A 70,331-nucleotide genomic window follows, 5' to 3' on the forward strand; every position below is an offset into this window, starting at 1 on the left:
TAATTATAGTGCAACTGGGGAAAAACTACGCAAGGACTCCAAACAATAAGAAAAAAAGGGTTACCTTGTGCCTAAAACTTTTGAGAGTTTCCCTCATAGGATCAAAAGGAGCGAGTTTTGCAGAATGCTCTTTCCATTGATCAGAAAGCTTCTTCAGAACAGCAACACTCGCTTCTAAGTTTTCCTGGTAAACCTTGTCCTGTGAACATTTAATGCACGACACAAAAATCAGATTGTTAAATTTACTAAATAAAGGCATAGAAGTGTGTTAGTTTTTCTCTATAATAGTCTTTGGGAAGAATGCAATTATGTCGATGAGAGGTAGAAAAGCTCACCCACTGCTTGAAGCAATCAGCATGTTGGGTCAAACACCAAATAAAAATTCCAGTTGCTTCGTTGGACAATGCAGGTATACCTGTAAGAAACAGCTACATGTTAATCCCATTTTAAGAACCCATGATTTTTCCTACTACTTAGAAAATAAACTACAATACAAAGGAAGTCAAATTTTCTTACTTTCTCCTGCTGCTTTAACAGCAAAACTCAATATTTGCAGTGAAACTTGTTTCATCGCTTTGCTTCTAGGAGAGCCAGCTAGAGCCACTGCTTTTAGGGTCGGATATATAGCCTCAAACCTTTCGGTGGCCTATACAAAACATCATAGTTAAGAAGAATGAAACAACTAAATATTTCTATGAATAACTCACAATACAGTGAATTTCTGGTTACCATTACCTTAACTCTAGCTGAAGGTGCAGGAAAGGTAACTCCAATAAGTATCTCAAATGCAGAAGGTGGTACCAAACGCTCTCCCTTCCTGACAGCACCATTTACTAAAATAGTACGAGCTTTTGGTGTAGACAAAATTCTGCAACCAAATTAGCAGATTTTAAAGTTAAATAATGTAAAAGGAAAGTACGAATGCTTCAAAAAATAAGCATCTTTTAATACCTTTCCGCTAGCTGCAAAATAAGATCCCGGGACTGTGGATTACTACCCTTTCCACTTACTAGAGGCAAAACAATGTGTGCCCATGCATGCAACCCAACAGCCAGGTCTCCTTGACTAGCCTGCATACAACATTTTTGACATCCAATAACATTTTTGTAAGAAGCATAATACGAGGGACAAACCTATAATTTTCTTTTATGAACAAAGATCAATACAAAAACTGTGTTGTATTCTTATCCACTTACCTGAGATATTGCCCATACGATTACTGGAAGCTTATCTTGTCCTTGATACTTTGAATTTTCTCTCAATGTTGGCAATATACTAATCAATACATCAGGTTTTTTTCGCAATACCATTGCAACAACCACAAATATCGCAACCTGGGATTTGAATAAAGGTCAATTTTGCATAAGAAGTTCCATTTCACAAAACAAAGGCCAAAGTGGAGCTCAAGCAAGACATTGAACTATGTGATGGATGGACTTATTGAGTGCAAAAGAACACTTTCCAAATCACATGATAAGGAAATACATAAACTAATCACTACATCATTCCATATGCAAATCAGAGAAAGGGATGACATTTATGAAGCTGTTATACAAGAAAACCCATCATCTTATGGAACAAACTCAACCTCTGGACATCAGCTTTCAACTTAAGAACATAAAATATCAAAGAATTCATGGACAAGTAAAAGACAAAAGAGCGAGAGGGGAATTACCTGAGATTTTGATGATACATTCTGCACACTCTTCTTGGAGCCCTTGGCACCAGCTACCTGACTCGCGAGGTCTGCAAGAATGCTGTCTAAAGACCATAATATAAAGGATCCAAGGGCCTCAAGGGAACGTTGGCTGATCCAGTCGACTGATGTCTTGTAAACGGCTTCAGAAATATGGGAAAGGGGAATCTGTTAAAGAATATACTAAGTGGTTAGGTTTTCCAGGCATATATATATATATATATATCTATATGCACAAAATTACTTCTACCAATAAGTTACTAAGCCCTAGAAAAGAGGGGGTCATAAGCAAGAGAATGTTAGAAACATCATTTTTGCAAACCAGATAAAATGAAACTAGTAGGAAGATATATATGTAATTATGAAAAAGCAATTGATTTAGACCTCTTTATTATGTCAGTCACTGTCCCAAATGTCCTCAATAATATTAAGTTACTTTAGCTACCAATTTTCAATCGCAAGTATCATCTTTATCATCACTTATGTCTTTTAGATTGATAGGTTCTGCATTCAACACGTGACAATAAAAAGTCATCGATGAGTACACAGAGAAGTGATGGAAAAATGTTGCACAACATTAAAATGTACATAGAGGACTAGACGTACTGCAACAATAATAAAGGTATTGCTACCATATCCACCAACTTATTTGCCTTCAAGGCACAAATACCACCTCATTATCAGAAACGATATGTACAAAATTGTTCTCTGGAAGAAGAGGAATAATATTTATAAGGAAGCATGCTGCTCAACACAGGGACTACAACGGAGAAGCCCCAGTTAAAAATAAATAAATAAACAAACAAACAGCCAATTGAACTAATCCCAACTAAAAAAATCCAGCAAGATCAAACAAAAGATCAAATTTGTGCGGATAAATATCCAAAGAGAAAAGATAAAAGAACCTAAAGGAAGCTACACCTTGCAAAAATTATCCATGAAAAAGGAAACAGGACACGGATAATTCGTCAACCTTAATCAAGATCCAAAAGAAATTTACTTTTTACACTTGAATGACCAAATTCCATTAGGATTGAATAATTAAATGTTGCTTTCCATGAAAATTGATGCCCTTGGTTCGTTTTTGTTTTGTTTTTTTACATTTGAAAAATAGAATGGAAAATAGCATAAAGCAAATACCTTTTAATCAATCAGGTATAGATATAAACTACTATGCCTGTTAATAATAAAATATGATTCTAAAAAATAGAGAAAAACTTACATCGGCAAGCTTGGCCACCGTTGATTCCCTGAACATCTTCACCCATGGAAACTGCGCAGCAGTCACTGCAGAGAATGCACGGCCAAAATAATCCGCAAACCGCATTAGCTGTATGTCCTCCTTCGACTCGTACGAAGCCTATTGCAAGCCGAAATTCAAATTAATTAAAAAGTTTTAGAAACTTAGATAAAATTATTTACAAACGAATAGATCAAGCTAGATCAGAATCAAAACTCACCGAAATGTCAATGAGGAAGGCCGAGAGATCGTTTGCATCGTCGATCTTAGCTGCCGCCTCAGCGACCGTGACCTTAGGCTTCTTCGGCTTCTTAGGCTTCGACTTTTTCGCCTCCTCGGCCTTCACGTTCTGCGCCACAGATTCATCATCGCTGTCCTCCCCATCCTCATCGTCGGACCGGAGCTTCGATCTCACCGGAGCAAGACTGTCGGCGTCGGCATTGGCCGCCCTCTGGGCTTCGAGAATCCGGCGGCGTCGATCCTCCGATTGCTTCTCCAGGGAACGGAAAACGCCTTCTCCGCCAGCGATCGTGACGCCGGGGACGAGCTTATTGAGATTGTTGATTGAATCTGCCTTGGAGGGTTTGGCCTTCCTCTGGCGCTTTGCAGTGACCTTCTGCCAGCCATGGTCGTTGTTGGTATGGATATGGGTATTAAAATCGTTGGTGGTGGTTGCAGCCTCGTGGTCTCCGTTTGGGATTGATTCCAAAGCTGGGGCGTGATTTTCCTCCATGACTAATGCTGTTTTTGCCTCGAATTTTCTCTCACTTTCTAGGGAGAGAAATTGAAAGAAAGGAAAACAAAACCGAAACACGAGAGAGAAAGGAAGAGAAAGGAATTGAACTCCAGTTGTTGGGAACAAATTTAAGGCGTTGACTCGGTGAATTTGACCCTTGTTTTACCACAGAATTACATCAATGCCAAGAATTGGAGAAATGCATTCCCATTCCCAATTCGTAATTCTGTCCCCGTTTGTATGATATCTCATCATCCAGACATCCGCTGATATTTACATTAATGACATGTTTTCTAATACTTAGTTGAATTAGAAGTAATTAAATTAAAGATGAATTGAATTGAGGAGAAGTTTTGAAAAAATAAAAAATAAAAATTGAGGAGGAGTTGAATTTAGAGGAATTAAATTTCAAATTCTTATTGAAGTTGTTTATTAAACTATATGAATTGAGGGGAGTTAGATTCTGAATTCTTATTGAAGTTGTTTATTAAATTATATGGAACTGGGGCATAAGTGATATTAATTACTAAAATATTCTCATTATTGGGTTAAAGTAGATGACAAATTTAGAATTTTAAAATTTGTGTGGGGATATATGGGTAAAAAAGATGAATTCATAATAGATTAGTTATCGGGAATTATAATACATTCTCCATATGTGGACTTCAATTCCTAATGAGAATTCCAATTCATAATTAGTAAACATACCATAATTAATTAATTCATTGCTCACTAGTATTTTAGAATAACTCTCAACTCTGAATTCTAATCCTACTAATTTTAAGATCGTATATTCCTAATTTTGTGTTTTACCCAAAGTATAATAAAAGTTCATACAAATTCATGAATGTATTACTCTTTTTATAGAAATCCATAAAATTCATCCTTTAATAGAAGTTTTTCAAATTTCTCAAAAATACCAATTAACTACACCCCTTAGATTTTATAATCCCATTTATATGTTATGACACTTCTTTTCCTTTTTTCAATATATTATGACAGTTTTCATAAGTACATAACCTTTCTTTTTAGGCAAAAAGTCACTTTTAGTTTCTGTGGTTTACCACTTTTACCACTTAAGTCCATATAGTTTCAATTTGATCATTTTTGCCCCTGTGATTTTTAATTTAAGCAATTCAAGGACAATTTCTAATTTATGTCAAATTAGAGTAAATGTCGCTACTTGTATAGGGGCATTTTGGTCCAAAAACAAAAGTTGGAAAAACAAGAAGAAAAAAAAAAGAGAAAAAAAAGGAAGAGAAAAAGAAGTCCTCAGCCACACCATCGTGTAAAAGCCTTTCATGTTGGATTTTTAGATGATGCGGACTCTTCGGAGGTTGGAGATGAACTTAAGGGTGGTTAAAGTTGTAAAACAACGTGGACGAAGAAATTAAGGCAGGGGTTGCCAGAGGAGAGTTAGGTGGGCAACTGGTTCTCTATTCTTTCCATTGGGAGTGACCTTAGTGTGATCACTACGTCGTTGAAATTGGCAACCATAAGGTCCGCGAAGTGGTCGCTGGGTTTGGATTTGGTACATTGGGGTAATGCTATTGGGTTTAGTAGGTTGTTGGTTGGGTACATTGACAAGGGAAGGATCCAAAGAAGTCTAATCTTTTGCCTCCCTTGTTGCTGTATTTGTATCATATTTGTGAGAATGACACCAGACCGCCGTTAACATGCTAGTTCTTATCATATAATATTCCTTTCGGTTTAATGAAATACCATCTTTTCTATAAAATAATAATAATAATAATCACACATCCACCATGGACCAAAAAAACGAATACAAAATTTCTTTACCTTTAAAAAAATAAAAAAAATCAACTACACACCATAATTACACAATAAAAAAAATTTAATAATCAATTACCCAACCTATCTCTATCTTCTTTTCTTTCTCCTTTACACGCTTCTTGCTGGGTGAATGTGATGGAACAAATTGGTCTTCAAGTGGAATTCTTGTTTTTTGGTGTCTTTGGATTTTGAAGGTCTTTAAGTGTAGTTTATTTGGTTTTCTTCTTGATTTGCAAAAAGGGTTCTAAAAATGCATATGTACCAGCCAACTGGTAAGAGAAGAGTTGGGGATATGAAGTTTGATGTGGGTAGTGGTGGCCAAGTTCTAGATCTGAACACTATAGTGAAAGATGGGATTTTGGGTGGTAGAGATGGGTTAATTTGGGGCGGTGGTGTTGATGTTGTGGCTGAAAAATTGGATATGAAGAAGATGATTGAAGAGCTTGAGGCCATTGAGATGGGCTAACCCTCATCGATGATGCTGCACGTGGGAAGCTCGTGGCTGGCACTCGCCGACGAGTTTCTTCATCTTGGATCGAGCTCGACTCTATCTTTCTTGAATAAATATTCCTTGTCGGCTAAAAAGGGAGAAAGAGAAAGAAGGAAAGAGATGGGCGGTTGGGGAGGGGCTGGAGTTAGGGATGGGAAAACGGCTAGGGTTGGGTTGGTGCTGTTGAGGGAGGTTGGGAAATTGATTTTGTAATTGATTTTTTATATTTTTTAATTTTTTAAAGGTATTTTTTTTTCATGTTTGATGTGCGATCCACTTTGCCTTATCAGATTGATGAGTAAATAACCCATGTATTGAAAATGACTAAAATATCCCTGCCACATAATTTTAACCGGATTTTGAATGAAGTTTACGGTAAGGAATAAAATGGAACACAAAATCATAGTCAATGGGGTTAAGTGGGTCACTTTAACTTTCAAGGGAGAAATGAGATTTGACCAGAGTTTCAAAGGGTACTACAGTAAATAAGCCTTCAATAAATGCCAAAATAATTCATCTTATTGAATTATTGAGTGACTTCTATAACTATTTTTTTGAGTTGAGTGACCAAAATGTAACTCCGAGTATGAAGGATCATTGCTACAAATAATCTTATCTAAAAAGTCACATTTGCCTCATCAATAATCTAATATATGCTTGTCACGTCATCATTTTAAACAGAAAAAGTCACAGACTTGACGGTAAGGACTATTAGTGCAACACAACACCCAATTGAGTGACCTTTGCAACTAATATTTGAGTTGAGTGATCAAAATGTAAATTCGAGTAAAATTGAGGGACCATTGTTACAAATAACCCTATATTGTTTTAAGTGAGAAAGTAGTTTGTTGTTTTGCACAAAAGGTGATGAAATATATGGAGCTCCAAAGAGAACGAGGGATTAGATGGAAGCAGCAGCATGGGAGTAGTTGGAGCTTGAAAAATGGAAGACATGAGGGAGCCCATTCCACTGTTGTTTCTGTCTGGGACCCAATGCTTGTATAGTAACTCATACTCATGTACATGATTATGACAGACTGTCACGTGATTAAATTGGGAAAATTAAAAAAAAAAATACAAATGGTATGGGTTGTTACATATCTAAAGAAATAAGTTTCCTTCTTAAGTCATGTATATCTTTTTGGACTGGGCACAATTAGTGTTACAAAATGTGAACAGTTTCTTAAAATTTATTTTCATGGATTGGTTTGGTTGTATCCTTAAATGTAGTAGGGTTGTATAGTTGGATATGATTTATAATTCTAATTAAATATTTATTAAATTAAAATAAATATGGATTGGTGGATGTCTAATTTTATTAGGGCCAAATGTAGTAGGATTATGAATCCTACTAAAATATTGGGATTAGATTGGATTATACATAATCCTACTAGCCATGTAAATAGCACCTTTTTATTAATCCAATCCCTTAATCATGTGTATTATCAACCAAACACATTATTGAATTAGTGTTATCATTTTCAATCAAATAAATGTAATAAAATAAAATCCAATAGTCACCAAATATAGCCAAAACTTGGGGCCTGTTTAGAAGTAATTATAGGAGGGCCAAAATCACGTATGAGAAGAATCACTTATGTAACAACCCGATTCTAAATTAATTTTTAATTATTAATTTATTTTGAGAAAAGACTATTTTGCCCATAAAATATTTTATTAGGTTAAAAGTTGACTTTTTGACCAGGAAGGAATTTGGGAATTCCGATTGTACCGTTGTGTAGAGCACAGCGAAACAAGTCTGTAGACACGTGATGAACTCAAATCCAAGTTGTAATGAGTAAGATACGATCAAAATACTAAAAAGGGCAAAATCCAAGTTTTTCAAAGAAGATTAAACATTAAGGGTTGTCAAAATTTGGTTTGGTGTAGGAAAGCCAAACGCTGCTCCTTTTTCTCTCTTTTTCACGTTTTTGTTGTTGTTCCGCTGTGTAACCATTACCACCGCTCAAGGTGGAGTCTGTGACGCCGGAGTTTGTCTTCTCACGGCGTGGGTGGCTCTGTTATGGAGGGCCCAGTTGCTGGTGAGAAGAGAGCTCGTACTCAAGAGATGATGAATGTTGGTGGTTTGGATTCAGACGACCCTTCTCCCCCTTTGCCTCCAATTTCGATGAGCTTCAAGGATAAGGTTTCTGGGGATTTTGGCATGGCTGAGGATCAATTGGTGATTGGTGATGATGATTTTGTAATCGAACAAGGGGAGATCCCTTCAATCCAATTTTCTGATAAAGTTAAGAGTTGTTTGTTTCGGCCATGGCGCACGGCTGTAATTCTGAAGCTTATGGGTCGGCCTCTATCTTATGCTTTCTTGAGGACTCGTCTCCTTCAAAAGTGGGATCTTAAGGGTCCGATGAGCCTAATTGATTTGGAGAACAACTATTTCATTGCTAAGTTCCTGTTAGCGGAAGATATGAGATATGTTCTCTCGGGTGGTCCTTGGCAAATTGCTGGGCAGTATGTGGTGACCCAACAATGGAAACCTGGGTTTAATGCCAAAGAAGAAAAGATCACTCATATGACTGCCTGGGTTCAAATTAATGGCTTGAATGTGGAGTATTTTCGCTCAGATGTTATGGAGAAGATTGGGAATCTTATTGGTACCACTGTTAAGGTTGATGCTCATACCATGAGTCAAGCTCGAGGTAAATTTGCTAGAGTCTGTGTTGAACTTGATTTAGCTAAACCTCTAACCCCTTTCATTAAGGTGGAAGGTCGTTCTTATGGGGTGGTATATGAGGGTATTCAATTAGTCTGTTTTGAATGTGGGTGTTACGGTCATGGTAGAGACTCTTGCCCTGTTATTTTGCAAGCCAAAAAACAGGAGTCAAATTCAGGTCATGCTGAGAATATGGAGGTTAATACTTCGGCTAAGAGTGGTGGGCTTAGTGTGATTAATCCTGTTACCAAAGATGCTGAGGTTCCAGCTAAGATGCATGGGCAGTGGATGTTAATGAAGCCAAGAAGTTTTAATAAAAAGAAGGTGGTGAGTGAGTCAGGGAAGGTTCCTGAGTTAGGAAAATTTAGTTCAAAGGAGTCTGGGTCTAAGGATGCTAATATCCTTTCTGGGTCCAGGTTCAATGTTCTTGTTGAGGAGGATAGTGGGAAGAATGATATGGAGGGGTTTACTCCTGTTAGCACTAGGAGGAATGTGAGGTCTGCCACTCCTCCTGGGGCTAATCTTCTTTCTAAGGCTAAATCGTTTGGAAAGCAACCTTCGCATCCTCGTGAGTCTTCACCTTGGGTTTTTAAAAAGCCTTTGAAGGACATCACTAATGCTTCTTCATCCAACGTGGGAGGTGTTGTGGTTAAGGGTGGCCCAAATTTGAGGAAGCCTTGGAGGAATAAAGTGGGGGCTAAACCTGTTATTGCTCATGGGTTGGAATCTGTGGGGTTGCAAATCAGTGGTTCTGAGGTGCAAGATGATGTTCGTGGGGTTTTTTCGTTTAATGTTGTTGGTTCTCCTGATTTTAGCCAAATGAAGCTGCATGAAGCTGCATCTCCTGGTGTGAGTTCTGCCTCTGATGATATGGATCAACATAGGGACTTCACGGATTCTGGTTTGTCTGCTATTGGTTTGCCTACTGGTATGGTTTGTGAGCATGATGGCTCTGCTCTTGAGGCAGAGCTATTGCATATCTAGGATTTTTCCTATGTTATTCCCTTATTCCTTATTTTTAATGATAATTGTGTCTTGGAATGTAAAGGGTGCTGGTAAGGATAAATGTGCTAGTACTATTAAGGATCTTAAAAAGATTTATGCTGTGGATATTTTTGTTGTGCTTGAGCCTAGGATTAGTGGGCCTAGGGCTCTTAACGTTGCCAAGTCTTTGGGGTTCTCTCATTTCCATATTGTGGATGCTGTTGGGTTTTCGGGGGGTGTTTGGCTTTTGTGGAATGGGAATGCTGTCACTCTTCATGTCATTGCTCACTCTAGCCAATCCATTACTGCACTTGTTTGTTTAGGGACTCATTTGTGGTTGCTCTCTGTGGTTTATGCTAATCCTTGTCCTAGGATTCGTGAGTCTCTTTGGCGTTACTTTGATGGGCTTGCCCAAGCTTCTAACCTGCCGTGGCTTGTCCTTGGAGATTTTAATGACATTGTGTGTGCTAAGGAGAAGTGTGGTGGTAATTTGGATAATGGTGGTCAGAGGTTCATTGAGTGGATTGATCGTAATCATCTTGTTGACTTGGGCTTCTCTGGAGCTAATTTCACTTGGTGTAACAAAAGGAATTCTGAGGGTGTTATTTGGAAAAGGCTTGATAGAGGTTTATGTAATATTAAGTGGCGGCTTTTGTTTCCTGAAGCCCATTTATCTCATCTTCCTAGGGTGAACTCGGATCATTGCCCTCTTTTGGTGAAGTTATTGTCTAATCATGCTCCAGCTAGAGCTTCTTTGCCTTTTAGGTTTCAAGCTATGTGGTTAAACCATCCTGATTTCTCTGAGTTCATATCTGATATTTGGAGTTCTAGTGAGGGTCATGCTGTTCATAAATCTATTAGTCTTATTCCTTCTCTCCATCATTGGAATAAGCATGTTTTTGGCTGCCTTTTTCAAAAGAAAAAGAAGCTCTTAGCTAGGCTTGCTGGTATTCAACGAAACTTGTGTTTGCAGTCCAATCCCTTTCTCTGTAATCTTGAGGTTGAGTTGACTAAAGAGTATAATCTCATTCTTGATCATGAAGAGATGTTCTGGCTTCAAAAATCTCGAAATACTTGGCTAAGGGAAGGAGATCGGAACACTAAGTTTTTTCATCTATCTACTGTCATAAGAAGAAGAAGGAATAAGTTGGAAGGGTTGAATAATGATGATGGGGTGTGGGTGACTGAGAAGAGTAGTATGAAGCAGATTGTTTGTGAGTATTTTCAAGGGTTGTTTAACGTCTCTGTCTCAGCTGGTGCGTATTCTTTGCGTCCTCATTTGTTTCCTCAGCTTGATTGTGATGAGTTAGCCAGTTTAAGTGGCACTGTCACGGAATTAGAAATTAAACATAGTTTGTTTGCTATTGGAGGCCTTAAAACCCCAGGGCCAGATGGTTTCCCTGCTATTTTTATCGAATTTTGGGACCTTTGTTCTAGTGATATCAGATCAGTTGTTAAGGATTGTTTTATATCTGCCTCTCTTCCTGTGCATCTCAATGATACCTTGATTGCTTTGGTCCCTAAGGTGGAGAGGCCTACCTCTATGCCTCAGTTAAGGCCTATCAGTCTGTGTAACACTCTTTATAAAGTGGTTTCTAAGATTCTTGTGGCAAGACTTAGACCTCTTATGACTAAGCTTGTTAGTCCCTCTCAAGTGAGTTTTGTGCCAGGCAGACATATTACTGATAATATTGTTGTGGCCCAGGAAATGTTACATAAATTTAAAGTTTCGAAAGGGAAAAAAGGGTTTGTGGCTTGGAAAATTGATCTATCCAAGGCATATGATCGTTTAAGCTGGAATTTTATTAGGGAAGTGCTTTGGGAAGTTGGCATTCGAGGCAGGATTCTTGAGCTTCTTATGAGTTGTATTTGTTCTGTTCAGTATAGAGCTGTCCTTAATGGTGAGTTAACTGAAACTTTTGTTCCTAAATGTGGGATTAGGCAAGGTGATCCTCTTTCCCCCTATATTTTTGTCTTGTGCATGGAGAAACTTTCTCATCTTATTCATCAAAAAGTTCAGGATAATATCTGGAAGCCTGTTCAGATCTGTCAAGGGGGTCCTATGGTGTCGCATTTATTCTTTGCTGATGATCTCATCCTTTTTGGCAAAGCTTCTGTTACTCAGGCTAAGGTTATGAAGCAATGCTTAGATGATTTCTGTAATCTCTCTGGTCAAAGGGTTAGTTTTGAGAAATCTGCGATTTGTGTTTCCCCAAATACCGCTCTGATTTAGCCCGTCAAGTTGCTGCTATCAGTGGTTCTCCTCTTACTGATTGTCTTGGTAAATACCTTGGGGTTCCTTTGATTCATAAGAGAGTTACTAAGGCTACTTATCTTGAGATTGTTGAGAAGGTTCAAAGAAGGTTGTCTGCGTGGAAGAGTCATACTCTTTCTATGGCTGGTAGGATTACCTTGCTACAGTCTGTTTTCGCAATCCCTATTTATGCAATGCAAACTGCTCACTTCCTATCTCTGTTTGTGATAAACTTGATCAGTTAAATAGGAATTTCCTCTGGGGCCATACTGTGGATAAGAGTAAGGTTCATCTTGTTAAGTGGGAGATTGTTGGTCAACCTAAGACTGCTGGTGGTTTGGGAATCAAGAAAACTGCTTGGATGAATCAAGCTTTGTTGGCTAAGACTGGTTGGAGATTGCTTCAGAATGATCAAGGTCTTTGGTCTCAAATTTTGAACGCTAAGTATTTAAGGCAGTATGATCTTCTTGCTGCCAAGGATCTTCATTTGAGTTGCAGTTCTAGTGCTTGGAGGGGTGTGTTATATGGTGCTAAGCTCCTCCCTCATGGCCTTCAATGGAGGGTAGGTTCTGGTGACAACATCTTATTTTGGACTGATTCTTGGTTAAGCTGTGGTCCTCTGCTGAGTCATGCCTTAATTGATTTATCTGAGGAAATGCTCCAGCTTAACGTAAGTGATTTTTTGGAAGATGGTTGTTGGGATTTGAATTGTCTGCAGGAATGTTTGCCTAATGAGATTGTTCAGATGATTCTAAGCACTCATGCCGGTTTCCTTGGAAGTGGCCTGGATAAAAGAATCTGGAAGTGCACTCCTAATGGTGACTTCTCTGTTAAGTCAGTTTATGGTATCAGTTTTCTTGAAGGGAATGTGCTTCAGTGGCAGTGGGGCTTTATTTGGAAGCTTAAAATCCCTCCTAAGATTAAAGCTTTTCTGTGGTTGTTGTGCCATAAGAAGTTGCTTACCAATTATCAAAGACAAAAGAGGGGCCTTGCTTCTTGTGCTGCTTGTCCTAGATGCAGTTACCCTGTTGAAACTATTGAGCATTTAGTTAGTGGTTGCTGTTGCTCTATGGATATTTGGAGTGGCTTTGGGCTTAATGATGAGTGGGCTCATTGCCATGACGGTGACTTTGATGTTTGGCTTTTGCACAATCTGCAGTCTAAACGTGTTGGTTGTGATAAGTTATCTTGGCCCTTAGTTTTTGCTGTTTGCCTCTGGTTCATCTGGAAGTGGCGGTGTAAAATTGTTTTTGAGGCTAGGTTTGTCATGCCTTCTGAGCCTCATAAGATGATTCAGCAGTATGCTATGGACTGGTTTATAGCTTGTAAGCCTATGCTTAGCTCTCCCAAGAAGTGTGTTGTGCAGGTGCATTGGCATGCCCCTCTTCCTGGTGTTTTTAAGTTGAACACTGATGGGAGTAGGAATTCTGGTTCAGTGCTATTGGAGCAGGTGGTGTGATTAGAAACTCTGCAGGGGTTTGGATTACGGGCTTTGCTGTCAATCAAGGTGTTGGTTCTACTCTTGAGGCTGAACTTTGGGGTGTTTTTTGGGGGCTTCATCTGGCTTGGGAGATTGGTTGCAGACATATTGAGGTGGAATGTGATGCTAATTCTGTGGTGTCTCTTCTCACTGGCTCCATTGCCTCCACACATCCTCTCTTTAGCTTGCTAAGTTGTTGCAAGTTGAAGTTGCAGCAAGATTGGGTTTGTTCTCTCACTCATGTGTTTCGTGAGCAAAACTGTGTTGCTGATGGTTTGGCTCACATGAGTCATGGTTTGTTTCCTGGCCTTCATCGGTTGGAGCTCGCGCCTCCTTGTGTCCGTGAGAGCCTTGCTGCTGATGTTTGCATCTGGCCAGCCTAGAGTTGTGGCTGTTTAGTTTCTTTTGTTTTGGCCTCTTGGCCCCATTTCACCAAAAAAAAAAAAAAAAGAAGATTAAACATTTATAAATAAATAAATATATATATATATTGTTTTACGGTTACAATACTATTTTAATAATTATTTGTAAAATATATATATATGTTCATTTGAGTGACTATAAATTATTTGTATTGTTTTTCTCTAAATGGGTACCCTTAGATTTTTTTTTTTTGGGTATTTAATTGTATATATTTAGAATAATATCCCATTGTTGTGTTATTTACTCTATGTGTTAAGAAGGTAAAGTCTAATAATAGTTTATTTCTATAAAAAAAAGTCTAATAATAGTTTTAGTTCATGGTCTTATTAGAATTGCGCACTAGGAAACTTAATCACTTCATCTCTTGCATGCCACACCTCTTGACTTTAATTATTATAGTTGGCAACTTTACATTTCCTTGCATACTAGATAAACAACGTGGAAGATATTTACACTTACTTGAAGTACACTAAGGCTCACATGTGTCATTGTGACTAAGCAATATTACAATGAGCTATTGTAATTGTAGAAATAGCTATCCATACCTGAAGCAAATCAACATGCAGCCAATGAAAGCATAGGATAGTTGCCGCCTCTTCTTAGTATAAATAGGACCTTCATTACTTGTTTTCATGCATAGTTGTGCATGAGAAGAGAAAAAGAAATCGAAAGAGAAGGAAGTGAGAGAGAAAAGAAGATTGAGTTTGTGAAGGTGGTGGAAAATTGGGAAACACATTACATTTATAGCAAAAGCTTTGGGTTTTAGGGATTGATCTAATTAAATTTTGTGAGCTCTATATTGTGTGTGATATTATAATGTATGTTCGTAATATTATAGTTTGGTTGATGTTCCTTGTATTGGGTGTTTACGTATTCTTAACTATGTGAACAATGTTGACATAATTGTGTATACATTGGTGATGTTTTAAGTGGTTACATTGTTGTGAGATACATGACAGACATAATTATATGATGTCATGGTTGGAGTTGTTGGATTGAGAAAATAATGATGGAAAAAAAGGTAAGGGAAATAGTCTTTTGTGTAGTTGAGTCTAAATCTTGGCAAGTACCAGGTATCAGGGATCCCACAGTGAACATGGTTTTTATTGAGTGATTCGGGACTGGCGAAAGGGAGTAAGACAAGATGACTAACAAAAGGGGAATTGTGGGATGATCAAAATGGGTGTTAGTTCATATAAATAGGCATTCGGGACCAAGTGGTATAAGCATGGTATGAGACGTGCAGGTCTGTTTGTCCAGTTATATGAATTAACATGATTAGATGAAGAGCATTCATGCAATATTATTAATAATGTGATATTTTGGTTGTGTGATTGCATGTCATTTAATTTAGTTATATCGATATACTGTGGTAAGGTTTCATGTCCCTATTGAGCTGTGGTTGCTCACCCTTCACCCTATTTAATTTTTCAAATGAATTAGTGGGCAAGACAAGGACTAAACCAATTGAGGTTGAATTAGATGAGAGTAATAGTGCTTTATTTATTAATTGTAAAATTATAAGATTTTGGAACTATTTTATAAGAAAGTTTATTTTAAACCCATGTTTTGGCTTCTATTTATTTTATTTTTTATTTTATTTTACTTTCGCACACATCGGGTGTGGCGCGGTTTTTCCACTGACCCGGGTCCGGGGCAGGACAAGCCGCCACCTCCAACCTTTATAACCACCACATCCGGCCACCCCAACCCATGAGACCGACGCCAACCAGACCGGCCTAGCTCCGTCGTTATACCCTAGCCCACAGGTGAACATTGACTAAACATCCGGTTTTTCGCTCAATTTTTGCCTGCTTCATTCTCTCTCCTCCGACCACCAAATCGGATGTCTAAGGTATGGTTTCTCACCTATTTTTCGTGCTCTAGCTGATGGTTAGGTAGGAATTGATCAATTTCTAGCGTAGGTAACTCGATTTGTAACCCAAAGTTTGGCAGGAATTCGGGTTGAAATTGCTGCCACTTTTGGCCATTTTTGGGGATAGGCCCAAGAACAAAAATGGCTCCAATCAATGTTCTAAACCTAGGGTAGGAAGCTTGGTCGGCGGTTTGGAGTTTTTCCGACTGCCAGAAATTTATCAAGCCACCCACGCGTTGCTAGCGCGTGCAGCGGCGCGTGGGCAGTGTGGTGGAACTACATTTTGTCCTAAAAAGATCTCTTAGTTGTCATGAGTGCATAGGTGTGTTTGAATTCCAATTGTGATATTGTTTGAGCCTCGAACGGATTTCACCTATTGTGCGATTTTCGGGTTCGATATGTTCGAACCGTTAGATCGAAGTCAAACTCACGCATGTTGTACCTTGTATTTCTAGGATCGTATAGGATTCGATGGATCATGAATCGGAGTCCCAAATACTTCGAAATCGCAAACCCTATGGTAAATAAACCATAACCTTCCGATCGTGCGATCGTGATTAATCCAACCGTCCGATTTGGACCAAACTTGCAGGACATGATTATTAACATGTGTTGAACCTATATAAACTCTTGGATTGATAATTGGAGGTCGTGGAACCCACAGGATCCCGGATTGACCAATATGGAAATCTATCGGTTATCAAATCTTGGGTTTTTTCATACCGTTCTAATAATTGGAAATGTTTAAGTGGGCATAGGAATGGTCTTAAAATAAGTGCATGCACTTTTAGAAGCCGGGGGTCAGGGTTCTAGATAAAATATTTATGTTAAGCAATTTTATTAAATATTTGTAATGGCATAAATAGGTACTCGGGCACTCGCTGACCTGCAGGAGGGACCCTCAAAAGGGTCAAGCGAGCTCGGACGCTTGCTCAGTGAGTGGACTTTTGTTTTATAAATGATTTTATGCATTTAAGTTTCATTATTTGATCTTGAATAAGTATTTCATGACTATGGCTTTCCAAACATGATTACTTGGATTTAAATATTTTTATTTATTTATTTATATATTGCCATGTTTGAAATGCAAAGGGCTTGGAAAGTAGGAGTTGAGATGATTATCGATTTGAATAGTTCGATGAGGAATAAAACTATAATTGTTAAGAAAGGCATGTATTTTATTTTAAAAACCATCATAGGTTACCAAGGTTGCCTTCAGATTAAATGTTGCCTTCGAAATGAATGTTACCTATGGAATAAATTGTTGCCTTCGGATATGACGATGTCCACGGACATCTTAGTTGCCTTCGGTTAAGTCAGCGCGCGTTTGACAATGCTCCACGAGTTTCGGGGATGCCCGGACCGTGTGGAGTAAGGAATGCATATCAAGTTGACTAAATGTCCCCTGAATCCTGCGAGGATTGCGGCTTGGATTACTTTGTGTTCTCGAGGCCTGCGAGGACGTGTCGCTTAGGTGGCACGAGGAATTGACGGAAACTAAAGGAATTGACATATATAATAAGGGTACACCTAGGTTGTAGGAAATCTTTATTTTCAAAGTTTGAACTAATGTGAGAATTACTATATAAATATAAATATGCGTGCTTGTTTTCAGTACAAGTATAGTATGTGTATGTAATTGAGTTTTCTAACTATTTTTACGGAGGGATTAGTATGTTCGTATGCTATTTTCTCAAACTTTGTTTTTGGTCCACTCACATTTTTCAATGTTTTGCGCCCCCAAGCATTAGACGTGCATCAGAGCGCCACCATAGGGTAGACATCACACTTCATCCATCCTTTCCGCTACGTATGACCTTTTTTGCAATTAAACTATTTCGTTGTAAATTCTGATTTTAGTTGCTTTGATATTGCCCTAGGTTTCGATATGTCCTGAGGTCGTCTTGTTGTGTTTGGATTGTTTGGATGTAAATTGAAAGCATGCTGACAGCTGAGAGAGAGATAGAGATATATATATATATATATATATATATATGCTTGTTCAACAGGTGAAAAATTTGAGAAATGAACAATTTACAGGGGAGACTCTGCCGAATTTTAGGCAGAAGTCGGTCTTGTGATAAACTTTGATTTTTATTAGAAGGGCAATTCAGTCATTTGTACATGGCACCCTCCGGGTGTCGAACACGCACAGGGTTTGGCTTGGATTCCAAAGTGGAATTTAGGTCGGGTCCTGTGAACTTATAAGGAGAAGCACCTCCCACGTGTTTCTCTATATAATCACTTTAATCACTTATGGGGAGAAGCACCTCCCATGTGCTTCTCCATAAAATCACTTTAAACCACTTTGGCGAAAAAAAGCAATCCCAAACAGGGCCTTAAACGAGCCCAAATCACCTATCACTTTAAGTGATTTTTACGTTGTTAGGGATGGGGAGAAGTGTTTCTCCATAAAATCACTTAAAGTCATTATAGCATCTCTTATGCACAAGTTGCAAATTGGATGTGTAAAGCCACATTTACATCTCACTTACACCTTTAGAGGATGTAAGGGTCATTTGGGAAGGATTTTAGATAGGCCAAAAAGCACTTCTATGGAGAATTACTTTAGATGATTTTAAGTGAGAGTAGGAGATGGGAGAAGGGAAGAGAAGAGGATGAGAGGAGAAGGGAAGAAGTGAGAAGGGGAGAGGGGAGGAAGAGATGAGGGGAGTAAATTTACATACCTTGTATAAATTCGTTTTTGTGTTGATTTTTGTTTTGTATGAATTTATCAAAACAAACTTTTCACCAATTAATTAAAACACAAAACTTGTAATAATTAACCAAAACAAAAACTCATGTTAACCAACCAATAAAATAAAATAAAATATAAACAATTAGGTTGTGGATTGAAACCAATGTTTTAAAAGGCAAGGCACTCATCGAGATTTTTTATGCTTTATAAGATGAGACATAAGCCTTAAAATTTTAATGCGTAAACATTTTGAACGTAAATTATTGCAATTAAAAATATATTTAAAAAAAACACAAGCCTTTTCAATTATAATATGTTTCAAGCATAATGAAAAATTCCAGTATAATAATAAGTGGTATGAACTAATTTATTTGCAGTTTTGAACCATGAAAGACAAGTATCTAGAATTTTATAACTTTTATTGAAATTTTGTGGCAATATAATCTTCTTCTTTTTTGTTTCTTCTTCTTCTTTTTGCAATGCAAAGTCTGTATGGATGAGAACAAGCAAACATGCTTTAGCAAGCAAATTTGGAAATAAATTTTTATAAATAAAAAAACTGTAGCAAAAAACATCAAATGTGCGTTTTAGTTCGAAATTTAAAGCGACTTGATTTTCTCACTCTTTTTTTCTCCACTTACACTTATTTTGTAATATTTTTTGAAAGCTAATTTTCCAACTTCTCTTTTCTCCACTTACACTCCATTTTTTGTTATCCATTTTTTGTTATAGTAAAAACTATTAAAAAACAAAAGGGAAGTGGGAAAATCACCACCCTATTTTTTAATCAACTTTGTTCTTTTTTTGTTCTTTCTCTTTCATATTTTACCTTATTATAAGTGAATCATTCAGTTCGAAAATCACCACCTACATTAATTTCTTTTTACTTCCCTTTTATATTATTTATTTTCTTTATAATATTTTCCTACTTAAACTCAATTTTTAATGGATGGATGAATTCTTTAAAATTAATATTTTGAAAACAAACAAAATATTTTCCCGAGCCGCAACAACCCCCCCCTCTCTTCGTCAACCCCCTCCTCCTCCCATCTCAACCTACTCCCACACCACACCCCACACAGCCACCCACCCACCGATAGCCATCTCTGCCCCAACGCACCCACCACCACAAACGACCTTACCGCCCCAAACGCCCAATAGTCAAGCCACACTCAAACCCTAAAACTCTTTTTTTTTTTTTTAAATCCCCGGATCTAGATTTGGTGGTTGAAGAAATATGGGGAAAGAGAGAAAGAGAGGGAGAGAGAGAGGGTACAGAGATCCTAGCTATAACTACCAGTATAGATGATTTATGTTATTGGGTTCCTTTTACTTCTTTTGGTTATGTTTTCGGAGGAGAAGCTAACAAAAAGCGAGGAAGAAAATAGAAAAGTCCTTTGAGCCTTTGCCATTGGAGCTTCTGTGTTGGATTTTACGCCAATTAATCTTTTCAACATCTAGATTCCGCCGCGCCCACCGCCGCGCCGTCGCCGAGTTTGCGTCCTCACCTCCACTCGGTTTAATTCCTTACCAGTACGGTGTAAGTCTTTCGCTCGCATTATAATCCTTGGTTCTCAGACTCCTATTTATGTTCTGTTTCATCAAAAAGTAGTTGTTCTTTGTATGTTTGTTTGCTTATGTTTTGTGAATTGAATAACCTACTTACTCAGCGAAGCAATTCTATGTTCGGGGTTGCTATTTTTCATTTCAATTATTGTTTGGTTATATTTTTTTCGATAAGTGAATCATCCAGTTTTTTGTAAGCCGTGCAGCTCCTTGTTGAGTCCGTTGAAATCATTTGGTTTATATTATTTTGGGATTCTTCGTGATATTTAGAGCTTACCTGAAATAAGCCAAATTGTTCGGTTAAGCAGCTCAGTTGAGTTGTTGTTTCTGGCCCCAACAACAGTGAGAATATGAAATTATAGCTGCATATTAGTAGGTGATAAACGTCTGTAGGTCATTATGTTTTAGTAGATTTTGTATTGAGTTAGTTTTCTTTGGAACTGGATTAAGTGAGTTTCAAATGTGAATTATGTACACGCAGCTATCTGGTTGCCTTAGCATGTGGAGTTTAATTGCATTTTTGAGTTTTTGTGCTTTCTCAAAGAAAAGATAGGATGGATTTACTAATTTTTTTCATGGACATAGAAATGTTTGGATTCCTATTTTTTATCAAAGTGACCTGAACTGTATGCCATGCCTTACTATCTCAGTTACTTATAGATATGGGTTTCCTTCAATCTCAATGACCGGAACCTTTCTCGGCCATTTATTGCAACAGATAATCAAAGATGCCCCGTAAACCAGTGAGGCATCGCCGATTGATGAAATATCAACCTCTGACTTTTTCGCCATTTGCTCGTCAAGTCGCTCGGGTTGCCTCCAGCTGCATGTCCAACCGCCAAATGCACAGCCCAGACCTCCCGAAAAAATCTCATCCTAACTCCGCAGGTATTAATATCATCATCATCTAAATAGCCCTTTTCCTTAAGATAAGGCATCACTTCATAATTAACATTGCTATCTGTGAACTGTTTCAGAATGGACATGCTAATGACTCCTTATCTTTCTTTTTAGGTAATGGATTGAGGAAGAATACTTTGAAAGTCAAGAATGAACACTCCGAGTCTTCTGATGAAGAAGAGTTTGATGTAAGGGATAGAAAATTCTGATAGTATTTGTTGTCCATATAGTTGCATTTGTGTATCAGGATAGCTGAAATACAAAAGTAAATACTCTTTCATATTGTATCTACTCGCAATTTTATGAGAATTTGGTTCATACTTTGAAGGGAACTGTGCAAGCAGATTTTGCTTTCTTTGATCCAAAACCTGATGACTTTCATGGAGTGAAGACCTTGCTACAGACCTACCTTGATGATATAGAATGGGATTTGAGTGGTTTTGTAGACTTAGTTTTGGAACAGACCACTGTAGGAACTGTTGTTAAAATAGAGGATGATGAAGACAATGGAATTTTTGCTCTTGCTACTGCCCTTAACTTGGGCAGATATAAGGCAAGTAATCTATACTTTTGTATTCCAGTTATTCACATGGCTGCATCTTTCTAACATTTATCTGTTGGTAGGCATTTTCTTAGCTTTACATAGCTTTTTCCTACTATTTAGATCCTTGATTGCGTTTCTCTAATCCTTAATAGGACCACAAATGTTTTATGGAGGTTAAGGAGTTTCTCCTTAAGGTATCTCAAGAGAAGGATGTAATAGATGACCTGCGATCACTTTTGGGAAAGGAAGCAGAGAGTGTCGGTCTCTTGGTCTCTCAACGGGTGATGAATTTACCTCCACAGCTCTTGCCACCTCTTTATGATGCGCTCTTTGATGAAGTCTCTTGGGCTACAGAAGATGAGGTTAGATTCAGATTATATGGGATTGAGGTTATGTATATTTCCATACCTGCCGGGAACAAATTCTTTTACTTAAATAACATTTGTTGTTTCACTTTTTGTAGCCAACAGAGGAGCTCCGCAATTTCTTTCGTTTTAAGTTTTATATAATAGTCAGTAAAGTTTACAAGGTATGCCATTTAAGCATTCTCCATGCCTATTGAACCCTCTTCCCCTCTCTCTGCCATATATTTATTTTGTTTTTGGATGGAAAAATACAGCACAAAAATGCACACCAGAAAAGGGGCATGAGTGCTAGTGACGAGGAAATAATATATATAAAGCCAGAAGATGAAATTTTTCATGAGGTACTGATCATTTCACATAAATAATATTTCATGTCTCTTGTGCTTCATTTACTAATTGTTTCCTTAAACGCATTTCAGCTAAGCTCCTGGTCGTTTGAATTTTCTTTGCACACTCAGCAGCTTGCAACTCATGAGGCAAGTATTAAAGATATTGGCAGCCTGTCCTGATTTCTCGTATTGATTCCTATTCAACTTCAAAATCTTTGCTTGGCCTTAATCCACTAACGTACTTATGGGTAGTTCACCTCCAAAGAAAGAAAGGGATGGAAAATTTGAAAATGTCTTCTTAAGTTACTATTTGATTTGTGAACGAGGATTGGAAAAAACAAATAAACAAAAACAGTAGTTCACCTCCAAAGAAAGAAAGGGATGGAAAACTTGAAAATCTCTTCTTAAGTTACTAGTTGATTTGTGAATGAGGATTGGAAAAAACAAATAAACAAAAACAGTTTGGGAAATTACACGGAATCTTGCTATTAAGTCCAGTTCCCACACTTTTTCTCAAATAATTCGTAGCATTTTTCTCCTGGACAATTTCGCAGCAATACCAATTAGCTCAAAAGTTCCTTATGCTGAAGACATTCAAACTCTACCACGAATGTCTAATTAAGTTGATTGCGCCTATGGCTTAATTATTGCAATTTAATTGCCTTTATGACAATAACGATTTCTCTGTTTTTCTTTTTAAATTTTGCAGCTGAGAGACTATCGGCAGATGGGGTTAGTCATGGCAGTTAAAGCAGACAAGATCCCTGCATTTCGACAGCAGTTAAAATCTTTCGTAGAGGGATCATGATGCTAATCGAAAGGTTTAGCAAATTCTTTACTCAAGTACCTTAATTTGATTTTATTTTTGGTCGAACAAGTACCTTAATTACTATCTTTAAACTTGTCTGCAACGGATGTCGTAGTTACCAACTCATTGGTAGCTGTCCGCAGGAGTTGCAGGTGCCAAATTTTGATTTATATTTGAAGGCATGAGGACATTCACATGGTGAAGGTTTTGGAAGCGCTCGTTGGTCCCAAATGGTCCCTCAAAAGATTCATCGATAAAGCAGAGCAAGGAAAGGTACAGAAATATTGTATTGAGAAACGTGTCATGGACCATCATGAGTTACTATCTCCCAGATTCTATATGAACCAGAAAGGAAAAAATAGCGAAAGTTTGAAACCATCCAAAAGAAGTGGAACTTTACGTATGAGGCCAAAGAAGAGGACCATTATCTTATAATATTTGTGATTTTAAATTTTGTGTGGCGATAAGAACAATATACATGGAATATTTGCTTCAACTTGTTTGCACACAGATAGCACATAATTACATACACAATGTAGTCGATGCCTTGTGTCCAAACCAGACCCCCCACTGCCTCTTCCTTTTCTTTTCTTTTAATGATGGAGAAAGCTCCAGTAAAAGTTAATTAACAAAAAAAAGTTAAGTAAAAGTTGACTAGGCTATAATATGAAAGCAGTCTCATCAAATTATGAGTACTTGAATGCTGGAGTTATAGTACTAGTGCATATTGTATGGTTCACATGAAAGGATATCGATCTTATCTAAATGTCGAAGTTGGCAAAGAAAAGGGCAGTGGATTTGTGTTAGTGACGATGTCAATTTTGATCATGAATGAGAGTAATCTTTCATGAGTATAATTAATAATACCATTAGCTGGTAATCATATTTATAATAATCAATGATTGCGTTTTTGTTTATTGAAAAAAAAGAAAAGAATATTTGATTTTCAATTATCGCCTGCATTATGTGAGCACATGTGTCGTCGTTTCTTCTTGTTTTAGGACTGTATTTAAGTGAAATATATCATTTCCATGTGCTTCTTACACAATAATTGCAATTGACCATTGCGATAAGTTATTACTACAAGGAAGCGATAAGTTTCTACACATCAGTCGACAAAAGATAAGTTTTTACCTCATGAGGAAGCAAAAGTAAAAAGTAATAAAATTTAGAGAATTAAGCGAGTATCTCTACACATTAGTCGACAAAAAATAAATTTTTACTACGAGAAAGCGAAGGTAAAAAATAATAAGATCTAGAGAATTAAGCGAACATCGACAAAAGAGGTGCGAGACCTGAGAATTGGCGGTTGCATTGCATAGGACTTGCTGGTTGCATTAATTTCCATACGAATGAAACTTTGCCATACATAAAAGCAAAGGAAAAAAAAGATTGGATAAGTCCACATTAATTAGACCTAAGCTCAAAGCTCGACAACTTTTAATGATCTGGCTCGAGCATTATTTTATTGTAATTTACCTAAATTGTTGCATAATGCATCTGACTACATCCGATTTTCCCCCCAATGAAATTGATGGAAATCATTAAATTAACAGCAAATCACGACCATAATAATATATGGAGACATGCATTAACTTTCCTACGCGGCAATCACTTATCTTAAACTGCATACGCCCCTGAAACCCAAATTCAATTAATTAAGTGAACATCAAGCCACCAAATAAATAATGATCAATAATAATTATAATTAATGGATGTGTCGCTATTAAAGGAACAGTGTCCTTTTCTTTTCCCTTGACTAACTTTTACTAAGTAAAAAGTAAAACCTAGTAACTCATGATCAGATTCAGAACATGGTCTTCCAAACTCAGCTCAATTTTTTTTTACTTAAACTAAACCCCAGATCAGATTCAAATCACGTGCCAAAAAAAGAAGAGAGAGAATGGGAATCAAATGAACGTGGAGGTCTATACAATAATAATATGAGGCTGCACCCTGCAGAGCCTGTGACCATTTTTTTTATTTTCCCAAAAATAAAGAACGGAAAATAGTGGTAAAATGTAAATAATTTCATGTTTATCTGTTTGTGTTTGAGCTGTAGTAGTTGTTGCTGCTTGCCTGATACTTCATTGGAGGTCGCGCCCCCATCACGAGTACATATATAATATATGTGTTATTTTTGTAGTTTTTTTTTTTAAATTTGTAAAAATAATAAATAAATGGAAATAAAAATACTAAAACTGGCAAAAACTCAAGAGAGGCATCATTAATATTCTTATTTCCTCATCTGAGGGATAGAGAGAGAGAGAGATGGAACAAGTAGTGGTGATAGTGAAAAACCAAGCAAACACCCTCCCAATCCCCAATGCTCAGATTCTTCAACCATTCATAGCCCTCTTTGGTTTCTGAGTAACACACACACCTCCCCATGCCCAAATCCAAACCAAACTATTTCACAATTCACAACTAACCACAAACCCAAAATCAACCCAACCTTGAAAAAAAGAAATGAAAAGAGAGCATCAGATTTATCATCAATATCCCTATCCAGACCCATCATCCATGGCTTCCACCTCTGCCGGCGACTGTGGCAAAGCCTCCAATAAGATGTGGGAAGAAGATGCCCAACGAATCGACGGTGGGATGGACGAGCTTCTGGCCGTGTTGGGGTACAAGGTACGGTCCTCTGACATGGCAGAGGTCGCCCAGAAGCTCGAACAGCTTGAAGAATTCATGGGTAGTGTTCAGGAAGATGGCCTTTCGCAGCTTGCTTCTGATACCGTTCACTACAACCCCTCGGATCTATCGACGTGGCTAGAGAGCATGATCTCCGAGATCAACCCACCTCCCAATTTCGACCCTTTAATGGCTGTTGCCGCTGTACCGCTTCCTAATCAGCAGCAACAAGTCCAACTCGGCGACGACTCGTTCTTAGCTCCGGCCGAGTCCTCCACCATCACCTCCATCGATTTCCGAGATCAACAGGTGAGCAAATCACTGAGCCCACCTCCTCCACAAACTCAAAATCATCATCCTCACCATCAGGTAGTGTTCGACGACTGTAATTCCTCTTCCAACTACTACGATCTCAAAGCTACCATGTTCACCCAAACCCACCACGATTCTTCGTCCCGGGAGGCCAAGCGACTCAAACCCTCATCTGGGTCTTCTGCCTCTGACCTCGTCTTCAACCGTCGCACCGCCTCTTCTCTTCCGCAACCACAACCCCTCTCCATCCCCACCACCGAGTCATCAACTCGCCCTGCCCTCCTGGTCGACTCACAAGAGAACGGGGTCCGACTCGTTCACGGCCTCATGGCCTGCGCGGAAGCCGTACAGCAAAACAACCTCAACCTGGCCAAAGCTCTGGTGACCCAGATCGGCTATTTGGCAATTTCTCAAGCAGGTGCTATGCGAAAAGTTGCAACCTACTTCGCCGAAGCTCTAGCTCAAAGAATCTTCAGAGTCTACCCTCAGTCCCCAATCGACCACTCATTCTCCGATATGTTGCAGATGCACTTCTACGAGACCTGCCCGTACTTGAAATTCGCTCACTTTACGGCCAATCAAGCCATCCTCGAAGCCCTCCAAGGCAAAACTCGAGTTCATGTCATCGATTTTTCGATGAACCAAGGGATGCAGTGGCCGGCGCTGATGCAAGCCCTGGCGCTCCGACCCGGCGGGCCACCTGCCTTTCGGCTTACGGGTATCGGGCCTCCGGCGTCCGACAACTCCGACCATCTCCAAGAAGTGGGCTGGAAGCTGGCCCAATTGGCTGAAACCATCCATGTGGAGTTTGAATACAGAGGGTTTGTGGCGAACAGCTTGGCTGATCTGGACGCGTCCATGCTCGAACTCAGACCGAGCGAGGTCGAATCGGTGGCTGTTAACTCGGTCTTCGAGTTACACAAGTTATTGGCTCGCCCTGGCGCGATTGAGAAGGTCCTGTCTGTGGTTAAGCAAATGAAGCCGGAGATTGTCACCGTGGTGGAGCAAGAGGCAAACCACAACGGCCCGGTTTTCATGGACCGGTTCAACGAGTCGCTGCACTATTACTCGACTCTTTTTGACTCGCTGGAGGGCTCGGTGAACAGTCAGGATAAGGCGATGTCAGAGCTGTATTTGGGGAAGCAAATCTGCAACGTGGTGGCTTGTGAAGGGGTGGACCGCGTTGAGAGGCACGAGACTTTGACTCAGTGGCGAACCCGGTTGGACTCGGCCGGTTTTGTGCCGGTCCACCTTGGGTCGAACGCGTTCAAGCAAGCGAGTATGCTGTTGGCTTTGTTTGCCGGCGGGGATGGGTATCGAGTGGAAGAGAACAATGGTTGTTTGATGTTGGGTTGGCACACTCGCCCACTCATAGCCACTTCGGCTTGGAAACCCGGTTGCGACTCGGTGATGGCTCACTGAGTCGAGTAGCGAGTTGGGTCAACTTTAACTAGCCTTTTTTTATTTATAAAAAATTTGAATCTTCTTTTTGCTGCCAACCAAACACACCCTAGTGGTGTGGTGGTGGGGTATGAAATGAAATGTGTCTCTCTGTGCATTTGTGAGCTGGGTGCGACAATGAGATTGAGATTGAGACACCCCCACCAAAAAGCCCCACCATTTAGGTCCATTACCAAATGTGTATGTCTGAACCCCGTCACTCACTCTCTCTCTCTCTCTATTTCTTTTACCTGTTCTTTTGCTTTCTATCATTTTCAATTTGCCCTTTTTACTTAATTTTGTTACTAGGGGTTACTTTTGTGAACCAAGAGGTGGATGTGTACTCATGTTTATATTTTTATATATATTGGTGGTGATAATAAAAGAAATGGAAACCTTTTTGACTACTATTTGATGTATGAGATGTGACATATTTATTAATGGGACTTAGTCATATGTAATTAAAAACTAATCTTACTTTCAGACGTGAGTTAGAGTAGTCTGAGACGTGAGTTAGAGTAGTTGAGTCAGGGTAATAAGCGCCACTCCTTAGATTCATATTTGAGTTTCTCTCATTTAGAATGGTGTGAAAATTAATAAAATAAAAATAAATAGACAAGTATACTTTAGTTGTTGGTTGTGTTGTGGTGGCATCGCATGAATCATGAATCATGAATCATGATGATGGAACTGAACTGGGAAAAAGTAAGAGGGCACAAGTGTCGCTAAAATTGAACCTGGATGGATGGATTCCACTAGTTTACTGTTGGGCAGCTTTGGTTGGGTTGGTTGTGGGGTAGGATGTTACCAGAAATGTCAAATGTGCTTGAATTTAGTAGCACTGGGAGGGATGGGACATATTATAAACATGGAGAATTTACCATGAACAATTTTGGTGAAAGAATTGAATACATCTCTACGAGGAGTGAGAAGGAGTGAGGAGGGAGGGAGGAACACACAAGCACAATCATAATAGTTCATGAGAAAGAGAGGGAAAAGGATCACTTATTATTATGTCAAAGTGTTCTCTTTTCTGAAACTTTGTTGAAAAAGTAGGCTTTTAATATTATGTTCTTTAGCGCCATCTATCTCACTTCTCTCCGGCTTTGTGAATTAATTAATTAATCCCCACATCCATCCACATGATCAATTCAATTCCTCCTTTCTCTTTTCTTTCCTTTTCAGTTTTCCTCAAACCCCGAGTGCTGTAATTCCTTTCCTTCCCTTCCATCGGAGGAAAAGAGAGACACAGACAGAGGACTTATAACATACGCATGGGTTAATAATGTATAGCTACTAGTTGAGGGTATAAATGTAATATTGCATGGAATGACTGCAGGGAGTGAAAACGACGACACCATGTGCTCACTCACTCCCATTATCTATGTGATATGAGATGAGAAATTGTGGAAACAAATATTGCAAATTCAACATATATATATATATGCATCATTGTTTACTAGACCTGGCATGGTTCGGATTGGACCACTTATCACGGCCAAATGAATTACAATATAACAATTTGATTTGATTTGATTTTGACAAAATTCATGAATAAATGAAGAATTTGTCATTTATACATACTTCAACGAAAACCTTTGAAGTTGAAGGAGTTTTAGATCACTGTTCAATTCTCGGATTCTAAACTTATTGTCTTGATTTTTGCCTGTGATGACCAGGCCAGGTCAACTAATAGCATATGCGGTAGGTAGAGTGCCTTGGAATCTCAGATGAAAGGACAGAAATTCATATTTAAATTGCATCTATATTCCTCATGAGTCTAATTGTATCATATCATACACATTCAGGATTCATTGATCAGCGCAGGTTGTGTGCCTGTCGATCGAACCCACCACTTCTCCTCTCTAACGAGACAAACAAACAAATAAAAATCTTGAATGAGGAATCGGTATAGCACCTAATTTTCTTTTCATTTGTGCATGCAGAGATTATTTTAGCCACCACCACCACCTAGATATATCATATAGGTCTTAAAAATTGAGTCATTATTATATGTTATGTGTCAACTTTCCTCCGTTTGGATATAAGAATTTTCAAATGGTGCTGCATGACCAAAACCAATACGTACCATCTGAAAGAAACCAAATATCCCCTGCCCTATCAATCATTCAGGGTCATCGTCAATCACAATATATATTAATCAAAATCAAAGGCAATATTAAATATTAATCTTCCGTCGTCAATCGGTATTGTTCTTTATTATTGGCCTGCACCATATTTTAGGAAATTAATTAACTAGTATATTATATAAGCATTTGTTAAGGGAAGGAACAAAAACTTTAATTAGGGTTGTAGAGAGCAGCATAGATTAGCATAAGTAAGTGAATGAAAGGGAAGAGAAGCACTGAGGGGAGGGCCGCCCGAGCCATATTAGTCTTAGAGCATTGGACCACCATTTATATATTATGTGACAAGCACAATTACACATTTAATAATCTATAATGTCGAATTTACACCTAGTAACAATATGTTTATTCAGTACGAACAAGGCCAAAATGATAATTTCCTGTTTAATATCAACTTGACCCCCACAAGCTTTAGTTTTACTTGGAGATCGCATCACATCACGCTCCATTTGAAACTTCCCATGCCCTATTCTCCAACCCATTACCCTTGACGTGAGAGAGACTCTAGCAACTTCTTCCAACTTCTTCTTTTTCTTTTCTTTTGTTCCTTATAAAGTCCGTTTAGGAGTGATTCTGATAAGGATAAAAATAAAATTCAAGCAAAAAACAGACGTGTGACTTTAGCAACTTCTTCCTTTTTCTTTTCTTTTATTCATTTTGGTAAATGAAATTGGTCGTTTTCGTTGTTAATTATTTTAAATGGAAAGCCAAGTCAGACTGAACTAGCTAACAATTTAGGGTCGAGAAGCGACTGCAAGTAGTGATGACATCTTGTTAATAACAAGAGAGTGAACGGCGGTGGGAGAAAATGAAAGGGCAAAAAAGGGGGCGTTGGGTTTGGGTGGCCGCATCTTCTTCAACAGTCGACACAAAACTGCTCATATGGATAATGAATAAATTTAGGGTTTTGCTGAGAAAAGAAAAGGCAGTGATTAATAATTATGTTGTGTCGTTGTTCATATAGAGTCAGAAACACTCGTGTGTTTTTGGAACAGTTGTTACATGTCGGGATAACTTGAATATGACGTGATGTCTTAGTTACAGCCTTTTTAAGGCTCTTAAAAACCTTTGACCACTGCTTTGCTTTGCTCTGCCCTCTGTCTCTCCTTCCTCCCCCAACTTGGCCAATTCCTTCACGTTTTCCTTCTTTTCTTTTCTCACAACATATCTCGTCGCACCACTTGGCCGCTGTGAATTGATCGAGACCGAGTAAATGTTATAAATATTAAGTAATTCTTACTCCATTCCATGTATAAATCTTTTCAGATAAGGAAGGAAGCAACTAGGAACCTATGAGAATTGAAATGCTCACACCTGACCACTTTTTAATTTATTGTGTCCACGTCAAGCTTCCTCCAGATGTCAATACATACAGCGGTAGGCTTTGGCCTAAGTAACTCTGGCTTCTCTTTTTTTATTTATTTATGGAAAATGCTTGTATTATTTTAGATTTTCTTAGTTGAGTAATACACTTACAACAGTTAAGCTGTGTTGAGGGGTTATTGTCTATCGTTAGCCTCTATGGTAGAATTAGTCGTGAGCCTGAGATGCGGTAGTTTATTTTATGGTGGATGTCAGCGGTTTGAGTCCGTTTATCTCCAACTCACGAGTTTAGTATTTAGTGAAAAAAAACCTTCAAAATCGAACTCTGAGATAATAGTTGGATTCATCAAAATAGTGCTTGGAGTGTTTTTTGGGGAAACAGATGCTAGTGAAGAAAAAAAAAAGTTATTTCAAGCGAAGCAGATGGTAGTGGCCTTGCCCATAATCTCAATATTATATTGAGATTCAGATTTTATATAGTGGGCCGGGTTTTGTATGATTATAAGTTGTGGCCCAAATTGAATTTCTCGGGCTGAGCACCATTTTAGATGTACAGAAATAAGTGGGCGTGGTTGCAACAAGAGTTCAAAGTTGAAGCAGAAAAGAGGCAGCTCAAAAATCCAAATTTAAGATTAGGACCTTCTTTCATTCATTCTTGTTAATTATTTAAGACCCAATGAACAAAAAGGAAAAGATTTTAAGGATAAATTGCAAATCAATTCAATTCTGTGTGAAAAGACTACAAAAGAAAGAAGACATAAATCGTGGCAGGGATGATGATGCAGACAGACAGTTCATGCACCCACACACCCAAAAAAGGAGAGAGATTCGTGGCTTTAAACGAGACGAGGGAATACATGAACGGTGATAAGGACAATATAGGAGACGACACACATTGTGATGGTGCCACGTACGTTTGTGGTACCGTACGTACACACAGTTGACAGTTGTACCACATGCACGTTTGAGGATAGGATCATCTGACATGACGTCGCTCACAGAATAGTAAACCTGATGCCCTTGGTTGTGGTTGTGAACTTGTGATGGTGGACGGCCACAACACAAAATCACACCGGCACATTTTCTCTTTGACTAAACCATTAGAAATGAAAAATATTCGGTTCCTTATATGCGAGGAAGCATTACTACGTGTACCTGCTAATTTTTTATTTTTGTTGTGATTTTAATAAGTTATTTTTTGTATACGTGTTCGTTTGTGATTTGCAATTAAGTAGTCTAACCGTGTTAGATTCCGAATTTAGAAATGACATAAATGATTGAGAGGCATAATGTAGCTTTATATTGGGTATTCGTACGTTTAATTGATTGAGAAGCATTTTCTTCCAATAATGTGATGCTGCTCTCTCTCCAGTCTGCGCCAGCGAGAAAGAATCAGAGGGCATCTCATCTACTCAGAAAAAGATGGGAATGGCATATTCCCATGCCTAGATGGCAATTGTACTTGTACACAATGGCTGGCAAAAATATAAAAATAAAATAATTTTGAAATATCTCACAGCATACTAGGCACATGAACTCTACTAATTTTAAAGCTTCTAAAACATTAAGTGTTGTTGGCAAACCACTGATTCAATTAATCAGAGTGGTCAAAAAGCTTATTCAACAGCAGCCCCCTTCAATTGATATAATTGATTGACTAGAAGCCTACCTACTTACTAAAATTTGAACACATAATGTCAGAAAATTCAGACTGCAACTTCCATTTAATCATGAAAGAAGTAATCCATTTAATTATGCAACTAAACCGAATCAAAGGTACAGTGCAACTTCCACCATTGCACAACAAATGCAAGCAAACTCCCGAGTTCCAACTATCACTAGAAGATCCTCAAAAGCCATTGGCAAAAATGCCATGGAAGGCAATATCAAACAAACCAATCTGTAATTTATTCGAAAACAAAAAACTTGAAAAGATTGCAGCCCCAAGGATAGAGCTGGCTCTATAACTAATGAACACAACACCAATAACTCAAACAAAACTCTCTCATTCCCCATTAATTTAATGGGAGGAGATCTTGAGATTGAGGGACTTATTGATCCATGCCTTCCAACTCCCACTACCCTTGCGAGTAATTGCAGCAGCTGGTATTTCATCGCTATCCATTTTCACTGGCTGAGGCTTCTTGCATAGCATAAAGTTACGAGCTCCTTGTGCTCCAATTGTGTCCCACGGACTCAGAGCTGCAATGAAATCCAAAAACACCGTCAATAAGCAATCCTAGAGATATATATATTCAAGAAATGCATAAAAACAGAAGCTGGGTATTTCAATATAATGAACCAATTTCGCATAACCAACACCAAAACAGTATTCAATTTCGCAAATTTATGTCAAAACTGAGATGGGATGTTTCAGTCATGAGAATATAAAAAGGGGAAAGGCTTCAATTCTTAAAATTTGATTCAGAAACAAGATTGAATTTTTATGAAATAAGATTATACGGATTTTTGAGAATTCATTACCATCAGGTCCTGAGTTAGGGCAGTAGAGCAGGAAGTCATTAAGATCAGAGCCAAGAACCGGAAGGCGGCCCTCACGCGCATAAGATTTCAAGGCGGTATCGATGACGGCAGCGACAAGCTCCTCCTCGTTGACAACGAAGCGGATCGGGCCGGCGCTGCCGAGCACAGTGATGCTGATCAAGAGCCTGTTGCCCTTGGCGCTGTTCGGATTCTTCTTCTGCTTGTACAGCAACATCTTCGTCGTTTCGTAATCGAATTCAAATCAATTAATCAACAGCAAAAAAGGCAGCCAACACAAAAAAATCTAAAAAATTTCCGAGTCCCTCTTTCCCAACAAGTTATTGATTTCAATCAAATAATCAAAAAACCGACGGACGGCGATTAATGAAAATCCGGGTGCGATAATCAAAAAATTGATGAGAAAGAGGAAATATAGAGATATATGAGACGAAGGGGGTTCAGGGGTCGACGCCGAGGCAGCGGTAGTACCAGCCTTCCTTGCAGGAGCCGAAAGCGAAAGCAGACGCAGCAGAGATCGGGAGAAAAGCGCTCGCCCTTGATTGTAAAAGGGAGCGCATGAAATTACTGATGCTTAAGATTTCCACCATTCACAACTTGCTGGCTTCGAATCAAGAAACAAATTTGAGAAGAGAAGAATTTTGAGGGGTTTCTGGGAGGGGATCAATCGAAACGGAATGAAAGCGAAAGGAAATTTGGGATTTAGGGTTAGGGTTTGGTTGGGAGCGGAGGCGGCTCTTTCTTCTCTCCAAGAATCAAATCCTGAGTGTGTGTATTTGTGAAGGGATGTAATTCTGGGGAGAAGAGCCTGTTGGGGTTGCTTGCTTTTATATTTACATTCCGGTTTCCTTCTTTCGTTTGGAATTGTGAATCGGTTGGGGGTACATTTTACTACCACCGACTTTCCAAATTTACCGCTTCCTTCCTTCTTGTTACCGTCATTCTTGCTAGCGCGTACTCCTTATCGTGTCAGTTTTGACAGCGGCTAAATCAGTAAATAATTAGTGTGACTAATTCTTTAATATTTGAATTTCAGTTATTTTTCTTCTTATTTTTTCTCACTTGTTTTGACTAGTTACACTGTTTGCTTGGAGAGGAAGTTTTAGCATCCAACTCATCTCACCAGCCATTTTGCTCTTAGTGGTTTTACACTCCATTTTATTTGTGGAGGCCCCAAATTCCTTATCTTTAGGGTTTTCTAGACAAATTCATTCTTTTAACAAATTAAATATCCTAAAATTAATGCATTCTTCTTTAATCTCCGTAGTGTGGGTTTGTTTGTTAGTTATTGTGTCTAAATGGTCATTAAAACCACAAGGGTTTTCCATCTTGTTTAAAATAAAATTATATATCTGGGGATTGTACCAGTTGGACAAGTCAGTGTGTCCACTTATTCACTTGAGTTACGATTTTATAATAAAAATTACACAATGTTAATTTAATAAGAGGGGCTAAATCCGTTAGTTTAACTACCCATAATTAGAGAATTAGTGTTTTTGAACATATGTTTGCCTTTAATATGTTAGAGTAAGAATGATGCGTATTAAGAATGACATTATAATACTCCATCCCATAGAAAGAGAGGTAAATAGAAAGTATGATTAAAGTTGTTTTAAAATAATATATTATCTGAATGTGCGGATACAAGTTGATGTTCCCAAACCCACCAACCGTGTCTTGGTGGTCAAGAGAGAGAGGCTGATTTAATTAAGTTTTAACACTAATTTGTTTTGGTAATTAGGTGGCGGATTGGGTGTGAACCTTTGACATAAAAAAGAATAATATGACTTCGAGCAATTAAATTAATAAAGACTTAAGAAGATAATCAAGTGGTATTTGTTTATTTATAAATAATATCACAATTTTGTTGGCGAACATGACACATCCAAATCCAAGCAGGGTAAGAAGCTGCTGGCTCGTGGAGTTGATAACCAAAATCCAGTCATGTCATATCAGCCAAAAAGTAGAGGCTTAAATTTTCTGATATAATATAATAATATATCAATTAATTATTTAATTAGTTGTTGGTAGGCTTGGGAAGTAAAAAATGAGGAACTTCAATTATTGGATGAAATCCGCAGAACGCTATGTGATGAAGAATCATATACCACTGCATCTGCTGCTGTACCATGATGTCAACCACATGTTCCTTCAGATCACGCACATTCATGATTCATGGACAATACACATGCATAAGCAGGGCATGTGTAACATGATATTGAGTGAGAGTGGAAGATGATGACCTTTTCCAGCAATGAGATGTATGAAAGGACATAAAGTTGAAAAGGGTCCATTGAAAATGATAACTTTGGGTCCCTTCCCTTCCCTTCTTTTCGTATAAGTGAATACAAAAAGCAAGCAAACATATTGTGTGTATAATATTGGCATTGCGTGCATTTCGATTGGAATTTGGATGCGTGGATTCAGGAAAAGCAATCCTAAATTAAACTATAATTAGTTAGCAATAGTCTGATGCAGATGGTATGGAGGATATTGCCCCCCCCATAAAAAAAGGTGAGGATAAAAATGAATGATATTGCTGAACAAAGGTAAGACAGCCAAATCACAAGTCTCTCGGAGGATATGGTAGTAAAAGCATTGTGGATGTGTATACAAAGATTATATATAATATACGCGGTCTCTCTCTCTCCTTTTCTCATACGTTGAAACAATTTCAATGAAACTCATAAAAAAAGCCAGTTTCCATGTTCTACATTTTCTACCTTACTAAGCAAAGCCCATTCCAACGCTTCTCTTAACCATATGATCAAATTAGTTAATCAAATTGGTTAACTTTATCAAACAGTTAATACATATGATCTCACCTAAGGGCCATATATAAGGCCCTCATTCTAGAATGACTCTTGTGTACACAAGCAATTCATGAACTGAACGTTTGCATTGGGCGCTAACCAAATACAAAATTTGATGGGCCAACCCAAACCAAAATGTTCCCGAACAAATTTGATAAGCCCTACCCAAAACCCATAACTCAATGATAAGCCCTACCCATAACCCAATAACCCAGTAACCCAATAAGCCTTGGAGTCTATTGAAAAGGATTGACTCATAAATTAATAATAGGGTTGGCAAAGCGATAAGGTCGGTAGACCACTTCCAAATTTTCAATTGGCAAATACAAAGTGATCGGTTTTACGAGTGAGTGGTCTGTCCATGAATGGTTGCCGTATTGACATTTGCCACGACTTTCAAGCGCTGCACAGTGACTGTGTTGGCATTTTATATACCTGAGTTCCTGAGCCCACATTTTTATGAACGCCAGGTCTCGTATCATATCTCATTCACAACCACAAACAACAAAAGAAACTCGAAAACCAGAAAGAAACTAGGTTAGTTTTTAGGATTGTGCAAGCAAGCAAATAAAGATGAACAATATCCTGGGACTTCTGAGGCTTCGGATCAAGCGAGGCATCAACCTTGCTGTTCGTGATACCAAGACCAGTGATCCTTACGTGGTGGTCACCATGGGTTCCCAGAAACTGAAGACAAAAGTGATAAAGAAGAATTGCAACCCTCAGTGGAACGAGGAGCTGACCCTTTCCATTACAAATTTCGAAGAAAACATCCATCTAGAAGTGTACGACAAGGACACGTTAACTGTGGACGACAAGATGGGAGATGCAGACATAGACATCAAACCCTACGTTGAGTGCATCAAGATGGGATTGGACGTCCTCCCGAAGGGCTGCGCCGTCAAGAAAGTTCAGCCCAACAGGACCAACTGCCTGTCCTCTGAGAGCTGCTGCGTTTGGGAAAATGGCAAAATTGTTCAGGACATGATTCTCAAACTGAAAAACGTCGAGTGCGGCGAAATTGTGCTTCAAATTGAGTGGATCCACCTTCCTGGTTCTAAGGGTTTAGCAGGTGTCTAGTCAGAACCCAAATCTCTTTTTGCTCTGTTCTGCTCTGTAACTTTTGTTTTGTCCGTTAATGTATATAATCTGTTTCAAGCAAACATCATGTCTTCTGCTTGAAATGACTACTTTAATGTATTTTCTTCATCTCGAAGTTTGAATCATGTAACTACATCTAACTTTTGTTTTGTCCCACTTCTCTGTTGGAATGAAAGTATTATTTCTTGATCACCAAAAAAAAAAAAAAACACACACATACACACTACTTTAATGTGTTGGTTGGATCTTGTTATTAAATCTACAGCGAGGGCTCTATTCCAGTGGTTGTAGGCATGATGGCAGATGGTAGATGAATGCGGAGGGAAAGAGGACTGGTGAAAGAACAAATGAAAAAGTGAGTGAGTTGCTGGATGAAGAGAAGATGAAGAGAAGGCAAGGGGAAGGGGGGCTGGGAGGGACGCTGGGTGAGATGAGGACAGTGTAAAATGAAATGATCTTTGAATTTACTTAAAATGGCATATAAATTGCATATAATTTCACGTGTTAAAGTAACGCGTTAACTCCTTCGTTATCTCCTGGGGAGTGTTTTAAACGTGAAAGCATCCTATGGTATGCAAGAATATGCCGTTCATTCTCATAGACTCGGAGATTATCAATAGCACATTAAGACAATAGAAGAAACATTGCCTGACATAAAACAAGAAAAAAAATCTGGGTACTTGGCATTTTGTTCAAAGATATTTCTTCCAGTGTTGTATAGATATTGAAATGAAGGGTTATAGTTAACTGAGATATCTTATCCTCCAAACTTGTTTGTTTGGTCTAAAAATCCCCCCTTCAAAAGCTTTTGAAAAACAACCAAAGGGCGCCAAATTGAACAGAACCAGAATTAATTAATGGCTTCCACTTCAACTTCTTCAATATCTTTGCAAACCAATGCTCAAAAGCTATGCTTCCCTTCAAAGTCAGCACCCAGAATATCCCACACAAACCTTAGTTTTCCATGTTCATTGCCACTAAGTACTAAATTTGTATGTGTGAAGTCTTCTAGCACTGCCAAGTACTACAATGAAGTTGTGGTGGATGAAGAGATGGATAGAATTCGAAGGCTCCAAAACGGGTCTGATGTTCGTGGGGTGGCCTTGGAAGGCGAGAAGGGACGGACAGTGGACCTAACACCACCGGCTGTGGAGGCCGTAGCAGAGAGTTTTGGCGAATGGGTCATCAAGGGCTTGGAGAAGGAGCGAGGACATCCTGTGGAGAATGTTGGAGTGTCCCTTGGCAGAGACCCAAGAATATCAGGAGCATCTTTGAGTGTAGCTGTATTTTCAGGCCTGGCTCGAGCAGGTTGTTGTGGCCTTTGATATGGGACTTGCAACTACACCTGCCTGCTTCATGAGTACAATTTTGCCTCCATTTGCCTATGACGCTTCAATCATGGTAGCACATACAGAGCAACATCTACATTGGCCTTAATATCACATATGTACTTGAAATCACATTTTTATTAAGCCAATATCCAGAAGATTATGAAGGGCATCTAACATTAAATGTTATAAAGTGAGTTCATCATTTGATGCTTTGAATGTTGCGATGCAGATGACCGCATCTCACTTGCCCTACACCCGAAATGGTCTCAAATTTTTCACCAAGAAAGGAGGACTAAGCTCCCCCGATGTGGAAGACATATGCGATAAAGCTGCCCGGAAGTATGCCAATAGGCTCACCAAAGTTTCAATATTGCTTAATATTCCTCTATCAAGAGTTGATTTCATGAGCACTTATGCAAAGCACCTCCGAGACATTATCAAGGAGAGAGTTAACCATCCATTGCATTATGAAACTCCACTCCAAGGATTTCAGGTTTCCAAATCTAATTGGCCTTCTTAGTCCAACAAAATGTCATATACTTGAGGTCTTTATTCAAATTCAGAACAGTACGCCTTTGACATATCACTAAGTGCTCCTTAATGCAGATAATAGTGAATGCAGGTAATGGATCAGGAGGTTTCTTCACATGGGATGTCTTAGACAAGCTTGGGGCAGACACCTTTGGCTCTCTACACCTTAAACCAGATGGGATGTTTCCCAACCACATTCCCAATCCAGAGGACAAAACTGCCATGGCAGTAACCAGAGCTGCAGTGCTAGAAAACTCTGCTGATCTTGGAATTGTGTTTGACACTGATGTGGACCGCAGTGGTGTTGTAGATAACAAAGGCAACCCCATTAATGGTGACAAGCTCATTGCTCTAATTTCTGCTATTGTATTAAGGGAACACCCCGGAACAACCATAGTGACCGATGCTCGTACAAGTATGGCACTTACAAGGTTCATCACCAATAGAGGGGGACAACATTGCTTATATCGGGTTGGTTACCGAAATGTCATTGATAAGGGAGTCCAGCTTAACAAGGAGGGCATTGAAACTCATCTCATGATGGAAACATCTGGACATGGTGCTCTTAAAGAGAACCACTTCCTAGATGATGGTTAGCATTATGGTTTCTGCATGTTATGTTTTTGCTTTGCTTTGTTCAATTAAAATTTTAATTATGTGCGTGCATATATGGTTATTTCATTTTATAGGGGCTTACATGGTGGTAAAGATCATCATTGAGATGGTGCGCATGAAGCTTGCAGGATCGGATGAAGGGGTTGGTAATATCATCAAAGACCTTGAAGAACCAGCAGAGTCCCTAGAGCTAAGGATAAACGTGGTCTCTGAGCCAAGATATGCAAAAGAAAAAGCCATTGAGGCCATTGAAACGTTCCGAGAGTACATTGAGGTACTTGCATGTACAAGCCAGCTTCTACTGGAGATAAATTAGTAGTGCTGATTTTGGTTGATTATAACAAAACATACATTGACTTGTAGGAGGGGAGACTTGAAGGGTGGGAATTAGATTCATGTGGAGATTGTTGGGTGAGTGAAGGCTGCCTTGTAGACTCAAATGACACCTCAGCTGCTGCCGTTGACGCTCACATGTACAGGTGCTATATATATAAAACAAGAGTTGAATTTGACAATTGATGGATTTAAATTTGGATCATATATATTTCTTAAGCTTAATTATAATTAAAACTTGAACATCTCAGAGCAAAAGTATCAGATGAGGAACATGGACAACATGGTTGGGTACACATCCGGCAGAGCATTCACAACCCAAATATTGCAGTAAACATGCAATCCTCTGTGCCTGGCTGCTGCCAAACGATGACAAGAGTTCTTCTAGATAAGTAAGTCCCAGGTATCCAAATTCATACAACAGTAATAAATAGTAATAATGTTCTTAAATGATTCATTGATCAAGTTGGTTGGTTCTGTGCAGATTTATCATAGCAAATGGAATGGATAAAAGCCTCGACATTAGTCAGATCGAAAAGTATGCCAAAAGTGGAATTGTAGGCTGAGCTGCTATAATCTGTGGAAGTATATCGGAATAAAACTAGAAGAAGCATCATAATGTATCCAACATATAATTTAAGTGCCAATATGGTAGAGTGGACGTGTATACATTTTATACCTAAGACCAAAAATATGTGTGCCATGTCGATTTAATGTGTGGTATACACTGTTATATATATATATATACATGCCAATCTATAAATTTTAAAAACGTTACATTACACAGCAAAATCAAGCTGTTTTTTTGGTTTTAGTTTTCCCCTCCACATTGCCTTGTATCCATTTAAAGACAGAAGTGGAGCAGAAGTAGTAGTGTCCGGAATTGCTGATGGAGATTTCACTGCAGGAAGCGTGTAATGCAGCCCTTGCTTGTTATAATCTGGTGAGATTGGTAGTTCTTGATTATCATCTTCCTCTTGTCGACAAGGAATTCGCATTGCTGCTACGTGAGGAAATCGACCCTGTAATCGTGTGATCCTGATCCATCACTTCCTTGCCCTTGCATATGATCCGAATTTCGCAGCTTGTTTTAGGTGCATTTCGTAGAATCTGACTAGCAATCCCACTTCCTTTCTTAGACCTCAATTTCCTTAATTACACAAAACCGTAACAAAATTAGTTGTGCTTTAAACTTGGAAATGTGAAACTTCTTGAAACAGAGTTCTGGTAGTGGCATTTACAAGCGAAGTGATTGTACCTCATACTGGAATTGCTGGTTCCAACAACAAGTGTTTTGATGTTTTGAGTTGGAATTAGGTCTAGGATAGCCTTGGAAACCGTATCACTCTCAATAAGCATAACATCCACATTGACCTGTTCCATTGTTGTGAAAGTTAATCAACTTGTAAATAGCAGCATGGAAGGCCTGAAACTTTGAAATCTGGTGTACCTTGGCAGCTGAACAGGCATCAACGTATTTCTCAAGGAGCTTTCTCCTTCTGTCTCTTTCTTGGACCATGTACTCGTCCACCAGCTTTGGGCTTACTTTACTTTTTGGAAGCATTCCTACTGTGTTACACAAATAATGATGTTAGCTTGTTATAACGTTTGAGATCAGTACTTAATCTAGGTATCTATAAGTTCTGGCTTATTATATATAATATATATCCATATGCATATCCCAAGCTGGGATATCAGCATACAGCTAGACTTTAATTATAAAACAAGGGTACTGTAAGACTTTGAAGGATTCAACTCAACTCGTGTCATTTACGCTTAAATAAGATATGTATACACCCTGGTATCATTTTCAGCTTTGAAATTTCTATGGAACTAATTAAAAACAAAAGGGAAAAATGGAAATTTTACAGTAAACTAATGAATATATGGGATTGAAGGTGACATGTATGACCTAGACCATACAGTGAGTGCAGGTTCATTGTATGACGCGCTTCCTCATTTGACTTGGGAAGAGAGAGAGAGAGAGAATATGAATAAATTGAAGGAACTTACATGGAGAAGGAATGAATTGAAGAGGTGGAAAGACATGGACGATGACTACATTGACTAGTGAAGTGGATGATGATTGAGGAGTAGCTGCGTGGTTAACCGTCCAGAGAAGGGCATCCATGCTAGACTCGCTCTTCCTCCCCACTGCTACATAATAATAATAATAACAAACTTCCCTATCCTCCTCCTCCTCCTCCTTATAACTATTATGCATATTATTATGATTCAAATTAAAATCAATGGAGAAAAGACTATCTGCATCATCATCATCATCAGAGACAGAGATTGTAGACTCTTCTTCTTCTTCGATGGATGACAAGGGCGGCATGCTATAACTGCTGCTGTTCTCAAACAAGTTGCTTGAGAACATCGTCATCATCTCTTCCGTCGTCATCCTCGTGCTTATAAAGGAGTCGTTAAAATGAGCCCAGGCGACGTCTTATCCACCACCAATGCTAGTTCCAATCAATCAACCCCAGTTGCTCCATCCCCGACACCATCGATTTAATAATAATGACATGGCAGCAGAAAAAACGAGAAAGAAAGTGAAACAGCAAAAGGCAAAAGGAAACTGTCCGCTAATTTATGTGCGTGCGTGTTTTCTGAGGCTGACTATAACAAGAAGCTAAGCCAAGTAAGCTGCACGTTGCTGTCTGCACCCCCCCAATATCATGAACTTCATCCTCATCATACCCTCTCTGCTACTCGAACATAATAAGAGATTGGATTAATTGGGTTCTGTATTTTGTGAAAAAAAGGTAGTTTTCATGCCTCTTGTCTTGCCTTTGCTTGTACGCCGGCCTTCAGGAATTTTCTGCGTTGTGACCACACCAAACATACACCTCGTTCCCTTATATTTTTCTTCATTTATTTGCTATGAAAGGTCATTTTTAATAAACAAATACATAAGAAAGAGACTGAAACAGAATACAAAAGGGATCCAATTGGAATCTATGAGGCAAATATACGTTAGGTGGCCCAAAAATAGAAAACACTGAAAATGTTTTCATAAAATGAAAACAAGTTCATGTGTACTTGTAGAAAACATAAAAAAGTTGTTTTTATTCTCATGGGAAACGTTTTCATGAAAATAACTCACATATTATTATTTCAAATCAGACACGTTTTCATTGTTTTTGTTTTCTAAAGATGTTTTTAATTAATCTATATACGCATTTTCATTTAAAATGCAAATTCATTTTTTTGCTTTCATTCTCTAAAAATATTCTAAGAAAACATTTTCTGAAAACGTTACCGAACGGAACTGCAAGCCAAATTTGCTGCACTGCGCACTAAGGCTTTATGCTTCATGCAATTGGGAACAGTTTTAATTGGCATGGCATCCTTTGGGACTTTCCTAGGTTTATCAAGTCTCTTCTAATAAGTCTTTTTGGTTTTTGTATAAACTAATCTCTACCCTTATCCCCTGCATCTGAAATTAATTGACATATTCTATAATTACTTTCCGGTATGGCTTAACTATTGAGGAGCAAGCTCAGAATATGTGATTTTACGATTTGTTAAACTTCTATACATATTTGAAGACTGAGACTCGAGTTGAAAAGTCTTCAATTTACATAATTAATTGCGCAACATTATTTTGTCCGGTTAGCCCAGTTCCTCCTTCAGAGACTCGATATATAATTGCAGGCCCAGGTATTACTGGTCTTCTTATTATTGGGCTAATCTTATTTTCCATCTAAAAAGTGGGCTTCAAAATTTTTTGATCGCTCAAAAATTGTTGGCTACTGCGTCACACTCAACTCATTTTATAATGGCGCTTATATATAATTGTGGTGATGCCATATTTTTAATCGTTAGATCATCCTAACTAATTTAATTCAACGGTTAAAAGATAGGCTCACCTACGCCATATATAAGGCCCTCACTATAGTATTCTTTGTGTACTTCTAAATTTGCAAAATGGAAAAGTAATTTTTTTATTTATACAAATGATATTCTACTTTAATTTAATCTAGACTACGAAGAGGGGGATTGAACTCGAGTGCAAAATGAGAATCAACACATCCGCTCTAACCAACTTAGCTAAGCTTATATTGATCAATTTATGAGGGACTATAGGATTTATACATTTATCTTTCTATGTAATAATTCTGTCTTGATAACTTACTCTCTCATATATATATATATATATCACCCTTCTATTGTGGGATCCTCAAATAATTTTATTTGAGGGACGCCCTTTAGGGTACCCTATAAATTTTTTTCTAATGATCCAAACCATCTATTTTTGAGGTCTTCATTCATAGATCATCCGTACAAAAAATTAGATAAATTGGAAACCGTTTCGACATCCAATTATGTCATACAAAATCAATGAACACAGTACTTCAAGAAAGTACTAAAATTTCAATAACTCAATTGAATGGTCAAATGATATCGGATTCAAGTGATTTTTTTGTAGAGATGATCTTTGAATGTGTATCTACAAAATAGACGGTTTGGATTAGTGAAATACAATCCGGAGTGAGCCCTACAAAGGGTGTCCCTCAAATAAGCTTATTTGAGGGATCCCTCAATGGAAGCTCTCTGTGTATATATATAAGATCGGTCTTATCTTGTCTCCATAACCTAACTCTATTTTTCATTTGGTTTGTTGGGGGTGTGGGTTCCTATTCTCTCATATTAGATAGAATATGTCTTACATAAAATCGCACAAATTATGTTTAGATCCATGATGAGTGGATGAGAGATGTTACATATATTTATTTTTAAATTAACAAGAGAAGAAAAATTTGAACTTGACGGACATTAGAGATGTAGAAACACATTTCAAGAGTACGTAGAAATATGGCTTTATATGGGTAAAGCCCCAACTTGGAATTAATAAAAGATACATAGCCCATATCATATAAGATAAGACGGCACAGAGACTTATTAAGATACAAACATTGATTGAAGGCGTTTATTTCTGCAAGCAAGAAAGCAAATGGATAGTAGATATAAAGGAAGCACACAGAATCACAGATGATCCTATAAGCCCGCCTCAATCAAGCCTTCGATTTTAATTAATTATGCCTGGGCACTTGTAAGATGAGCATCGAGATCTTTGGACACATCCACTGCAAACTGGAGCAAGGTATGTGGGTCCTCAATATCACCATGATGCTTCTCATACTCCATAGTGCAGTGGACGATGCTGCCCTGACCATGAGCTTTTGGAGTGGCCTGAATGGTGATCTTGAAGCTCTTGTAATGCTCCAGCAGATCTCCTTCGATCACTTTGAAAGTGATCAGATTCTTTTCAGCGTCTATGGCTTCAATCAACTCCTTGGCAACTTTAGCTTTCCCATCTGCATAACAATTAACAATAGTTGAAGAAAGAAATTAACATCAAACGACATGAACATAATATATAATATAATTGATGTTAATTGAAGCTATAGGGAGGCTTACTTACCATGGAAATAATTCCAGTAGACCACAGAGCCGACGGTGCCCCATTCACCTTCATGTAAATCACAACCCTGAATGTTGTTAGAGCTGACATTGGATATGTGGTGTGGTCTGTGTGTCAACACTTCATGGAACTTGGTAGCAGGAGCCTTGATTTCAACATCAGTCTCTACCTTACCATGATTGCTAGACATTTTCACAAAAAGAAGTAAACGTAAATAATAGGATAGGAGGATGGAGTCTACTTTGTGCTATACTGCAAATTGATGTTGAAAAACTACTTAGGTCCTTACACTTATATAGAAGAGAGAGTGAGCTGATGAAATCATCGCATCCAGGTAATATGATATATTTGAAGGATGAGATAATATAAGGTAGATTCACTATTATACCCAATATAGGAGACCAAATGATAAAAAAATCCCATATAAAATGGACTTTAGAAACACACCCAAAGTCGATTTACAACATAACAAAAAAACTTTTTCTTTTAAATTACAAAACTACCATTGATTTCTTAAAACAAACTCAACCCAAAAACCTCATAAAAAAGCCCAAAACAATCAATAGGGCATCAAAGTAATTTAATAATTAAAATTAAATTCAAGAGGGCTAGCTGTCATTTTTTTGGTTTTTTTTTTAAAAATTTGTTTATAGAAATTAAATAGTGTAGGTTTTATTTATAGTTTTAGTGCTAAGAATGGGTATATGACTAAATATCTCTATGATATATTTGAAGGCTGAGATAATATAATTCGAGTGGGGAGACAACAATCATGACAGACAAACAACTCTTCAAATCCCTAATGTAGAACATATGGCCGAGTTGATTAAGAAACAATTGGACAGGTAGTGGTGGACCCAGACTTTCGTTCATTTGGGGGCTTAAAAAAAATTCCAACCGATATATAGCCAAACAAAAAATATTTCAAACTTAGAATATTAGTAGCATTGTCTAATAAGTAAATTTACAATTGTCCTCGATGACTTTTCATATTATGAAAACGTTGCATAATAAACTTATTATCAATACTTTTAAATATGTCTTTTTCAAGATATACTACCAAACAATCATTCATCCATTGGTCTCCCATTCGATTACGCATTTTGTTCTTCACAATGTTCATAGCTAAGAATGCCCTTACTGCTGAAGTTGTTGCAACTGGAAGTGTTAACGCCAATTTTATGAGAAGATAAACTAGTGGATATGCCTTGTCCTTTTTTGTCTCAACTAGTTTTTTTTTATTTTTTGCAAGAGTAGCAATACCTTGTATTTCTGAAAAGTTGGTGTTGGAATGCATATCATCATTAAGTGAACTTGGTAGGATCTCCATTCTTCTTTTATAATATAGGGTTTTCCTTTTTAATATAAGTTTTGGGCTTAAAGTGTATGTATTGGATGAGCCATATGAGGGCTCCACCTAAGAAGGACCTAACAAAAAAAAAAAAAAAAGGAGTTTGGGTGGGATTTTAGGGCTGCAACTTTTTATATATATTATATAATAAGTGTGGGCACTTGCTCACAGTAGTTCTTCATTGGGTCCGCCAATGTGGACAGGCGCGCACGTTGTCGCGGCAACAAAGTCCAATATATGCAAGTATGGGCCTCGAGCTCAGAATTGGGGCCATGACCTATCGTTTCGAATAGAACGACGTGACAAATACAACACACTGCTTTGCTGTGATGTATGGGCTATTTTAGCCAAATTTTATCGTTTACTTTGACTTTTTAGTGTTTAAAGTTTTTAGAATATTTTGCGAAACTTTTATTATTTTACTTTTTGTTTTCTAATTAGCTTTCCAAGCAAGTCTAGGGTTTCTCTTGTATAAAAGGAATGCATTGGAGCATCCTGAATCATTCATCTTATTTTTCAATCAATATATTTGAGGTTTACTCAATTTCTCTGTTAGATTCCAATTTGTTGGTGGATTCCGACATTGTTACTTGTAGGGTTATCATTTGATCTCCCTATCTCTTATATCTCACTGCGTCAGTTGGTATCAAAGCAGGTTTTTGCTTGACTCGAAGTGCCTCTAATGGCTCATCCAGACGGAGAAGATAGGACCTGTGGAGACGAGGAACTAATCACTCGTGATGAATTCAATACAACAATCAAGGGTCTACGTTAGATGATCCTAACCTTAAGAAACCAAGCACGACCAAACAAAGACAAAGGAGAAGACCGACGTAACAACGACGCGTCCCCATGGTGCTTTCACAAAGTGATATAGCGATGCGGAGTCGAAGGAAGAAATTCATGACGATCATGCCCAACCCAGTAACCAACGCCAAGAAGATTATATCATGAAGGCTAAAATTCCATATTTCAATGGGCACTTACAAGTTGAAGATTTCTTGTTTTGGCTTGTTGAAGTGGAAAGGTTCTTTGAACTTACAGAAGTCCCTGAGGCGAAGATGGTGAAGCTAACAACTTTTCATCTCAGAGGAAGTGCTGCAGTATGGTGGGATCAATTACAGAAGATGCGCCAAAGGTAAGGCAAAGATCCTGTGTGGACTTGGCGACGGATGAAGCAATTAATGATGGACAAATTCCTCCATGCAGACTTTGAGCAATATTTGTATCACCTTTACCACAATTGCATCCAAGGCTATAGGACGGTGGTAGAGTATACATCAGAATTCTTGCGCCTCGAAGAACGTAATAGCATATATGAAACCGATAGTCAACACTTGGCAAGGTACATGAATGGGCTTAAAACTTTCATCCAAGATCGTATTGGGTTGCAGACTTTCTAGACCGTGTAAGAGGCCAACAACATGGCCCTCAAGGTGGAGCTTATGGAGAAACAGAGATGATCGAGTTTTGGCAATTTTCAGAAGAAATCTGCTGATTCACCTGTCCCTGCAAAAGACAAAGGTAAAAAAGTTGCATAGGTTCATGGGAATAATAATACTAACAAATGGTAGGGCACAAAGGGAGCAGCAGAATGCCGTAGCCGCATTGGGGATAAATCCAACAATTGTCCCAATCGTTGGCAAGTTAACTTGACTGAAGCAAATGAGGATCATGGTGCTGATGAAAAGTATGAAAGAGCTGATTTCACCTATGAGGAAGGTGATGAATTAATTAACCTAGTCTTGCAGTGGGGGTTACTCGCACCAAGACAAGAGGAAGGGCAGTGACATAAGATCTTTCAATCTCTTTGTACCGTCAACAACAAGGTGTGCAATATAATTATTGATGGTGGCAGCTGCGAGAATCTCATATCCAAAAAAGTAGTGGATGATTTAAAGTTGCTAACAGAGAAGCATGAATCACATTATTCCTTGAGATGGGTGAAGAGAGGCCCTTCAGTTCAGGTGACAGAAGTTTGCAAGGTACCGCTATCCATTGGTAAGCATTACAAGTCTGAGGTTTTTTATGATATTATTGATATGGATGCTAGTCACATTTTGTTAGGTAGACCTTGGCAGTTTGATACATATGCCACTCATAAGGGATGTGATAACGTGTATGTTTTCAATTGGGCTCTTATAAAATTGCTATGGCTCCCTTGAATGACTCTGGCAAACCTGAGAAACTAGCTGCGAATTCCAGTTTCCTTATCATAGCTAGCAATGAACGTGACTGTTTAGAAGCCGTTAAAGATGTAGAAATAATTTATCCCGTGATGATGAAAGGGTTGTTAGCTAACGACCTACCCAACTAGCTAGCTCCCATGAGGGATATCCAACATCAAATTGATTTGGTGCCTAGAGCAAGTCTCCCCAATCTGCCACATTACTGCATAAGTCCTAAGAAGAATGACATTCTACTGGAGAAGATAGAAGAGTTGTTCAAAAAAGGGTTTATCCGCGAGAGCATGAGTCCTTATGCAATCCTAATATTACTGGTGCAAGAAAGACAAAACATGACGTATGTGTGTTGATAGTAGGGCAATCAACAAAATTACTATTAAATATAGACTTCCAATACTGCAGTTGGAAGACATGCTGGATGTGTTGGAGGGTTCTAAGGTATTTTCAAAAATAGACTTCAAGTGGTTACCATCAACTGGCGGACTCAATACGTGCTTCATCATGGGCAGCTGCCCACACTTAGGTGGTTTCTTCACCCATCTAGCCAAACACTTTGCCAATAAAAATTAGACACTTAGCTAATATTTTGCATGTAAAATCCCCACTCAGCACCCTAAATAAGTAAAGCCTTCAAGGTTTTAGCCCAAAACCTCTTCTATATTGAAAATATCAAGGCCCGACACTTAATAAACATATGGTCCAATATATAAAGCCTTAGATTTTGGGCCAAAATCATATATTAAAAATTTATTGAAATAGATTATGTGTTATAATATATATCGTATTGCTATGAAAACCTAGACTTTGTAGGAGTCAGTTATGAAATTATTTTTTATGCCTCCATATGGAAAAGTGCAGTCTGGTCCGCCACGACCATCAATGCCTTAAGCTGGGTGATTAGAGGAAAACTGCATTCAAAAGAAAGGATGTCTTGTACGAGTGGATGGTGATGCCTTTTGGCTTATCAAATGCGCCAAACACTTTTATACGCCTTATGAACTAGGTTCTTCGTCCTTTTATTGGTTCTTTCTTTGTGGTGTATTTTAATGATATTTTGATTTACAGTCGAACCAAGGAAGAACATTTAGAGCATTTGAAATAGGTCCTTCTAGTTTTGGAGGAAAACAAACTTTTCATCAACCTGAAAAAGTTTAATTTTTGCACCAATAAATTACTCTTTTTGGGTTATGTTGTTGGCGAGGATGACATTCAAGTGGATGATGAGAATGTGTGAGCTATTAGTGATTGGCCTATGTTGGCTACCTTTAATTGAAGGTTTGTTCGTGATTTTAGCACCATTACTGCACCCATCATTGAGTGTTTGAAGTAGGGAAAGTTTTAATGGGGGTGATGAGCAACAGAAGAGTTTCGCCCTCATTAAGCACAAGTTGTGCACCACCCCAGTCCTAACCCTTTCTAACTTGATATTCGAGGTAAATGTGATGCAAGGGGGTGGGAGTAGTGCAGTCTTGTCTCAAGAGAAGAAACCAGTGGCCTTTTTCAGTGTGAAACTTAGTGAAGCTCACAAAAAATGGAGTACTTATGAGTAGGAATTTTATGCAGTGATTCGTGCTTTGAAACAGTGAGTGCATTACTTGGTGCAACGTGAATTTGTACTATACACAGATCACCAGGCCCTGAAGTTCCTTAATCAGAAATCTATGAGCAAGATGCATATAAGGTGGAGTACCTGCCTACAGAAATTCCCTTTTGTAATTAAACATAAATCAGGTACCCTTAATTGTGTGGTGGATGCTTTAAACCGAACAACAAACATGCTTGTTACCATGGCTAAAGAGATTGTGGGATTTGAGTTCTTGAAGGAGCTATATGAAGTTGATGAAGAGTTTAAAGAGATTTGGTCCAAGTGTATTCGCAACCGCCCTGTTACAGATTTTCACCTCACTGATTGTTATTTGTTTAAGGGCAACAAACTCTATATTCCTGAGACATCCTTGAGGGAGAAGCTAATTCGAGATTTACATGGAGGCGTCTTGAGTGGACACTTGGGAAGAGACAAAACAATTGTTGGCATGAATGAGCGATATTATTGGCCACAATTGAAAAAGGATGTGGGAAAGATCGTGCAAAAATGCTACACCTGTCAGGTGTATAAGGGTTAGTCTTAAAACACTGGTCTTTACATGCCTTTGCCTATGCCTAATGATATTTGGCAGGACCTTTCTATGGACTTCGTGTTGGGACTCCTCCATACACAAAGGGGAGTAGATTCTGTTTTTGTTGTTGTTGACAAGTTCTCTAAGATGGCGCACTTCATCGCTTGCAAGAAGATGAATGATGATGTTAGTATAGCCAAATTGTTTTTAAGGGAGGTTGTTCATTTGCATGGCGTGCCCAAATCCATCACCTCTAATTGTGACATCGAGTTTCTCAGTCACTTCTGGGTTGCTTTATGGAAGATGTTGGGAGCCGCCCTTAATTGCAGCAGTACCGCACATCCCTAAACTGATGGCTATACAAAAGTTATGAATAAAACTTTAGGTAACATGATCCGTAGCATATGTGAAGACAAACCCAAATAGTGGGACAATGCATTGCCTTAAGTGGAGTTCGCTTATAACAGTATTGTTCAAAGTGCCATAGGAAAATCACCTTTCGCTTTGGTTTACACTTCGGTTCCTAACCATGTGATTGATTTTGTGAAACTACCCAAGGCCCATAGTGTAAGTACTGCAGCTGAGCATATGGTAGAAAAAGTCCAGGCCGTGAAGAATGAGGTCGAGGAGAGGTTGGAGAAAACCAATGCTAAATACAAAGCCGCCGTAGACAAACATAGGCGAGTCGAGGTGTTCAATGAAGACGACTCCGTCATGGTCTATCTGAAGAAGGAGAGGTTTCCAGTGGGTACTTATCGTAAGTTACAGCCCCACAAATATGGTCCGCTACAAGATTCTAAAGAAGATAAACGACAATGCTTATGTTGTGGACTTGCCCCCATCCATGGAGATTTCAAGTACTTTCAATGTTGCTGACCTGTATGCATTCTATGAAGATGATCCGCTCTTTCCTGAAGATAACTCGGGGTCGAGTTATTCTGAAGTGGAAGGGACTAATGTAAAACATATGGCTGAGTTAATCGAGGAACAGTTGGACAGGTGCGCACATCGTCGTAGCAGCAAAGCTCAATTTGTGCAAGTATGGGCCCCGATCTCATAATTAGGCCCATCACCTATTGTTTTCCGGTGTGATAAATACAACCCACTGCTTTGCTGTGAAGTATGAGTTATTTTAGTCAAATTTTATCGTTTACTTTAACTTTTCAGCTTTTAAAGTTATTAGAATATTTTGGGAAACTTTTATAATTTTCCTTTTGTTTTCTAATTAGCTTTCCAAGCAAGTCTAGGGTTTCTCATTAGCTTTCCAAACAAGTCTAGGTTTTCTCATTAGCTTTCCAAACAAGTCTAGGGTTTCTCTTATATAAAAGGAATGCGTTGGAGCATCATGAATCATTCATCTTATTTTTTTAATCAATATATTTAAAGTTTACTCAATTTCTTTAGTAAATTCTAGTTTGTTAGTGAATTTCAATATTGTTATTTGTAGACTTCCTATCCCTTTCATCTCTCCGCGTCAGTCGCATTGAATTGAATTTGACAAATAGGGTAGATCCAACTAAAACGCAATTGTCAGTAATTGATCAGAACAACACATAAGAAGGTGTCCCTGTCCCTGGCAGTAGTCATGCATGAGGTGTCCTATCCAGTGTCCCAGTACTGATGAGAACAATACATGTGGTAGTTCGGATATTAAATTAAATTATTGGGGTGCAGAATTTAATACAAGGTCAGAGAACAGCCTGGTGGTGGCCTATCAGATTAGTTCAATTATTTCAAGGCTGAAACAATTACTTTATAATAATTAACAAGACCCGGAGTGTAAATGCTCTTTTTTCTATGGCCTAAAATTAAACATAAGTACTAAACAATTAGTCAGAATATCTGAAAGAATAAACGGCTTCCCTTTTTTTCGTCAATGCTTTAATTAATTAGCATATCATGATGGTTTTTTGCTTAAATATTTTGTACTTTATTTTATTAAATACAAACGATAATACAAGGGAAGGGTGAAATCATGTCCCATTTCTGTCGACGGGAATTAGACTTACTTTGGTTGTGTGTGTTTGTGTTTTGTTTTTTGTTTATTTACAAAAAATTGAGCCGCAATATAGAATTGCAATTATATAGATTTTCTATCACTTTCTGAGATATTATCGAATGACAGCACGATTTTTTGATTGCCAAACTGCAAGAAACACATGTATCACATGACAAGGTCTAAGATTAGCTTTCCTTGATAATGTTATAGTTTCCTGTGAGTCTATGACCGACATCTTCGAGCAGGTTCATATTTTACTTTCATCAGCCTTGGAATTTTTTTGAACATAATAAGATCATCAGTCTTTCGTTCTGATCATATATACTATCTTTGACTGTTGTTTGATGATCAGTAATTAAATCTTTTTCATTTTTATTTTTTATAGTTTACTATCATTCCACCTGGAGAGCTTCCAGCCTCCATCCCGCAAAATTGAGAGAACACTCCTCGAAGCTCCAGTTGAAAATCAACATATCTTCCCACAGATGCAAATTTTTTCCAAGTAATTGCTAAGTATGAAAATGGCTTAATAATCATCAAGATAAGATAATTTAGCGCTATTTTTATTCCTTATACATCAAATAAGAAACTTGATTTATGATTTTAGATGAAGTATATCGACTTGACTTAATGAAATATTATTTTTGCCTAAATCGTATTTTGCAACTCTTATATATTTTTATTCGTGTGGAATTTGATTTTTCCTAGTATTTTATTTGAATCTAAAGATTTCCTTATTTACATTGTAAAAGCATTTACAATCTAGTTATGGGTTTGAAGCACCTAATGTTTCAAGGCATACCTTCTTTAATAGATTCCAAGTACTAATTTAGCCATAGTATCGAGAAAATTTCCGCATGTACATGGTAATACAACATTGCCAATTTGATTAATCTATCTGCGACAATCTTCAATTAAATTAAACCAAGAAATGGATGAATAGAAGCGAATTCTCCCAAAACTCACTACAAGAAAAGATGCACGTGGGAGTGATTTTCTTCCCTGGAGAATATTCGTCTCGGGATCCCTTCTTCCTCTAAGATCTCTCTCAAGTAAAGAAAGTAGAGAAGTGTTTGGATGAAGAAGAGAAGAGAAGCCCTGCATTTATTCAGGTCGGACATCTTAGGTTAAAAAGGAATCGCAAGCCCATTCCTACTGGGAATCCAACTCCAAGAAAAGTCAAAAGCCCACTTCAATTGGGAACCCAATTTGCAAAAGGAGGTCAACTCATTGAAGAAAGCCTAGATGTAGTTGGAGAGCCCGAAATATAATTTCATCTCCTACATGTCACACAAGTGCCATGCAGAAATTGGAGGCCATTTGTGGGAGCAAATATTTTCGTCTCCAATCACAAGACGCCAAGTGGGTAAGAAGAATATCCCTTAGGTTAATTAATTGAGTCCATTTATTTGGCCAATTATTAATACTAAAAATAGGGATAATATCTTAAATATGAGATATTATCTTTATTTAATAAGATAAACCACCAATTTATATATGATCATACTTAAGAGATATTAAAATCATCAAATTAAGAGATTTGATCTCAATCAAATCTCTAATGGACTCAATCTCTACAATTTGGGGAAAGAATAAACTCATTCCAAATAAGAGTTTATTCTCTACGAAACCCTAGCCTCCGAGGCTCCTATAAGTACATGGCTTTATTCAACACTCAAGGTAACTCTAAACCTAGCTTCGTAACCCTGCAAAAACACCAAAAATCTCTCTCCCTTTCTCTCCCTAGTCGATGGCAACACTATTGTCACTGACCACTCCACTCTCCATATTTTCTCCACTGGCCTCGCCACCTAGTTCTCACCCTGATAAATCTTCGCACTTTTAGTTATTGTCACACCTAAATTCAATCAAACTAACTTAGACATCGGAAGACCTTGGCCAACACCCCGTGGTATATTTATTCCGGTCTTTTTTACAGGAATCGATGAAGAGAGAGAAAGAAGTTCAATGGGTGAAGGATCTAGAAGCGAATATTCTCCCGAGAGTTTTTTTGCAAACGTGATCGCTTGCCTTGACGAACTGTGCCATTGTGATAACTATCGACTGCAGGCAGGCCGAATTGGCAGATGATGTTCCTCCAAATAAATCGTCCAACGTCGGCTTCCTTGGTAGAGAATAGAGCCTCGACCTCGATCAACTTAGTGAAGTAGTCAATGACAACAATCATCATCTCTTTCTTGGCATAGGTCCCACCAAGTCAATGACTCACTACATGAATGGACATGGGCTATTTTGCGGATATTACACATTGATTGGCAGGTAGGGGATCAGTTTATAGTGTTGGCATCGATCATATCTTTGAACATACTTCATGGAGTCTTAGTGCATGATAGGCCATAAGTAGCCTCGCGCCAAAGCCTTTAGACAAGTGATCCGCCTCAGTGTGATTCTTGCATTCGCCTTTGTGTATTTTGCATAGCACTTCAAGTGTTTGCGGGTACTTGATGCATGTGAGGAGAGGACCAGAGGGGACTACATTGAACAAGCATGTTATCCTTTATGTAGTATCTTGCCGCCTTCTGCTTGATTTTTCTAGCCTCGAACTTGTCATTTGGCATGTTCTCGTTCAAAGGTAGTTGTCAACGCAGGTCGGGGATCAGTTTATAGCATTGGCATTGATTACATCTTTGAACATACTCCATGGAGTTTTGGTGCATGGTAGGCCATAAGTAGTTTGCGCTCAAAGCCTTTAGGTACGCGATATGCCCCTAGTGTGATTCTTGCATTCGCCGTTGTGTATTTTGCATAACACTTCAAGTGTTTGCGGGTACTTGATGCCTCTGAGGTGAGGACCAAAGTATGTTCTACGAACAAACATGTTGTCCTTCATGTAGTATCTCACCGCATTCTACTTGATTTTTCTAGCCTTGAACTTGTCATTTGGTAGGTTCTCGTTCACAAGGTAGTTGATGATGGGGTCTTGCTAGTAGAGGTGTCAAACAGGAAGGGCAGGCCTAGCACGACACTAAGCCTAGACTTAGTTTAAATGAGGCACGACACGGCACGAGCACGAATATTAGTCGGCCATGCTTGGCACGACACAAAAGCTTGGGTAGGGATCAAAAAATTAGGTCCATTGGACCGGGACGACATGTGGCCCAAGCCCCTTCAAGCACGGCCTTGAGCCTCGGCCCACTTAACCTTTTTTTTTTGGTTTGTCTCAATAGTCAAAACCCACTTAAGTGACATAATAATTAATTGATCTAACATCTACTACATGAAGTGACTAGGAACTGCCACACATGCTTGACTCAAATTGTTATTGGCTAGTAATTATTTTAGCAGAAATACGTGATCCGTAGATTTAGATCTGAACAGTAATTGTGTTCATCAGAAAATGGTATACTTATGGAAGTATAGAACTAAGGTGTCAAATGTAGTTATATTTTGCCTATTTCTAGTTGGCTTTAGGGTGGGAACTTGTCTTTTTGTACTCATTTCCTTTTCTTCTCTTGTTTATAAGTTGTGTCTTATATAAGTAAGAAATTATATAGGCTAAACTTCGAACTTGAGATTTTGCTCTTCCTCAGAATTGGATATATTTCCATACTAGAAAATCATCATAAATCAATGATTGCATGATATATTAGTTTTAGTACTTTTCTGATCTAGTGTTTTGATTGCCCTCTCCTTTCTTAACACTTCTTTTTGCAAATGCATGTTTCTTTCCTCCCTATTACCCAAAAAATGTTTCTTTAGGCTAGGTTGTGTTGTCCAAAATGTAAGGTTTTTAAGAAATAATGAAAAATCCATATCCAAGTATGTTCAGAGTCATTTCATATAAACCAGCTGATCATGTTCACAGACTTGTGCCCTGATCTGATTCTAGGACATATGTAAGCCGTATGTGGTATAATTCAAGTTCTTGTTATCCAGACTGCCATTTTTTCTCTCTTTAAATGAAAATTCAAATAGATATGCTTGTTGTATATATCAATAAAATTCTGTTTATTAATAATGCTTGATAAATTTTCTTTCTTCAGTTTTTAAGTAAGCATTTTGGTAGTGTTCATCTTTTGTTGTCACCTGGGTTCTTATTATAGGGTAAAATTGAAAGTTAACTATGTTTCTGGTGAGGGCGTTGACCCTCTGTGAGTCTGCAATATAGGGAATCCTGCTTTTCCAAATCCCAAAGCCAAATTGTCCTAATCGTGTTCCATTTTCTTTTATATGGTTCCAAGTTGGCCAAGTGTTAAACTTTGGTGACTGTTAACTTCACTGGCTTATCTAATGGAGTGTGGTCCTTTTGCCACAACTTCCTCAAGACATCCTGGACACTGCCATCTTAGACCAACCTTGCAATGGTTTCTGACTTTTTGCTTCTGAGAGATTTTTAAAAAATAATGACCATTGTCGGTGCAATCAAAGTGTTAGTTTTCTTGATCGTTTAATAGCCGCATTAAGCTTCACAATATTTTTTTTCAGCTATGCCTTCAGAGCTAATCTTATTCGTGCACTCTAACTTACATGAACAATTTTTAATTTCTTTCTCAACTCTTGTGCCCAAGTATGGCCCGAGCATGAGCACATGCATGACCCGAGTCCGGTCCGGCTTGTTGCAATATGAATTTGGGCTTTGGGCCGAGCTGGAATTAATGGTTTTACTAAATGGGCCAGCACGGACTACTCGAGCAAATTAAATGATCGGGCTCGCCTCATTTGCACCTCTACTTGCCATCAAGGATCCTCGTTAATTTGCATCAAGTCTGATTGCTCTGTCTCTTCAATGCTTAGTCGGTCAAGGTGCTCGACCGAGATGGAACGCCCATGCTAGTTCTCTCGCCTGAGGCACTGTTGATGGTGAAGGAGAAATTCCTTCAACTGCTCTGGACTTTGTCAAGGTATAGGATCATCCTCCTGGTGCTTCGCCATGTATTCTTTTGAGGCTTGATTTGTGATCAGCTGGGAGTCTGAGTAGATGGCCAGCTTCTTGATTGATAGCTCTTTTACAAATGCAAGCCGTGAGCAATGCCTTGTACTCATGCCTTGTTGTTCGAGGTTGGGAAGCCAAGTGTGATAACTTACTCCAAAAGGGTTCCATCCGAGGTGATTATGATGACGCTTGCTCCTTCTTCCTTTTGGTTCGACATCCGCCTAGCGCTTAACTCGCCACATGTTTCTAGGTAGGCCGGGTTCAAGCGGAGGAGGTCTATCCGCTCTCGAACTTTCCTTGTGTACTTTGACAAACTTTCTTCCTTTTGATGAAGTGATTACTGAGGAAGTCTGCTAAAGCTCTGAGCTTTTATTGCAGTCTTCGTCTGTAGTGGAGGTCGATTGGCTTAGTTATATAACCTACTTCATGAGCGTTGAGAAGCATTTGCGTTGTGGAGAATTGATCTCAAAGGAAAATTAGTCATGATGATGATCCAGTGAGCTAGTAGTAGGGTCATAGTTTTCTTTCGGAAACTACAATGGCCAAAATCAGCTTCTCCAACTTCGAGTAGCAAGTCTCGCATCAATGAGCTTTTGATGTGTAAAATACTGGATGTTGGGCCTAGTTCTTCTTGGATCTGAGCTGAGTTGATGGCCGAGTTGGACATTCCAGGTACACGACCAAGTCTTCACCAGGAGCTGGTTTGAGAGCAAGGGAGGCGAGAGGTAAGTCTGATTTTGGAAAGCTACTTCGCACTCCTCGTCCTATTTGTCTTTTTGCCCATTCTTTAAAGCTTTGAAGAATATTGGTATGCACTTGTCAGTAGATCTCGAGAGGAATCGGTGAGGGCCGCCACTGCGGCCTGTCAAACTTTGTATTTCCTTCACTGTTGAAGGTGACTTCATCTTGAGAATGACTTTGATTTGGTGTGGGTGTGCCTCGATACCTCTTTGAGTGACCAGGTATCCCAAGAATGGGTCGGATGATACACTAAACTTGCATTTACTTGTTCGAGCTCTCATGCCGTACTCGCTCGAGCATGTTGAAGGCTTCGACAAGGTTCTTGATGTGATTGATATAACCGTTATTTCGTACATTTGTATTATCTTTCTATTAGATTCTTGCTATGTTCTTGAGTGAGTTTAGTCCATACATTTTTACTTAGTTTTGTGTTTTACTAGGTTTGAGTAGTAAAATGAAAAGCAAGCAAAGCAATACTTGGGATTGAAATATGATGTGCAATCCTGGGAACAGAATGTGCTGTGCAGATTGGACAACTTTACAGAATATACTGTTCTTTCTCAGAGTGAACCAGATGTTGACCTTTTATCATTGGAAAGATATGGATGTTAGCTTTCTATAGAATTTTGCGGTTTGTGATTTGGACGTGTGTGGACAGAGTTATGGCCGTTTTAGTACAAACAGTTTGGGAGAATGTGTTCTGCGGGTTTTGCAAAATAATCATTTTGAAGTCCAATCATTGGAGTCCAATTTATGTCAATTGCATTAGGAAAGTGTCGACAAGGATTTGGAGTTATTTTCTAAAGTTTGATCCTATATACAGTAGGATTTTGGATGCCAACTCATCAAAAGACAATTGAAGCTGAACTAGGAAAGCATAGTTAACAAGTCGAAGAGGATTTGTTCCTTATTTAAAGACCAGACAATAGGTTTTTTATGCTGGAGTTGAAGGAGAGTCCAAGAGCTGCTGCCATCACGTAAGTTCTCGATCACGCCTACAATCCATAAGTTTTATTTTATGTTTTCTAGAACGTGAGTAACTAAATTATTCTTTAGAAGCGAGGATAACGCGCCTTGCATAGAAAGTTATGATTTTAATGTTATTTAATGGATTCTTAGTTTCTTTTAGATGAATGTTTAATCACTATTTTAATTGTTGCTATTTGTTTTACTTCTTTGACTGATCACCTTAGGGCTTTGCATATAGTAAAGAAGATGAATTTGAGGCGTAACTCAATATAATTCAATTAGCTTGGTTGCATATAGTAAGTGTGGTGAGTTACATTATTGCTTGACGAAGAGTAATGGTTTGCTTGGTTATCTCATTTTCTAGAACGTAATGAATCCAACTTGTTAAATTTATCCCTTAACCAGGATAGATAACAAGATTGGGTATATGATCTTCATCCGAACTAGAAAAGAATCTTACACTTAAGGAAAACTATGGTCTAAGTGCCTGAAAAGGACTTAGATACGGGAATTATCATTTAAAGAATCGAAAGAATCAGTTGAATGCATTGAAATCTAACTTGGATTGTTTGTGGTTGATTTCGAAACCCTAGACTTTCATCATTGTTATTCAATGTTAAAATTCAACCTTTTTATTCTCATTGCTTTGATTAATTTCTTGTTTGTTTCATAAACAGTCACAACAATAATCTCTACAAATTCACTTGCGTATTAGTTAGATTTAATTTAGGTATTGGAATATTAGACTAATTTGAAATCCTCGTGGGAACGATACTTGGACTTGTCAAACGCTATACTACATCATTCTTATGCACTTGTGAGGACAGACCAGAACTTTGACTAGCATATCGTCCACGTAGACCTCCATAGGTTTGCTAATTTGCTCATTGAAAATTTTATTCACAAGCCATTGGCATGTTGCTCCGTCGTTCTACAGCTCAAAGAGCATGACCTTGTAGCAGTAAGTCCTTTTCTCGATGATGAAAGAGGTCTTCACCTTGTCATCCTTGTACATCAGTGGTTTGATTATAGCCGGAGTAGGCATCCATGAAGTCGGCACTGATTGCCTGGTAGTTGTTCACGAGTTGGCTCGATTCTGCAATGGAAGTTGTCCTTAGGGTATACTTTGTTGAGGTTGATGTAATCGACACAAACTCTACACTTGCCCTTTTCTTACTTTGCCTTTAGAACAACATTGGCTAGCCATTCTGGGTAGGAGACCTTTTCGATGAAGCTCACAGCTAGAAGCTTGTCGATTTTGGATTCAATGATAGCGATTCACTTGAGAGTGAAGTTACGTCTCTTTTGTGCCACTGGTTTGCTGGTTGGGTTGACATGAAGCCGGTGACATATGATTTGAGGGTCAATGCCAGGCATGTCAGATGGTGACTATGCAAACATGTCTTTGTTGTTCGGATAAAAGTAGTTAGCTCCACCTTATCGTCTAGGCTTAGGCGTGAGCTGATCTGCGCTTTTCCTATTCCTGGCGGTCAGGATCAAGGGGTACTAACTCAACGTCTTCCTTAGGCTTCCAACCTTATTCAAGGGAGTCTTCCGGGCGGATTCCCTCGTCTTGATCATGGCTTATTAGTTGCTATTGGGAGGTGGCAACTCATTTTCTTTCGTGTTTACTTCTGTCCGCCGAGTGCGACTCTGCGGTTTGAGTCGCATCACCAAGTATGAACTGCAACGTTTGCTATTCTTTAGGCCTTGGGATGTGCATCTACTTGCCATGGCTTGATGACTGTTGATCTACATGATTTCATCCACAGGGATGGGGTAGTGGATCTTCCGTAAAGTGGATGTGATGGCTTCACTTCCATCGATTCATGGTCGCCCGTGATTCCGTTGTAGGGGAAACCTCACAATGACCATGAAAGTTTATGAGCAAACTACTGGTGGTGAATGGATGTCAAGGTCTATCATACCCACAATGATCGATGTCACCTCATTAAAGCCGGTGAGCGATCCCTGGCGTGTTGATCTGGGCTCCAATCATATCTCTCGCTTTAACAATCCAACAATCGCAGGATGTTGGCCGCACTGCCTTCATCCACATGAACTAACTTGATCATAGCTTGTTCAATCTGGATGTAGATGACGAGGGCATCATTATTTGGTAGATCAAGCCCGATTAGATCATTCTTCCGAAAGCCAATGATAGGAGTGTTCTCAACGGCGGGGTTGCCAGCTTTGACTTATGAGACAACGGTCGCCTACTTGGTCTTTCGCTTTCACTCCCTAGTGGTCACTCGAACTCATGGGAGTCGGCTAGGATCGTGTTGATCCATATGATCTTTTGGGGAGATTCTTTGGCAGCTACGTCAGGGTTCTCGATCCTGCTAGATGACCTTCTTTGCAATGAATTACGTGCAAAGTGGCTATCTCCGATAAGCTTCGAGATGCCTTTTCACAGCGGCGGTTGTTTGTAATGACCATGCTCTCCATGGAATGCGCACTGGTGTCCCTTTTAGCCGGGTCTCCATTCTAAAGCGGCGGTCTCTTCACTCAAGGCTTATCCTTCACTTGTGCCAAAATCTGGTGAATTGGGATAGTGAACTTAGTAAAGGTTTCTGCTGCTAGGACTCCTCCTTAGGGCTGCGATCTGAGCTTGTCCCTGTTCTTGTTGTCAAACTTGGCTCACCTACCTAGTCGGTTGATCACCTTGGCTTACTTTCGGCGGCGATACAATCGTCGTCTCAGAGTTCATAAGGCTCTGCCATAGCGAAGACTTATGCTAGGGTTTGGCTCGAAATGATGGTCAACTCACGGTATAACTCGTGCTCTGCTGGCAAGCCTTTCTTGAAAGCTAAGGATGCGATTAGATCATCGCATCCTATCCTATGACGTTTGCCTTCTCAGCCTTGAATCTTTTGATATAGTTTCGTAGAGACTTGTCAGGCTTCTTGTGTAGGTTAAACAAATGGTCTAGTTGTTTTCTAACCATCTAGTAGGAGGTGTACTCCTTTGTGAAAATAAGGGCAAACTCCTTGAAGTTGCCGATTAATGTAGACGGTAGAGTGTGGTACTACAAGAAAACTAGGTATTTACAACGTGTGGTGCACGTTGTAAATGACAATTCACGACATGTTGCTGTGTGCCATAAAAGGTCATGCAGTAAAATGTATTTTTCTTTTACGGCGTGCATTCACTAGCTGCAAGCATTAATAATGCACGACATGATTGAGCTTTTGTAAAAGTTTGGACAACTATTTACGGCATGCCTTACACGCCATAAAAGAGTTATTACGGCTTTGACTTTATTTTTTATAAAAGTAATTAATTAATTTCCTTTACTCTTGGTTCATAGTAACAATATATTTATATCTTTTATTAACCTGAAAAAAAAAAAACAATGGTGTTGCAACCAAACTTAAAAAGAGAACCTATACGAATCATAATCAATTCCAAATACGAACTCTTTAGAGTATAAAAGAAAACACATAAAAAGTGCTGCTAAACCTATAATTAACTTGTTCATAATCTCTCCAACCCATTCATTCATGAATATAATAACAAAAATCAATCTCTTAACACATCAAACCACATCTAACCTATGCTCAAACGTGCAGCAGGGCTATCAGCTGGTTGTCCAATTATCCGGCTATGTTTTTGTTGTTGCTCCAAATATCCTGTCAGCAACTGAACCACCAACTTATGTCTTAAGTTTACCTTGACATTCATCAATTGAACCACCAACTTATGTCTTGACATGATGAGCTTTAGGAAACTGTTGTTGTTCCTGCACCACCAGATAAACTAACGCAATTTCAGCTACTGTTCAGAATTAAACGCCCTAAACTCATAAAAATATACCAATTTACATGCATCCTGAAGCTGATTAAATGAAATTTATAACCATATAAAATTTGACAGAAACAGTGTCTAATTTATAAGATAATGCAGTCCGAAGTAAGTGTTTAAAACTGAAACTGCAGCCCCTATTTTTGACAGATTTTGTAGTCATGCTTACCAAACTTAGGTATCAAACTTCAACCATTACAATCTTGAATATGTATAGTTTAAAACCAAGTACTTATACCTCAAAAACTAACCCACAACCTGTGCAAAATTAACAGTCAACGTGGGTAACTGAAACTTAACAACTTCTACTCCCAAAGACTTCTGAACAATCTTAAAAACAAGTATATAATCTTACATGAATAATTAACATAAATCTTGTATTGGGTTTGGGTCTGTCAATCTGTCAATCCCTTTTTGTAATAGATGCTTATAACTTATGCTGTATTAGGAAGAAAGTAAATCAAACCTCTAGCTAGTCTTCTAAAGAGAAACTTCAGAGGCTCTTCCACTCTAACACCATCCCAATTGGATAGCTTCTCTTCAATTTCAAACGCAAATTAGTCAATTCAATGGCTATACCAAAATAAGGAGAAAATTAATCACAATCACCACCATTTCAACTAAAGAAACATAACTAAATGCAAGTGAATTAAGTATATACTTACATACCAAAGGAATATATATTGAGAAAATGGGTGAAGGGTGGCTGAGATTAGGGAACCCAACAAGAGGTCTCAAATCTGGTTTGAAAAAGAAAATTGAACTAAGCAGAAAAATAAATAAAACAAAATTAAAATAAGTGTATAAGTGTATAACGAGCTGACTTTACCTCTCACCCAACTTTTTCTACATCTTCAACCAATCACATGGCATTTTCTTCTAAAACAAACCAATGCACCATTAGATTCGCAAAATTTAAATAAATAAAAAATCTAAATCTAAATTAAACTTTTGAAAGAATTTGAAACTTTGTAATACCTGCACATTGTTAGTCACAACCCAAACCACCAAGGAATGAATGAATCATGATGCACGTGTTTGTTAGGATGGTCACGTGTCCTGTTAGTTAGAAATGAGCTGGGTTGTTATTGTTGTTAATCTGTTTTAACTTAATTCACTAGTTAGAAGCTAGAAGAGATATATAAGTCTGATTGTAAACTATAAATCATTAAATGAGAAAATTAGTTTGAGCACCTTACTTTCTCTCTCGCTCGCTCTCTCTCTCTCTCTCTCTCTCTCTCTCAATACTTCTAGTCTGAGAAGCTTGACAGTGTTCATCCATGGCCTCCATGAAGAAAGCTTTCATGGTATCAGAGCATTACCTCTGCATATCTGATTGATTTCTCTATTCCGCTGCTCATTTCTTTGCTCGTGATCTCTCTAGCCTGCGTCTTTTTGTGAGGTTCTGCTTTCTTCTTAATTTCTTCATATCGTTGTCAATTTTCTTCATCTCCATTCTCGATTCTTGTCTGTTCGAATTGGTCTGGCAATACACTCTCTTGCTTCGTTTTCCTCGAACACAAATCAATTTGTAATTTATGCACTAGTTGATTGTGTGCCTAAACCCTAGCTTTTGTTGAAAATGGGGAAAAGCTCTGTTAACACCGATTGATTTGCTTCATAATGCCTCCAATTATATTACTTTGAAATTGGATGATACAAATTACATGCAATGGAGCTATCAGGGTGTGAAATTTCTCAAAGTTTATCGACTTCTGATTTTCTTGATGGCACGGTTACTGGGCCTCACCGATCCCTCGATGGAGATGATTATCTAGATCTGGGAAGCAATAGATATCTGCTATTTTGAACTTAATTGTCTGCAGAGCCTCGCATGATGCTTTTTTGAGATGATGAATTGTAAGTCCGCCACTCTGCCATGAGGCTCGGAAACCCGGCGAGACCGTTATTCTTCTCTACAGCTTAAGATCATGCATCTTAAGAATAATTTGCATGGAATGCAGAAAGGAACTGATTTTATAGATGTCTATTGGAAGAAGGTTCGATGCTCGACATCAATTGTCAACTGGTCATTATATTTCTAATCAGGATATGATTTTGCTTATTCTCAAAGGCTTACTGTGGAATACAATCCTTCAAATCTCTATCCGCGCTCGACCAGCTCAGTTACACTTCAGTCGCGCGTGATTTATTGCTCGAAGAAGAATGTGATTTGATGTCGCCTAAGTCCTTTAATTCTCCGATCATGACTTGCTATGGTTGGCGCAGAAGGCACCGTGATTCATCACCACCGTTGTTGCAGGTGATAATTTTCACTCTGGTTTGGTTGATCGTGGAGGTGCTAATCCAAATTGGCAATCTAACTAGAATCGACGCCTCGAATTATCGTGGTCGTGGCTCTTGGTCTCGGGCCAGATCATGGAATAATGGTGGTAGAGGCAATACTTGGAATAATAATGGTCCTAACTGGAATGGTGGTAATAATGGTGGTAATAATGGTCAGTGGAATCATCGCGGGTGCAGTCTGGAAATTCCTATGGTCACCGGAACCAAGGATCCGCTCGTGGAATAACAATGCCGGCTCAATAACAATGCCTGATTTCAACAATATAGTTCATGGCATTTCTCCGGTGGTCCATGCATCCGGGGGGCAACTTAGGTTCTTCTACTCAGAATTTTGTCTCTCCGAACTCCAGCCCTAGTGTTTTGTCACCCTCACCCACGGCTCCACATTTCAACCGCCGCATCTTCCAAATTGAAACATGTCAAATTTGTCTCTGGCTTAATACACAACATTAATTGCCCACATCGCACCAATTTCTCATATCAAGGTACTCCATCCCCCTTACTTTAACGAATCGCAATCGCTAATGGCTCATTCTCGGATCCCAACATATGGCTGCAGTGGTGCTACTAACCATATGACATCGATCTTCAGCTGCTCTCCAACGTCACTCCTTCCACTTCCACGGATAATGTTACTATAGATAATGGTACTGGACTTAGGATTGCTAATGTTGGTAGTTCCTCTCTTGTTTCTGGTCATCAAGTCTTTCATCTCCATGAAGTATTGCATGTTCCTACTCTTGCCACAATCGTTGTCAGTTCTTCGGTTTTGTCTTGATAACAACTGCCAGATTTTATATAATGCTTTGTGGTTCCAAATCCAGGATCTGCAGGGGCGAATTCTGTATCAAGGACAGTGCCATAATGGTCTTTATCCACTTCCAACAAGGACACCTTCTCTTTTCCTAGCCTAGCTTTTCTTATGGTCAAAGTGTGCCACTACTGTGGCACTATAGATTAGGTCATCCTTCTCATGATATTACTAGTTCTATGTTAGCCAAAGCTCATATTCCCATTTCTCCTAGTTTGCCACATATGTGTAGCTTTTGTTTACAAGGCAAGATGTGTAAACAACCATTTCCATCTTCACATGTTAGGTCTCAAATCCCTTTTGAAGTGATACACTCGGATGTCTGGGGTCCTACTCCCTATCCTCTCTGCATGGTCATAGGTACTATGTAATTTTTCTTGATGAGTGTACCAACTTCTATTGGTTATTTCCATTAATAAAGAAATCAGATTGTTTCCTACTTTTGTCCATTTTCTTGCCTACATTGAGAATCAGTTTGCCACTTACTTCCATTAAGACTTTCCAATCCGATGGTGGGGGTGAATATGTTAGTAAAGATTTTCAGAACTATCTTGGATCCAAAGGGATTTTACACCATAAATCTTGTCCTTACACCCCTGAGCAAAATGGAAGGGCTGAAAGGAAACATTGCCATTTAGTTGAAACTGCTGCTGTTACACTTCTCAGTATTGCTGCTCTTCCTTCCAAATATCTTTTTCATGCATTATCCACAGCTAACTATCTCATTAATAGGATGCCTTGCAAGTCTTTAGGTATGCAATCTCCTTTCTCTAAGCTGCTCCACAAAGACCCCAATATTACTCTTTTGAAGGTGTTTGATGTATGCTACCTTATTACGACCATACTCAATCTAAAGTGCAACCTAGGTCTGAACAATGTGTCTTTTTGGGGGTATTCTTTGGATTATAAAGGTTATCTTTGTCTGGTACCCAAAATTGATGGCATTTACATCTCTCGACACGCTTGTTTTGATGATTCACTTTTAAGAGTTCTTCCTTTTCCCCAGACACTACCAAACCACTAGCATTCACACCACTACGCCCTTCACTTTCTCCTAGATCTTATCTACATCCTGCAAGCAGTCCTAGACTTGATGGTTTACTAGAGACTTCTTCTTCTACTAACCAATTAGCAAGTCCAGTATCTAATGGAAGGGAAGTTATACCTTCGTTGATGTTATTGATTCTTCTACTGAGTTTGTACAGGATGAGCTGCTGCCACTACAGGATTAGGTACCAATAGAGTCTTCCACTCCAGCCCCATTATCTTCTTCTCATGCGCATGCCTTGAATGCAGCTCCCTTCTTTAGATCGATTGTGGACCTTCCCCGCCTCCACCTAACTCACATCCTATGCAGACTCGCTCCAAGTCTGGAATTATCAAGTCTGCCATGGTTTCTTGGCTGCCAAGTCCACAAGTGGTCCTTCTCTTTCCATGAACCACAAACTTATTCTCAGGCTGCCAAGGTTTCAGAATGGAATCATGCTATGGTTGATAAGTTTCAGGCTCTTGAAAAGCAGCACACTTGACTCTGGTTCCTTATCAACCCTCCATGAACATTGTTGGTTGTAAATGGGTGCTCAAACTTAAGAAGAATGCTGATGGTTCCATTTCTCGGCACAAGGCTCGGTTGGTTGCCAAAGGGTTTTATCAAGAAGCTGGTCTTGATTATGATGAAACATTCAGTCTTGTTGTCAAGCACTCTACCGGCCTCGATTGGTCCTTGCTTTAGCTGCTCAATTTCATTGGTCTATTAAACAACTTGATGTGAAGAATGCTTTTCTTCATGGTGTGTTCTTCATGAGGAAGTATATACTAAATGTTCCTGTTTTAGAAGATGTCATCCTCATCATGTGTGTGCCGCGACAGTCACTTCTATGGGTTGAAACAAGCTTCTCGAGCTTGGAATGATGTATTCACTACTCATTTGCTCACCCTTGGTTTTGTCTTCAACTGGCCGATACATCTCTGCTTATTCGCTGTCCTGGGAGTGATCTTCGTTGCCTTGTATGTCGATGATATCATCTTAACTGGGAATAATCGTGTCTTGATTCAGCAGACCATTACAGCTCTCAGTCGTGAATTTGATATGAAGGATCTCGACCAATTAACCTATTTTATGGGACTTCAAGTTCGTGATACTCACGTGCATTCATGTTAATCAATCCAAATATGCCACTGATCTTCTTCTTAAAGCTGGTATGAATCAATGCAAGCCTTGTTCTACACCTTGTTTACCTACAACAAAGTTACTCAAGTTTGATGGCACACCTCTCTCGATCCAACATTCTATGAAGTCTAGTGAGGCTTCAATATCTTACCTTAAAGTTCGAGATTGACAGCCGCCGTGAATACTCTCTCTCGGTTTATGTATACTTACAGATACACATTTTTTCTTGTCAGCCACATCAAACGTGGCGCTTATTTGGCTAGTACTGACCACGGCATTCATTTCACCTCTCCGTGATGTTCATTTGCAAGCCTATTCCATGATGCAGATCGCGTGTGATGTCACTGATCGTCGATCCAACATGTATATGTTGTCTTTTGATAATAATCTTATCTCTTGGTGTGCTAAGAAGGCATTGTCTCTCGCCTCGATCGAAGTAATGGTGGCTCTTGCCTCTCTGCCGCTGAGTTGTCCTGGCTCCGCCAACTTCTACGTGATCTTCATATCTTTCTTGATCGTCCCCCTGTTATTTGGTGTGACAATATTTCGGCTTTAGCCCTTGCTAGCAATCCTGTGTTTCATGCACGCACTAAGCACATTGAGATCTATTTCCACTTTATCCGTGAGCGTGTTACTAGAGGTGATATGTTGGTTTCTCATATTCCTAGTAGTAATCAACTGGCTGATATATTCACCAAAGGGCTGCATACTTCCCGCCGCTATTCTTGAACCAACTACTAATGCTTAGTCCCCTGCATTATTAGCTTGATGGGATGTTAGTTCTACAACCCAAACCACCAGAAGAATGAATGTAACTCATGCACGCGGTGTCTGCATTAGGATGGTCACGTGTTTGTTAGTTAGAATGAGCTGGCTGGTTGTTATTGTTGTTAATATGTTTTTAACTTAATTCACTAGTTAGTTAGCTAGATATATAAGTCTGATTGTAAACTCTGTAAATCATTAAATGAGAAAATTAGTTTGAGCACTCTACTTTCTCTCTTGTTCTGTCTCGCTTATTCTCTCTATCTCTCTCTCTCTCTCTCTCTCTCAATACTTCTATCGAGAAGCTTGATCAGTTCATCCATGGCCTCCATGAAGAAAGCTTCACACAATTGAAATAATTGAAAGAATTTGGAACTTCATACCCGAGAAAGTTCCATAAAATTTAATAAAATCAACTTGAGAGGCAGTCCTGAGGTTCCTGTTACAAAGCTAAATTGAAAGAACGCTTTGATAAAATTTGGAAAATAAAAGAGCGATAGAGAGTTAGGGTTACCTTGAGATTGCAGTCGTGAAAGGGTTTGGGAATCAAGAGAATTTCTAGATGAGAAAGGATGATAAATGGTTTGGAGTTAGAGAGAATCGTAGAGATTTGGGGTCAAATAGACCTAGAGAGGGTTTTGGGTTAGAGAGAAAGAGTGAGTGAGAGAGTGAGTTTAGGTGAGAGAGAAAGAGGGAGAAACATGGAAGAAAAGAATGCTACACTAAAAGTTGGGAGAGTATTCCGAAATATGAAAATTCTAAGAGGGAAAAAAGAAGTGTTTTCACTGGGCAATAAAATTAAATGAGGGGTGATAGGATTTTTAGTACCTGCGCAAACAGGGTT

General features: G+C 38.6%; 8 protein-coding genes and 1 pseudogene across 11 annotated transcripts in view; 5 read left to right on the plus strand and 4 right to left on the minus strand.

Annotated features, from left to right (window-relative positions):
- Window positions 1-3,958, minus strand: part of LOC103321411 (uncharacterized) — a 4,737-nt gene extending 779 nt beyond the window's left edge. The window contains exons 1-9 of the mRNA XM_008223204.3: window positions 3,157-3,958; window positions 2,919-3,056; window positions 1,676-1,864; window positions 1,197-1,334; window positions 952-1,070; window positions 736-868; window positions 517-646; window positions 336-415; window positions 65-199 (exon numbers count right to left, since the gene is read on the minus strand). Of these exons, the coding sequence (XP_008221426.1) occupies window positions 65-199; window positions 336-415; window positions 517-646; window positions 736-868; window positions 952-1,070; window positions 1,197-1,334; window positions 1,676-1,864; window positions 2,919-3,056; window positions 3,157-3,669 (1,575 nt within the window). The 5' untranslated portion in view covers window positions 3,670-3,958. The remainder of the gene's footprint in view (window positions 1-64; window positions 200-335; window positions 416-516; window positions 647-735; window positions 869-951; window positions 1,071-1,196; window positions 1,335-1,675; window positions 1,865-2,918; window positions 3,057-3,156) is intronic.
- A 4,225-nt stretch (window positions 3,959-8,183) lies between these two features.
- On the plus strand, window positions 8,184-13,731 carry LOC148919743 (uncharacterized). The gene is made up of 4 exons (XM_089044422.1): window positions 8,184-9,563; window positions 9,679-11,793; window positions 12,110-13,234; window positions 13,291-13,731. Exons 1-4 carry the CDS (start codon window positions 8,256-8,258, stop codon window positions 13,729-13,731), a joined length of 4,989 nt encoding a protein of 1,662 aa, XP_088900548.1. The 5' UTR covers window positions 8,184-8,255.
- Window positions 13,732-19,290: 5,559 nt separating this feature from the next.
- LOC103321410 (CDK inhibitor P21 binding protein) lies at window positions 19,291-23,353 on the plus strand. Of its 3 annotated transcripts, none has more exons than XM_008223202.2 (10): window positions 19,291-19,885; window positions 20,630-20,799; window positions 20,926-20,999; window positions 21,140-21,364; window positions 21,508-21,717; window positions 21,819-21,884; window positions 21,975-22,061; window positions 22,140-22,196; window positions 22,759-22,870; window positions 22,973-23,353. In XM_008223202.2, the coding sequence occupies exons 2-9, from the start codon at window positions 20,640-20,642 to the stop codon at window positions 22,855-22,857; spliced, it is 978 nt and encodes a 325-aa protein (XP_008221424.2). In that variant the 5' UTR covers window positions 19,291-19,885; window positions 20,630-20,639; the 3' UTR covers window positions 22,858-22,870; window positions 22,973-23,353. The 3 variants fall into 3 exon arrangements, with proteins under 3 accessions (XP_008221424.2, XP_008221423.2, XP_008221425.2); XM_008223201.2 differs by having other exon boundaries at window positions 23,001-23,353; XM_008223203.3 differs by having other exon boundaries at window positions 23,010-23,353.
- Window positions 23,354-25,065: 1,712 nt separating this feature from the next.
- On the plus strand, window positions 25,066-27,653 carry LOC103321409 (DELLA protein GAIP-B). The gene has a single exon (XM_008223200.2). The coding sequence runs from the start codon at window positions 25,327-25,329 to the stop codon at window positions 27,226-27,228; it is 1,902 nt and encodes a 633-aa protein (XP_008221422.1). The 5' UTR covers window positions 25,066-25,326; the 3' UTR covers window positions 27,229-27,653.
- Window positions 27,654-32,413: 4,760 nt separating this feature from the next.
- Window positions 32,414-34,125, minus strand: LOC103321407 (uncharacterized protein At4g22758). Its single transcript, XM_008223199.3, has 2 exons — window positions 33,201-34,125; window positions 32,414-32,918 (listed from the first exon to the last, which is right to left on the minus strand). Exons 1-2 carry the CDS (start codon window positions 33,433-33,435, stop codon window positions 32,737-32,739), a joined length of 417 nt encoding a protein of 138 aa, XP_008221421.1. The 5' UTR covers window positions 33,436-34,125; the 3' UTR covers window positions 32,414-32,736.
- A 2,353-nt stretch (window positions 34,126-36,478) lies between these two features.
- On the plus strand, window positions 36,479-37,253 carry LOC103321406 (Calcium-dependent lipid-binding (CaLB domain) family protein). The gene has a single exon (XM_008223197.3). The coding sequence runs from the start codon at window positions 36,605-36,607 to the stop codon at window positions 37,109-37,111; it is 507 nt and encodes a 168-aa protein (XP_008221419.1). The 5' UTR covers window positions 36,479-36,604; the 3' UTR covers window positions 37,112-37,253.
- Window positions 37,254-37,848: 595 nt separating this feature from the next.
- LOC103321435 (phosphoglucomutase, putative / glucose phosphomutase) lies at window positions 37,849-40,734 on the plus strand. Its single transcript, XM_008223235.3, is given in 8 exon segments — window positions 37,849-38,445; window positions 38,447-38,533; window positions 38,693-38,956; window positions 39,070-39,586; window positions 39,684-39,883; window positions 39,973-40,088; window positions 40,194-40,334; window positions 40,427-40,734. Coding segments are annotated over 8 exon segments (1,863 nt in total). The 5' UTR covers window positions 37,849-37,989; the 3' UTR covers window positions 40,509-40,734.
- LOC103321405 (U-box domain-containing protein 35-like) lies at window positions 40,552-42,492 on the minus strand (annotated as a pseudogene). The gene is made up of 4 exons (XR_016124171.1): window positions 41,956-42,492; window positions 41,393-41,511; window positions 41,201-41,316; window positions 40,552-41,092 (listed from the first exon to the last, which is right to left on the minus strand). The product of XR_016124171.1 is annotated as a U-box domain-containing protein 35-like (transcript).
- Window positions 42,493-44,752: 2,260 nt separating this feature from the next.
- Window positions 44,753-45,657, minus strand: LOC103321404 (MLP-like protein 31). The gene is made up of 2 exons (XM_008223195.2): window positions 45,374-45,657; window positions 44,753-45,266 (listed from the first exon to the last, which is right to left on the minus strand). The coding sequence occupies exons 1-2, from the start codon at window positions 45,561-45,563 to the stop codon at window positions 44,986-44,988; spliced, it is 471 nt and encodes a 156-aa protein (XP_008221417.2). The 5' UTR covers window positions 45,564-45,657; the 3' UTR covers window positions 44,753-44,985.
- Window positions 45,658-70,331: the final 24,674 nt, after the last annotated feature.

This window comes from Prunus mume, linkage group LG2, assembly GCF_029339155.1.
Source record: "Prunus mume cultivar Tortuosa linkage group LG2, ASM2933915v1, whole genome shotgun sequence".
Classification (NCBI taxonomy): domain Eukaryota; kingdom Viridiplantae; phylum Streptophyta; class Magnoliopsida; order Rosales; family Rosaceae; genus Prunus; species Prunus mume.

Excerpts from the sequence above, each read along its gene's own strand:
- LOC148919743 (XM_089044422.1), top strand. The coding sequence starts at position 8,256 with ATGGGTCGGCCTCTATCTTATGCTTTCTTGAGGACTCGTCTCCTTCAA. Across the intron at positions 11,794-12,109 it reads GTAATCTCTCTGGTCAAAGG|TTAAATAGGAATTTCCTCTG; the intron begins GTTAGTTTTGAG and ends AAACTTGATCAG. Across the intron at positions 13,235-13,290 it reads CCAAGAAGTGTGTTGTGCAG|GAATTCTGGTTCAGTGCTAT; the intron begins GTGCATTGGCAT and ends TGATGGGAGTAG.
- LOC103321410 (XM_008223202.2), top strand. The coding sequence starts at position 20,640 with ATGCCCCGTAAACCAGTGAGGCATCGCCGATTGATGAAATATCAACCT. Across the intron at positions 21,718-21,818 it reads CTTGGGCTACAGAAGATGAG|CCAACAGAGGAGCTCCGCAA; the intron begins GTTAGATTCAGA and ends CACTTTTTGTAG. Across the intron at positions 22,197-22,758 it reads AGCAGCTTGCAACTCATGAG|CTGAGAGACTATCGGCAGAT; the intron begins GCAAGTATTAAA and ends TAAATTTTGCAG.
- LOC103321409 (XM_008223200.2), top strand. The coding sequence starts at position 25,327 with ATGAAAAGAGAGCATCAGATTTATCATCAATATCCCTATCCAGACCCA.
- LOC103321407 (XM_008223199.3), bottom strand. The coding sequence starts at position 33,435 with ATGTTGCTGTACAAGCAGAAGAAGAATCCGAACAGCGCCAAGGGCAAC. Across the intron at positions 32,919-33,200 it reads CCCTAACTCAGGACCTGATG|CTCTGAGTCCGTGGGACACA; the intron begins GTAATGAATTCT and ends ATTTCATTGCAG.
- LOC103321406 (XM_008223197.3), top strand. The coding sequence starts at position 36,605 with ATGAACAATATCCTGGGACTTCTGAGGCTTCGGATCAAGCGAGGCATC.
- LOC103321404 (XM_008223195.2), bottom strand. The coding sequence starts at position 45,563 with ATGTCTAGCAATCATGGTAAGGTAGAGACTGATGTTGAAATCAAGGCT. Across the intron at positions 45,267-45,373 it reads CTACTGGAATTATTTCCATG|ATGGGAAAGCTAAAGTTGCC; the intron begins GTAAGTAAGCCT and ends ATTGTTATGCAG.